Source organism: Colossoma macropomum, unplaced genomic scaffold, assembly GCF_904425465.1.
Source record: "Colossoma macropomum unplaced genomic scaffold, Colossoma_macropomum, whole genome shotgun sequence".
In the NCBI taxonomy this organism is placed as follows: domain Eukaryota; kingdom Metazoa; phylum Chordata; class Actinopteri; order Characiformes; family Serrasalmidae; genus Colossoma; species Colossoma macropomum.
The window spans coordinates 21,715,218-21,781,422 of record NW_023494798.1 but is presented as its reverse complement, the minus strand read 5'-3'; the positions used below and the strand labels follow the sequence as shown (position 1 = coordinate 21,781,422).

General features: G+C 38.0%; 5 protein-coding genes and 2 long non-coding RNA genes across 7 annotated transcripts in view; 6 read left to right on the top strand and 1 right to left on the bottom strand.

Moving 5' to 3' along the window:
• The first annotated feature begins 6,495 nt into the window (after positions 1-6,495).
• neto2b (neuropilin (NRP) and tolloid (TLL)-like 2b) lies at positions 6,496-19,763 on the top strand. Its single transcript, XM_036584935.1, has 10 exons — positions 6,496-6,768; positions 8,608-8,664; positions 11,075-11,215; positions 12,467-12,715; positions 12,809-12,856; positions 14,417-14,544; positions 14,928-15,156; positions 16,412-16,525; positions 18,181-18,311; positions 18,994-19,763. Exons 1-10 carry the CDS (start codon positions 6,759-6,761, stop codon positions 19,555-19,557), a joined length of 1,671 nt encoding a protein of 556 aa, XP_036440828.1. The 5' UTR covers positions 6,496-6,758; the 3' UTR covers positions 19,558-19,763.
• A 6,690-nt stretch (positions 19,764-26,453) lies between these two features.
• Positions 26,454-35,611, bottom strand: si:dkey-30c15.2 (uncharacterized protein LOC558938 homolog). Its single transcript, XM_036585456.1, has 12 exons — positions 35,440-35,611; positions 35,225-35,268; positions 34,344-34,407; positions 32,671-32,811; positions 32,189-32,293; positions 31,028-31,068; positions 30,605-30,733; positions 29,464-29,515; positions 29,296-29,367; positions 29,059-29,197; positions 27,401-27,471; positions 26,454-27,166 (listed from the first exon to the last, which is right to left on the bottom strand). Exons 1-12 carry the CDS (start codon positions 35,467-35,469, stop codon positions 27,011-27,013), a joined length of 1,044 nt encoding a protein of 347 aa, XP_036441349.1. The 5' UTR covers positions 35,470-35,611; the 3' UTR covers positions 26,454-27,010.
• A 4,874-nt stretch (positions 35,612-40,485) lies between these two features.
• On the top strand, positions 40,486-44,307 carry LOC118817751 (ADP-ribosylation factor 4-like). Its single transcript, XM_036584649.1, has 6 exons — positions 40,486-40,677; positions 41,434-41,514; positions 41,820-41,929; positions 42,463-42,534; positions 42,661-42,786; positions 42,918-44,307. Exons 1-6 carry the CDS (start codon positions 40,611-40,613, stop codon positions 43,002-43,004), a joined length of 543 nt encoding a protein of 180 aa, XP_036440542.1. The 5' UTR covers positions 40,486-40,610; the 3' UTR covers positions 43,005-44,307.
• Positions 44,308-45,345: 1,038 nt separating this feature from the next.
• LOC118817750 (ADP-ribosylation factor 4) lies at positions 45,346-51,003 on the top strand. The gene is made up of 6 exons (XM_036584647.1): positions 45,346-45,536; positions 47,077-47,157; positions 48,463-48,572; positions 49,192-49,263; positions 49,387-49,512; positions 49,607-51,003. Exons 1-6 carry the CDS (start codon positions 45,470-45,472, stop codon positions 49,691-49,693), a joined length of 543 nt encoding a protein of 180 aa, XP_036440540.1. The 5' UTR covers positions 45,346-45,469; the 3' UTR covers positions 49,694-51,003.
• Positions 51,004-52,436: 1,433 nt separating this feature from the next.
• On the top strand, positions 52,437-53,416 carry LOC118818230. Its single transcript, XR_005008068.1, has 3 exons — positions 52,437-52,570; positions 52,680-52,756; positions 52,988-53,416. It is a non-coding gene; the product is annotated as an uncharacterized LOC118818230 (long non-coding RNA).
• A 2,149-nt stretch (positions 53,417-55,565) lies between these two features.
• On the top strand, positions 55,566-58,558 carry LOC118818423. The gene is made up of 2 exons (XR_005008077.1): positions 55,566-55,732; positions 56,504-58,558. It is a non-coding gene; the product is annotated as an uncharacterized LOC118818423 (long non-coding RNA).
• A 4,816-nt stretch (positions 58,559-63,374) lies between these two features.
• zgc:77752 (uncharacterized protein LOC393862 homolog) overlaps positions 63,375-66,205 on the top strand; it is a 5,369-nt gene continuing 2,538 nt past the window's right edge. The window contains exons 1-5 of the mRNA XM_036585568.1: positions 63,375-63,559; positions 63,693-63,773; positions 63,993-64,111; positions 64,742-64,879; positions 65,557-66,110. Of these exons, the coding sequence (XP_036441461.1) occupies positions 63,381-63,559; positions 63,693-63,773; positions 63,993-64,111; positions 64,742-64,879; positions 65,557-66,110 (1,071 nt within the window). The 5' untranslated portion in view covers positions 63,375-63,380. The remainder of the gene's footprint in view (positions 63,560-63,692; positions 63,774-63,992; positions 64,112-64,741; positions 64,880-65,556; positions 66,111-66,205) is intronic.

Genomic DNA, 66,205 nt, shown 5'->3' with positions numbered 1-66,205 from the left:
ATGAGAGGGTGAGACCACATGGTGCTTTAAAGGGCCCCGTCCTACATTTATTTTTTTCTCTTATAAAGTCCACTTTTTTTTTGCTGCTGTGCCTTTAATATGTAAATGACCTTTGTTCTGATTGGGTGCACTTATTTAAAAAGCAGGCCAGGCTAAAGCACTCCTCACGACTTTCATGTGATTGAGCAAAACTAAACTGCTGTAGGCACACCAATTGCTATGTAAGGTGTGTAAAATCAAGCATATGCAATCTCCGTAGACAACATTGGCAGTAGAAAGGGCCGCTCTGAAAAGCACAGTGACTTTAACCATGGTACTGTTATGGGATGCCACCTTTGCCAAGTCAATGTGTAAAATTTTTGCCCTCCTAGATCTGCCCTGGTCAACTGTAAGTGCTATTGTTGTGAAATGGAACAACAACAACTCAACAACAAAGTTGTAGACTGCACAAGCTCACAGAGCTGGGGGAGTGCTGGAATGAGCCACTTTGCAAATGCAAATAGTTTGCAATTACATTTAGAGTGTATTCGGTATTTGAGCCCCTCACTAAGTGAATACCTGTCCTACTATAACAGTGAAGTTGGCAACACAGTGAATCAGTGAGACAAGTCAGATTTGGGCAGGAAAAGGTCTGTATTTTCATCAGTCTGCCGATAATGGACTTACTTGGAGAAAGAAAAAGAATTTCACACAACTTTAAGAAAATGAAAAGCTCATGCTGGCCACAGAGGAGCCATGTGTGTGTGCGCAGGAGTGAAGAGAAGTTGTGCTGCTGGTAGTGTTCAGATATTCTGAGATTACTTTTAGCCTGGAGAGTGATGTTGAGAGATTTGCTGAAGTCTCTGCCACACTCAGAACAGATTCAAACAGCTGCTCATAGAGAACAGACTCTCTGCATTCACAGGGAAAAGTAACATGTAAGTCATGAGATATTGTCAGCCAAAGTACCATTCAAAGCAAATCTTTCTTTCTTGCTTGCTTGCTTTCTTGCTTGCTTTCTTTGCTCTCTTTTTCTTTTTTTATCATTACCAGAATTCTATGTGCACTAAAAAAAATAATAATAAATACTTACAGTTAATAAGAAAAATTACAGTGTAATTTTACTCACTATTGTTATGTCTCAAATAAGTTGATACTCTCAAGGCATGCCACTCTACCCAGTAGCATCTAACATTAACCTAAATGTTTCCATCAGACTACCTGTTTAAGGTTTTTATTGAATATATCATGTTGCAGATTGTGAAAAGTCCATTTGAAAATGGTTACCGCTGAAGAAATGTATTATGAAAAAGAAGTAGAATAATGGACTGTCTGATGTCATGGATCTATAATCCGTGTATCATGGCTTTACAATTGTGTCAGTATCTGTATGATGCTGCTACACTGAAGAGTTTTAGGGGGCCTGCTAGCAGTGCCATCAGTTCCCAGTGCAATTGCCCTCCAGTGGTTACCCCACTATCTCTGTTTCTCTTTATTTTGCCCTCTCTCTGAGTTTCCCTCACTTTCTGTCTTTATCTCTCTCTCTCTCTCTCTCTCTCTCTCTCTCTCTCTCTCTCTCTCTCTCTCTCTTTCTCTCTCTCTGTCTCTTTCTCTATTTCTCTTTGTCCAACATCAACCACTATTCCCATGGAGTCATAATACTGCAGTAAATTTCCAAAAATGTAAACTTTCTCACACAATTCAGTCATTTTTTTGCATATTCTACAGCATAGGTGGCATAAGGAAGGTTCCAGCCTCAGAGCCAGGGGATGGGGGGGAGGTGTGGGGGGTTGTGTGTGCGTATGTGTTACATGCACTGAGTGGTATGTTCTGTCAGATGACAAATTAATCCGGACTTCTTCATGGATTTAACCTTGAGGGTCACAGACACAGCCTCACAACTAACTCAGAAATATGGCAGTTTTATTTAGGAAATGTATGTCAGATTTTGTTTTTGTTGCTGTTCTAACATTATCATGTTTTTTAGTACATTTGGTGACACAGCCTGTCTGTGTCCTTCCAGTAGCTTGACTTTGTGTATCCAGTATTTCTGACATTGTGTGCACATGTGTGTTGATGTATGGAGGTTATGTCAGCGTAACTGGGTGGGTGAAATAAAAACAGGATAAGATGCTTTTGATTAATCTGGAGAATGTAAGACCCCTGGTATAAGCCCCTGCTTCATTGAACCTTGAGTTTCCCAAGGATTTAATACTCAGAGAGAGAGAGAGTGAGGGAAAGAGAGAGAGAACGTGTTCACACATATGCTCACGTACTACTTCTTGGTGCACTTACAAAGTAAACAGCTTAATGTATGAAATATATATTATACATCACTTCAAAACAATTAAAATGTTACATTTTTAAATTAAATGGCTGACTGTCACTGAGTGTAATGGCTCTTCTGCTGGTGTTAGCAGCAAAACTAACATATCATTTAGTAATTAAAAACACATTCATTACAAAATGCCACTGTTCACAAAAATGAGGAGTTCTAAATGAAGTCAGTACTCAGGGTTTTTTGGACAGCAAAGAGACTAGCACATCCTCTCTCTTTCAATCTCTAACCCACTCTCTCTCTCTCTTTTCCTCTTTATTTGTAGAAAGGAAGACAGAAAGGCAGCAGATTAAGGAAAAGATTTTACTCTCTTCTTAATCCTCCTACACTTGACTAGACGAGTAAGATCAACTCAAATCACCAGATTCTATAAGACGGTCTGGTCCCGTCCCCTCACTCTCCCCACCACACACATACACACACACACTCTCTCTCTCTCTCTCTTAGTGTGAAAATGACTCTTCATGATATATGATCTCACCAATAAATAACTAAAAGAAAATGGAATAATATGACACAATTATTTACTATGTGCGAATGTATATCGATCTACATATCTATCTATTTATCTATCTACTGATATATGTATCTGTGTATTGTCTTTCTTTAGCTTTCCTTATCTCTATCGCTCCAATTATCTCTTTCACATTCTGTCTGGCAGGCTGGCTGTCTGTTTGTCTGGCTGTCTTTATCTTTTTTTATCACTCTCATTCTAGCTATTTCTTTCATGCTGTGTGTCTTTCTACACTATATGGCCAAAGTTATGTGGACACCCCTCTTAATTATTGAGCTCAGGTGTTTCAGGTACACTCATAGCTAACAGGTAATGAACCGTGCATCTGGTGTGATGAATCTGGATTTGGCAGATGCCAGGAGTACAGTATCTACTGGAATGCACAGTGCAGACATGCAAATGTCAGGAGACTGTTACCTGCCTGACTGCATTGTGCCAACTGTAAAGTTTGGTGGAGGAGGGATAATGGTCTGGGGCTGTTTTTCAGGGTTTGGGCTCAGCCCATTAGTTCCAGTGAATTAAAGCTACGGATTTTAGACAATTAAATGCTTCCAAATGTCAACAGTTGGAGGGACAGTTGAGGAAAGCCCTTTCCCGTTCCAGTATGACTGTGCCCCTGTACACAAAGCGAGCTCCATAAAGACATGGTTTGATGAGTTTGGTGTGGAGGAACTCCAGTGGTCTGACTTCAACCCCACTGAACACCTTTAGGATAAATTAGAACATCTCTTCTAACACCAGTGCCTGACCTCAGAAATGCTTGTTTGACTTCATCTATCTATCTATCTCTCTATCTATCTCTCTATCTATCTATCTATCTATCTATCTATCTATGTCACTCACTGTATGTGGGTGTAATATTAGGATATTGTGTAGATTGATGTCCATATTGTAGTACATGATGTCATAGCTGAATCCAGCTCTGAAGAAAAGTTTCTAATCCATAAAATAAGTCCATGGCATTCTATGGTCTAAGTCATGTGAGGATTAGAGGGACTGAATTCATTTTCCTCTTGTCCTTATGGTGCAGTGCCCTCCCTCTGTTCCCCTCATAGCTATAACATAAGCATCTAAACCCTGTAATGAAAATGACAGTTTTACTGGTTTTACATCAATACGGGAATTAAAACACAACTCATCTGTTTGCATGTTTCATTGCACTCAGCTGCTTTATTTGCATGTGTGCTGTGTGTGCTGTTTAAATTCACTGTGTATGCATACATGTATGCATAAGTCAGAACTGCGATGAGTCTAAAAACAATGAGTCACTCAGGCTGACTTGTATATTGGTTTACAGATTTCGGAATGCTGAAGAGAATGAAGTTGAGGGGGCTTTGTGTTGTGACAGAAGGCTTTATTCTCAGGTGATGGACTTGGCTCTTCTGTCAGAGATGAAAGCAGAGAGTTTACTTTATTTGAATTGCAAATGTGCAACATTTCACTGCTACAGTTGCAGCGTAAGTTATTTATGAATAGGCTAATTATATTAGCTTCCAGGAAGGGTGGATTTAGTGCGTCAGATAGAGAGTGCCGTTTCTGTCTTTGTACTAACAGCACACTCTTAAAAGAAAAAAAATTCCATTTATAACCAGTCAAGGATTCTTCTACTTCCTTTGGCTTCCGCGAGAGGGAAAAACCTTTTTGGTCTGGAACCTTTTTTGCAGAGGATCTCTGAAATTTAGTCTCATTTCTTTTGCTGGTTATGAACTTTTGGTTATGACTGAGTCATCTGGCCACTGCGGTACTGCCACATCAATCAGACCACAGGCTCCAGACTTTTTTGTTATTGCTGTGTTGTCATGGTTTTTGTAATGGATTTATTTATTTAGTTAGTTCATTTTAACAACAAAGTGATTATTATTATTATTATTATTATTATTATTACCACCATTATTATTATTATTATTATTATTATTATTATTAAATAAAAATCAATGTACATCTTTATTTTTAGACCACACATATGTGCAGTACTGTGCAGTCAGAGACCACCCGTTATGTATTTAATTTAAAGCCAAACCCTTTAAGTACAAGTTATTCATTTTTTTTCAGTGTCTACATATATGTAACAAAGTTACAAAAAGCCTTAAGAACTAAATATAATTTTTTTTACATTTAGTGTGTTCACTCTCTGCCTTTATCACGGCTTCCGTTCTTGACTTGCTTTTAGTTTTTCAAAGAAATCTGCAGTTCATTTTCTGCTTCTCATAATCCAAGTAATCCCAAACTCATTCAGTGATGTTGAGGTTTGGACACTGAAGTGGACAGTCCATTGTTCTGATAACACCAGTAGAGGGGAGAAGGGGCAGGTTTAGAAACAGGGCAGCAAGCGGGTGTTTACCATTTGCGCAATCGTGCATATTCATAGATCTTTAAAGTTTTGAGGTTTAGGGATGCTCCTATACAATTTTAGTAGATTCTAGGCCATGACAATTGTATATAAAAATATTTACCAATTTTTTATTAAGTTTGTAAACCTGCCCCTTCCGCCCACTACCCTGTACACTGTCTCTGTGTTTGAACAGATGACAAACAAAGCTGAAACCAAATTTTCACTGTAACTTTAATAATAAGAATGATTATGTCTTTCAGTCACTCCAGCTCTAGTTGGATTAAGCTTACATTAGCCTCTGCTGCTAACAAAGTTATGAATTAAAAGTAGCTTAAGTTAACATCTCCACACACAAAACACAAGCTTACCTGCTCAGATCTGAGTCTTTATTCTCTAACATAAGTGAGGCTTCAATAAGTCATGGTGATGTGGTTGTGTGTAAAGCTGGTTAGGCCGTCTCGCTAAGCAAACGCTAGATTCTAATGCTAAGCATCTATCAGCACGGCCTCCAGGGTCTCGCCTTACTTTCGTCCTGGCAGCGTTGCCGTGGGATGTGACGGCTAAGCCAACGGGGAGAAGAGCAAGAAGTTCTCTCTCCCTCTTGGCTCAGGTGTTCGGCCCTAATGAGAGTCGGACGGATGTGGTTCAGATCAACGCTTGGGGCTCCTCTGCAGGCCTCACGTGGACTCTTGCGGCTCTCGTCTGTGCCTTGCATCCTCTCATTAGCATATTTTAGTATATTGGACCGTGATAGGTTGAAACTCATTTGTGAGCTGCTACATAACACTCCACAAATAGTTTTTTTTAGATGTACTGGTCTCTGATTATTGTACAGTATATACGCATACAGATAAAATATTTGTACATTATTGGGTGTTAATAAGCTTAAAAGCACATGTATTTAAGAACGTCAACAAAAGATTTGTAAGCCATTATTTAGTACCTGAAGTGAACTAAACTGAATTGCCTTCTTAGTTTCAGTGTAAACTTGTATATACAACACTAAGTCCACAGTTATCAGTAAAATGCTTAAATATCGTGTATCTGCTGATCAGTCAACGTGGTGCTGTGCATTTTCTCGAGCAGGTTGTTAAACGGTTATTACTTTTCCCGCCCGTATTTCGACAGCCCTCCCTCCTGCGCCGCGATTGGCTATTAGTTCATTCCCACAAGCGGATTGCTTGTAAATTTGAGCTACTAGCCAATCGTAGCGCAGGAGCTCTCTACTACCAGCCAATATTAGACGAGGGGCGGAGCTTGTTGGAACACGGGTGGGTAAAAAAACAGAGTCTTCAGATAATTCTCAGTCTTCACTCTGCCCCTCACTCTCAGTCTCCGCTGCCGAGGAGACCGTCACTGCCGTACGAGCAGGGCTCTGGAAACTTCTCATAGTCCATATTCAGGATACTTCACTGGGAGGTTTTGGGTTTAGGCGTTTTTGAAGATGGATTTTCGTTCGAATTCTTTATTGGTAGAATTTCGACGTGCTGTGAGAAAACTACAGCAGCTTTTTGCAGCTGAAATGTAAACAGCTGTTTTCCCTAAAGGACAACAGCAAGAGGTCAAGAGGTGGCAGACTTGGACACGTGGTGGAGATGCAGGCAGGTGAGAAAGAGACACCTTGATGATTAAATAACTAGTTCACCCAGCAGATCATATAAACATCCACAGTATAATATATATAATATAAAATATGAATATCTAATATATCTCTAGTATACAGTACCCCCAAAATGTTCGGAGACTTTAACAATTAAACCATCTGTAAACTTTAAAGAAGTTCTTTAGGTTACTTTATGAAATGTTGAAGAGAATTACATTTGTTTTAGCCTAACATTTAACTGATAGTAGACGTTTTGTGTGAAGACAGCATGGAGAACAATTCCAAACAGACTGCACAGAGGCTATTGTAAACCACAGAGGTGGACACATCAAAGTCTAGGGCTGTTTTTATTAAAATAGTTTGTGTTCACTGATGGCATCATTAATACAGAAGACATTTTAGATGCAAGTCTGCAGAAGTCTGACAAAAAATGCTCAAAGTGTAAAGAATACTTTGTCAAAAATTAATAAATGCCACTTGATTTGATACCCAGCACCCTGTTGACCCAGCAGACCATATAAATGTCAACAGTATAACATATAACAATATATTATCAAATAAAATGTAATAGAAATATCTAATATATCTCTAGAAATCTACAATACAGTACCTAGTGTTGATTTTAATGATTGCAGCTGGACACAAATGAACAGTGTAAAAGTGAAGTAACATTAGTGTTAATCCTACAGTGGTGTTTTGTTGTATACTTGTTTAGATTACCAAGTGTTGAACAGTATTAAGGTAAGTAGACATGTATTATTCCCTGCTTTTGTCCAGCGGTTTACTGTATCTATGCTATGGATGTTATTATGTGGTGTATATTTCACATAAGTTTTCTTACAGGTCGCTGTTTAACCTTCACTGGCAAAACCAGATTTCTGAGGGTATTTGTATGTTTATATTTGTGTGCCCCATCTGTACTACAATCTCACTACAAGTGTGCGTGTGCGTGTGCATACGTAATGATCTTGTGATGACAGATGTAAAAACAATCTGTCTCTGCCTCTATCTCTGTCTGGCTGTCTCTCTCTCTCTCTCTCTCTCTCTGCTGCACACATTTAAGGAGCACCCTGTCACATTCTTAATCACTCTATCAACAACACTACAAAACAGCAATGACCAAGCTAAGAGCGAATTCAACACTGAAGAGTTTCCTGTGAACAAACACTGAAATCAGGCCGATCATGTACACTGATCGGTAGAAGAATGCACAAACCGTGAAGAAATAATATTAAATAGCCTTTTTTAATGCCTGTAATATTACTGAATGTCTGTTTCTGAAGTGAGTGAAAGAAAGCCTTCATAGTCACTGAAATAATGACTCAAGTATAAGTAAAAGTAACTATCAAAAAACAACTTCAGTAAAAGCACAGTACTTTCTGAGTTTCCTTTAGAACTGCAGTGGAACTACTTAGTACATCTAGAATCTGCACAGGAGGTTTTTTAGGCTGTATTCTTCTCATTTTGTGCTCCTTTAGGTCTAAATCTACGGCTCCAAAGTGAGATATGAGCGACAACAAATCCTTAGAGATGCTGTCATCATCTGAACAAAATGAAATCAAATCCAAAACAAGGAAATATTAACTTGATGTGGAAAGACATAAACCCATCAAAATGTTTAAGTACAAATGAATGAGTAAATGTAAGCAGTTCCTCCCACCTTGGCCTAATTGAGTTTTTCTGTGTGGTGCTGAATGGACAGCTCCCTCAGTCCACATGTGGAATAAAGCTCCAGTAGAAACATGAAAGTGTTAAAGAATGTGATTTGTGTTGTGTATTAACATATACATGTTCAAATAAAACTTCTGTAAATGTTTGCATTTGTTTTTCCTCTTTTGCAGTTTGGGTTCTGCTTGTCTTGGTAGAGGAAGGTTTTGCGTTGGCTCAGAATGCTAAAGGTTGGTCCATGTCTGCTGTTCACAGATCAAACACCTACATTTTTCAATTTGTGTCCATCTGGACTTACTCTAGGTGTTAATTCAGCATTGGACATGCACTGTATAGACAAAAGTATTAGGACACATACGCACTACACCTACAAGAGCTTTTATGACATCCCATTCTAAATCCATAGGCAGTAGTATGAAGTTGTTACACCTTTGCAGCTGTAACAGCTTCCACTCTTCTGGGAGGCTTTCTGCAAGATTTTGGAGTGTGTCTGTTGGAATTTTTTCATGCAGAAGAGCTTTTGTGAGGTCAGACGCTGATGCTGGACTGGCTCGCAATCTCCATTCTAGTTCATCCCAAAAGTGTTTGATGGGGTTGAGGTCAGGGCTCTGCGCAGGCCAGTCAAGTTCTTCCACACCAAACTCACTCAACCATACCTTTTTGGACCTTGCTTTGTGCACCGTGGGCACAGTCATGCTGGAACAGAAAAGGGTCTTCCACAAACTGTTCACACAAAGTTGGAAGCATACATTTGTCCAGAATGTCTTGGTATGCTGAAGCATTAAGATTTCCCTTCACTGGAACTAAGGAGCCCAGGCTGATCCCTGGAAAACAGCTCCATAGCATTATCCCTCCTCCACACAATTCCATCAGACAGATAATGTTCTCCTGGCATTCACCAAACCCAGACTCATCCATCAGACTGCCAGATGGAGAAGTGTGTTTTGTCACTCCACAGAATATGTTTCCACTGCTCTGAGTCCAGTGGCGGCATACTTTACACCACTCCATCATACACTTGGCATTGTGCCTGGTGATATAAGGCTTGCATGCAGCTGCTCGGCCATGGAAACCCTGCCATGAAGCTCCTGGTGCACAGTTTTTGTGCTGATGTTGATGCCAGAGGAGGTTTGGAACTCTGCAGTTATTGTGTCAGCAGAGCGTGACTTTTGTGCACTATACATCTCAGCACTCAGCATCCCACTCTGAAACTTTACGTGGTCTGACACTTCATGGCTGAGTTGCTGTGGTTCCTAAACACTTCCACTTTCCAATAATACCCCTCACAGTTGATCGTGGAATATCTATGATGGTTGGAATTTCACGAACTGATTTGTTGCAATGGTGGCATCCTATTACAGTATCACACTAGAATTCAGTGAGCTCTTTAGAACGACCGATTCATTCACAAATGTTTGTAAAGGCAAACTGCATGGCTGGGTGCTCAATTTTATGCACCTGTGGCAATGAGACTGAACGAAACATCTGAATTCAGTGATTAAGAGATGTGTCCCAATACTTTTGTCCATATAGTGTATTAATGTTGAGCTTATCCTTTACAGGACATTTAAGAAAAGGTTTGGGCTTCTGAAATGATTTCATGGTAATACACAGGGTATTTTTTGCATGAAACATAGTACTGTGCAAAAGTCAGAGTCACTCTTCATTTGTTTAATTTCCAGTCAAACAGCCATTTAGTTTAAGTTATTAATTTTTCAGGAGATATTCCAGAGAAGATTAGATATGAGACAGTCAACCTGCATCACTTTCCTGGTAATAACCTGTACTTAGTGGCTGTTTTGACTGTAAATTAAATAAATAAAGTGCTGTCTTTGACTTTTGCACAGTACTGTATACAGTGGCCCCAAAGTATTTGGAGACATTAACAATTTAACCATTGGTAAACTTTAAAGAAGTTATTTAGTTTACTGCATAAAATGTTTTAGAGAATTATATTTATACTCTTTTAGCCCAGCATTAAACTGATGGTAGACTCTTTGTATGGAGGAAGCCTGGAGAACAATTCCAACTAGACTGCACTAAGTATGCTATAAAATGCAGAGGTGGAAACATCAAAGTCTAGGGCTGTTTTTTAGTATAGTAGTGTTGGTGAGCTTGTGTTCACTGATGGAATCATTAACACAGAAGGCATACTGGATGCAAACATGCAGAAGTCTGCTAAAACAACTGCTCAAAAAATAAAGTGTAAAGAATACTTTGTAAAAAAGAAAATAACAGTCTTGGAATGATCTGTTTAAAATAAATGCCACCTAATTTGACATTTGGTTTGCTAGTACAGTCAACTTAATAAATTTTATGGTATGGCACAAACCTCCAAATACTTTTTAGAGTTTTATGCTTGTACATATCCTTTGTATATGTAAACATTTATAAGTGAAAGATTGTGTAGCTTTGCGCTATTAAAAAGTATAGCTTAATCTCATAAACAAAGAAATATATGAATTTGACTTGATTCTGAACTTTTCAAAGGTAATGTGTATACAGTTAATGCAAAAATGTGGATACTCTTGGTTAATAGAGTTATTAAAACCTCTGTATGTGACTGTATGTATCATCTATGTGGAAGTACACAGTTTCTATATTAACTTTGTGTGTGTGTGTGTGTGAATGCATTTGCAGCATTGTCTCAGAATGTGGCTGAAGCGAACAGGCGGTCTCACTGTGGAACATGGACACGTGAGAGTAACGGAGGAACATTCAGCTCCCCAAACTACCCCAACACGTACCCACCTAACAAGGAGTGTGTGTACGTACTTGAGGGTATGTACCTCTCTAACATAGTCTATTCTTATTATTCACTCTACCAATACAGTGTGTGTGCATACATTGAAAACAATGTATTGAACTTTACTGATTCAAATGTGTACAGAATTTCTACATGAATAAAATATATTACAACAATAGAATTATTGCCAAAAGTGGTTAAACAGGATGACCACACACACACCCATACACACACATTTTCTAAACCGCTCATCCTTCTGGGTCGTAGGGGGGGTGCTGGAGCCTATCCCAGCACTCTTTGGGCAGAAGGCAGCATACACCCTGGACAGGTCAACAAAATGACCAAACTGAGTTAAATATATTTTTTTCATGTAGAAATGATGTAAATTTAAAGCATCCCTTTTTTCAAGACCTTCTGAAAGCACACATAAAAGCATACATTCCTTTCTGTACTGCTCTCATGCAGTGCTCTTCTACATTCTCAGTCACAATGGCAACAGTGACGCCAAGCCTGTCATTTACTTTTATTAGGACATGCCCATATAAATAATATTAAAGTAGCATTTTTTAATGACTATAAAGTATGTATTTAGTCTCCTTTGTAACAAAACATTGTATCTATGAAGTGATAAAGAAAAGAAAAAAAAGATTCTTAGCTTTAGTATACAGCACAGTGTAAAAAGCTTCCGAGAAAATGTTATGTAAAGCCATTTTTCTGGATAGTAAGTGTTTAATCATTTAAAACAACCCCACTAACATTAGAATTAAACCAAATTAGTATTGAGATTAGAAAAAAACAATAATAAACAATACACTGTGATTTTATGTGTGTGTGTTAGTTTAACCCAGTGGTTGGAGACCACTGCCGTAACCATTTTCAAAGCTGTCCTTAAAGAAGTACACTTTCTACAGTTAGCATCCAATACATGCTTTAGTGAATCAATGCTGCATTAAATGAAATCAGGTGTGCTGCTGAAGGAATTTAACAAATCCATGTGATGGCTGGAGTGCAGCAAGATATAACTTTTTAAAAACAAGAAATTCTTGAAACACTTTATGTGTATTGATGTTTATTGTATTTATTCTAGTGCTTTTACTGGCACAAACACACTTACTTGGCTTTCAAGGACTTTTGCATAGTACTGTCTGTTAATTAACAATATAGTATTCCAAGTAATTTTGGACCATCTCTGTTGGTCAGTTCATCATGAAATGTTCACACAATATAAAGAGCAGCTGCCATTTTCAAGTAATGTAAAAATAAAAATGAATATCTCCTGTTTTCAGCATTGCCACGGAAGAGAATCGAGTTGGTGTTTGATGAGAACTATTATATCGAGCCGTCCTTCGAGTGTCGATTTGACAACATTGAGATCCGCGATGGACCATTTGGTTTCTCTCCCCTGATAAATCGCTTCTGCGGATCTCGGAGTCCAGGAGTGGTCACCTCCACAGGGCGTTTCATGTGGATCAAATTCACCAGTGATGAGGAGCTGGAGGGACTAGGCTTTCGAGTGGATTACACATTTCCTATAGGTAAGCACATGCAATGCTCTTTTTGTCACTTTGCAATAATCCTTTGATTATTTATTGATATTTATTTATATGTAAGTCTTCCTCTATCTGCAGATCCCGACTTCCATCTCCATGTTGGAGGACTGTTAAATCCCATTCCAGGTAAACACAATCAGTACTCAACTATCATCATCATTTTGTCATGTTTGTCATTTACAACTTGTGCAATGTTACATTTGGTTGAGAAAAGTATTTTCAACTGTAATGTACATTTTTTAACATGATACTAATTATGTGTCAGAGTTACCTGAGTATGTAGGGATATCAAATCGCTCCCATTTAATCTGAATTTGGAATAAGGAGGTTGTCTACCCTGACAAAAAGTGATGTATTGAGTTTGCTTGATTTAAGTGTGTACCACATGTACAGATTGGTAACAAATGAAAGGTAAAACCTGAATAAATAAATGGAGAAATATGTAGTGAGTGTAGATGCTTTCAGATAGGTGTACTGCATGACTAAACAGTGACTAAAATGACATTCGCATTGAGATCTATGGGAAAGACATCAGTAGACAGGGTTAGAAATTGTGGTCATAGGTGCACATCCAGTGACTGTGGTGCTTGTGCATTAGTGTGATATTTGAGTACAAACAGAAGGTCCAGTTTTTGTGTTATGCTGTGGAGGCATTTTGCTGGCATGGTTTGGGTCAATTTAGAGGGAAGAGTCACTGCAAATCAATACAAAGTTATTCTGACTGATCATCTTTATCCCATGATGAAACATTTCTATCCTGATGTGATGTCTCAAAGGATGACGCCTTCACCCACAGAACACGAGGAGTCAATGAATGGTTTGATGAGTATGAAAATGATGTAAATCATATGATATGCCTTCAAGCCACCAGATCGCCACCTACTCGAACACTTATGGGAGATTTTGGGCCGAGTGTACTCACCACCATCATCAAAACACAAATTGAGGGAATGTCTTTCAGAGGAATGGTGTTCTATCCCTCCAGTACAATTTCAGAGACTTGTAGAATCTATGCTGAAACACATTAAAGCTGTTCTGGCTGCTTGTGGTGGCACTTTGCTAAGATTCTTTATGTTGTTTTTTCCTTAGTTTCTTTAATGACATGCTCATTTTAATCAGATCTACTCATCGTGTCACTTTATCACTTTTCAGTGTGGCTAACTTGTATAAGTTAACTCTAAATTGCTGTGTTTGTGTTGTGCTGTGTTTGGCTGTGCTATGTTTGGTTTACTTTTTTTCCTAAAGGACCCTCATCCTAATTTATCACATCATTATACTTACTACAAGTTCTGAGGGAGCACTGCACACCACATCAGATATCAATATTATTTACTCTAAACTTGGTTTTGGAAGCCAAAGAGATAGCACCCTATCTACTGGAAGTACACAACACTGCTACAGCATCTCATTCAGACTCAAACTGTCAGCCAGCACTCTATTCAGGGTAGTTCAGTTTTCTTATTTGACAAAAACAGTGTGGAAAATGAACTACTGACGATGAATTAGTTCCAACCTAAATCTGACACAGCTGATTAAGTCTTTCTGAAGATGTTAATATTTCACTCAGGTGTTGAAGATTATGGTTAAAACTGAACTCTGCAGGAAAGTTAAGTTTCTGGATTTGTGATGATGGCATAATGAGATCCTGTCTTTTCTCACCTATCTGTCTCTCTGTCCTCATCTTAGATTGCCAGTTTGAGCTGACTGGACCAGATGGCTTGATCAGATCCAGTCAGGTGGAAGAGGAGAATAAAGTGAAATCTGATGAAGCTGTGGACTGCATATGGACCATCCGAGCTCCACCTAACAACAGGGTTGCTGAGGCGTTATTATCAGACTTCACTCTCCACTTCTCTGCCCCTGGATGTGAAGCTTAACATTGCTGTCATAACAAAACCTTGTAAATGTTCACCACATTGGGGCAAATAGATGTTCTTAACATTCTTAGTAGTTTGGAATTTCTGTTGTCATTAAAAGTGCATACAACATTAAGGACACCTGATGTTTTCAAATGGTGTAAAGAAATATTCAAACTAAAAAAATGTTTGATATGACAGCGATGAACTTTATGTAACCCACTTTAGATTTCTCCCACTGTCAGCACCTCACTGTTTTCTTCATCTCCCCTCCTTTTCCTTATCCTAACTCATCCCTGTCTTTCATACCTCTCACTTTTCTTTTCTCTTGCTCGCCACAGATCTACCTTCGTTTCCTGGAGTACCAGTTAGAGAATTCCAACGAGTGTAAGAAGAACTTTGTTGCGGTGTACGATGGCAGCAATGCAATTGAGGACCTGAAGGCCAAGTTCTGCAGCACTGTTGCTAATGACCTCACGCTTGAAAACGACGTGGGGGTGGTCAGAATGTGGGCTGACGAGTCAAGCAGACTGAGTAGATTCCGCATGCTCTTCACCTCCTTTGCTGACCGTGAGCACTCTGTCCATGTCTTTCTTCCATTTCCTCCATTTTCAAACAGTCCTCTTTAAACTTCCTTACTTGTTCAAACTTGAAAAGACGTATTTATAGAGAAAGCAAAAGGTGCTTTTAAAATATTGTTATATCAGCACAGATCTTACCAAAAGAACCAAAGTAAACTTAAAAACTGTAAAGCAATTGTGTTGATGTAACAAGACGTGGGTAGTAACAGAATACATGTAACAGCATTGCGTAATCGGTACAATAAAAGCTAACTATATTCTGTTATAGTTACAGAAAACATACAGTAATCACATTACAGATACATTACAAACATAGGAGGATAACTAGAAGGATTACATTAAAACCACTCCTAAATCCTTTACACACTGAGCACAATTTATTTATCTAAAAGCTGTATGCAAAAATGCTCCTGAAGTGAATATTATTGCACCAGTATTTACCAGTATGTAATCATTTTGTTTCGCTAAACAGTGCAGGTTTCCTCTTTTCCTTCTTTTAAGTTAAAGGTGTCTTTTTAAAATTTGTTTTTAACTAGGCTTTATATAATTATAGCACTTTAAAAGACAAGTAATTGCAAAGAAAATAATCAAATTACCTTAATCTAGTAATGTTTTGGATTACTATATAAATAGTTTTGGATTACTAAAGCATTAGTTACAGGTTACATTTATTTAATGAATCATGAGCCATTTTTTTTTCAGTGTACTTGAAATGAATATCCTCAGAGGATCTTCTAGGTGTATTTACTGCCACAACTACGGATGGACAGAAAGAAACATTTATAATTCCAATCCTGACATTTCCTTTCGAGAGTCAGTCCTTTCATTATACTATCATTACCTAAGTGTTTCCTTCAGCTGCTTTTTTAAATAAATTAGTTTTAATGTGGTTGTGTATATGATGCTGAAAAATTAATTACTGTAGCAAATAAAATTGTAGGACAGGTACTATCCAGGCATTATCCAGATGTATAGCGATAAGCCTAATATTGGGTTCGTTTATTTATTTAAAGAGGAATCCCATTGAATTTTCAAACATTTCTGCAGAATTTAATTATTGAGATGTTAACAGTCATTCAGAGTTGTTTGATGTGAAATGCTGCTGGGTCCACCATGTGGTTGCTGTTGGTACTGCAAGGTGACCTTTCAGTGCATCCTCTGTCTTAGTGCCCCTCCAGTCAGGAAATCTTGGTCACTGTAAAATCACTGTAACTGTGAAAATATCTGCGCTCTTGTGTTTACAGCTCCATGTATGTCCAACACCTTCTTCTGCGACACCAACATGTGTATCAACCAGACACTGGTGTGTAATGGTATTCAGAACTGTGTCTTCCCCTGGGATGAAAACAACTGTAAAGGTATGTCTATGTGTTAGCTGGCTGGTAGATGGAGCTCTAACACATTAATCACTGTGTAGAGCTGATGAGAATATAGGTGTGAATCTCTGACCTCACAACATGTCGATCATGCCTCTTTAGGAAACAATTCAGTATATCTCAAGGGTCATCAAGACGTTTGAAAATTAGAGCTGACATATTGGTATCAGTGGGTATCCATATCCATTATCGACAGAAAATGCTGGACTGGACTTTTCCTCAACATTTACCACTCCTCAAAGAGAAAACATTACTGATTACACATCAGTGTTAGAGCCAATCATGGCATATTTTAATGGATTAGTATTGCTTAAGCCCGATCCATTTTTTTTTGACGATGTCGCACCACTTCTGGTATAAAACCAACATTAAAGGAGAATTCCACCTTTTTTTTTCTAAATTTCTGCATAATTCAGTCAGAGTGTTTTGATGTGAAATTGTTCATTGTCGAGAAACTGACTCATATTTCTTTAAAGTAGTGATAGGAACCAGGGGTCACAATATCTACAATGTAACTATAGTGGTTTACTTACTATCCAAAATGATCCGTGATTGTATTTTAAATGATCAGTATTGTTTTTATTTGAGTGATTTGTTGATAATGTTGATAATTAATTCAGATTAAATGGTATTAAATCAACCAAAAATATTCTTTGGGAGCCTGCATGTACCTCTCTGCCATGAATGTATTTTAAAAATGCATTTTAGACCAAAGTTTTTCATTAAACTATCATGATCAGGGAGTGTATTCATGGCCATTTTATGTAAAAGCTTTCTGAGAGGGAGCTTGTAGCAGCATTAATGTGCTTTATGTGTCTAGTTCTTATGGCTACCACTGTGAACAATTATGACTCAAGTTTCTCTAGAAAGGAGCAATTTACATCGAACCACTCTGATTGGCTGTGTTTACATACTAACCGTTTAATTATGCAGAAATTTAGTAAAATCAGTGGAATTCCCCATTAAGCTTGGTTTATACTGGCGTGTCAATGCAGAAAGCATAAAGCAGTCCTTAGTAACAGCAATCAAAACCAAGAGGAATGAGCTGCTACCGCATGTATATTAGAGCGACATGAAAACATGTTAACAAGACAATAAAACCATTACTTCACATAAGTAGTCCAAAAAAAGATGTCAAATCAGAGTGTATACCACTACACACAAATCAGAAATCAAAACATGTAAAAAGTGATTTTATTGCAGTTCATAGTTCAGTAGTTCATAGTGATAGATAAATTATCAGTCCAGTCAGTCAGTTTTCAATGAATCAAAAAAATCAATAATAAATACTTTATAAAAACTGTGATTTAAAAAAAAATACAGTTTCTAAGCCAATCCAGTGCCTCATGGCAGAGCTCAAAGTAGGGGGCGATGGTGCGATCATCAACACTTCACATGCAGTAAAAAATAGAAGCAAAAGAAAAATAATTCTGTTAGCCAGCAATAGTATTTTGCTTGCTAGCTTGTTTTGGTTGTGTTATCGTTTGTACTCTGGAGTTTTTCTGTAAATTCCAATGCTGTTGAATACTTTACCAGATCAGTCACTTTGTCAGTTCACTCACATGACAGAATTCCCCTACTGATCATTCTCTCTCTCTCTCTCTCTCTCTCTCTCTCTCTCTCTCCCCCCCCCTCAGAAACAAAAAGTAAAAGCATTTTCCATCAGATGAGTAAGACTCACAGCACTGTGATTGCCGTGTCCACTGGTGTCGTTCTTCTTCTTCTTATCCTGTCTGTGATGGTGCAGATGAAACAGCCCAGAAAGAAGGTGACACCAAGTAGCATAATATGTCAATAATTATTCCAAACCTTATGAAAGTAACTGTTTCACAGACAGAAAAAAGACTACATTCTGTAAAACCACACCCATTTACATTACTCTAGATTCACCAGGGAATTCCATGGAAGGTCACACTCTTTTATGAGAATTTGAACTTTTTATATCAGTGTGACAGTGTGAGATGAGCTGCTCTTTGGCCTTTTGCTACTTTGTGTCCACTATAAACTGCATAACTCCACACACTGAACAGATAAAACATGGTCATTTCATGATATTTCCGGTGGGCACCCTGTCTTAGATTACTGATAAGCTGCAACTGCAGAGTTTATGGAAATTCCAAGTGTTTTATTTACAAACATGAAATTGGTCTGTCTACCACTCAAAGGTTTGGGACCACCTGTCATGCTTTTAATCTTCTTGCATACAACAGTAATGTTTACAATAGCCGCAAACCTCCTAAACTAGAAAAAGTGTTTTTAGATGTTTAATTAATTAGTCATTGAGAATCATCACCAGTAGAGATGCACAAAGGACGTTCTGGATGTTTTTTTTGTCTGTTTTGATCAATGAGCATATTTAATTTGGCCTGCCAGAAACTTACCCAACTCCCCTGTCCAACACCTAAATAAAGACCTTTCCCCTGTCCTTTCCCTGCTTGTGTGTGCTGTAGGTGTTGGCACGTAAAAACCTGTTCAGTGCTGCGGAGCTGCAGGAGGTGCTGGAGCCTCCTCATTACGAGCTCTTCTCCCTGCGCGAGCGGGAGGTGCCAGATGAGCTGGCCAAGCTGTCCGAGGAGCTGGAGAGTTTTCAGAAGCTCCGTCGCTCCTCCTCTGCATCACGCTGCATCCATGAGCATCACTGCGGTGCCCCTGGCAGCGCAGCCCCTGTCACCATGGCAGCCAGAGTGCAACACCTGTCCCAGGGCTCAGATGACCTGCCTGTGGTTCAGGGCGTCCGAGGCTTCAGCAACTTCGCCACCCGGAGGAGCAGCCACGGCCCTCACACACACTCTCTCCCCCACACTGCACACACACACATGCACACGCACAGCATGCAGAGCCTGCGGGACGCGCTGGAGGGTGGAGCGTATGGGCTGGAGGAGCGGGTGATGGAGGAGATCGGCTGCAGAGAGGTCTTCAGCCGTGGAGAGGTGTTTGGCCATGGCGGCAACATTGCCATGGCACGTAGCCATGGCAACCCCGTCCAGCAGCGCTCACTTTCCATGGACTTTTGAACAGAACCGGCAGACAGCAGATGCCTGTTTCTGGAGACTAAGAACTCAAGAGCTTCAAACTCACAGGGACCACTGAAATGGACCTCTGGAAACAGTCATTCCTTTCAAACTAAGTATTCTGTGCATTCTTGAGGAGCGTCGTCCAGTCCCTGTTTTAGTTCTACTCTCAACACCTTTGTGGACTTGATTAATTGACCTATCCATGCTCTGAGCTATCCATGCTCGCTGTCAGAACAAAACAGCAAAACCTTGTATCTCCAGAATGGTAGCTGTAAAGGAGAAAGAAAATACATTCTTAATGTTTAATGTGAGTTAATGCAGAAAATATTTGTCCCAAGTAAATTTTCCCCATTATTGGTTCATTAATTATGAAATTTTAATTTTTTGGTATTTCCAAATTATGTCAAAACATAAAATATCAAAAATGGAAAACAAAGTTTTGTGCTGACAGTGACATAGCATAGCATATATGTAAAAGATCACACTGTCAGGATAGATCAGGTATAGTTTTTTGTCATGTAATTAAGTTTTAATATTGATGACCTACAGCAACATAGTGCAGCTTAGTAGTGTAGCATTATAAAGCGGAAGCTCAGTATTAGAAATTTACAGTCCAACCTAAATTCATTGGGTTGAATGGAATTTTTGCCAATGTTCTGTAAAGCTTGTGCAACCTTGTAGTAGTTTTCACAAAACACGTTTGTGAGTGGAGCATGGATAGGTCAGTTAGCTCAAAGGGGGGGTAGCTGGAACTGGACGAAAATATGGATTTGCTGGTGAGTTTGAAAGACCACTGATTCAGCAACTTCTGCTCCACTGGAACCTCCAGAAAGCCTGTGTGGGGGCTGTTTTGCTTTTCTGTATAACTTAATTTTGTGTTTATCTTATTTTATGGTATGTGTTTAAAACTGTTACCCTGAATTCCCCATATGACCAATATTGATTGTAAATACCATGTGACTATTATTTAATCCCCTTTGTTTTTTCCTTCACCATCAAGATTTAGATTGAGAAACAAGGTGGACTGTGCTTTTTTCTTAGGACGTTTGACTTTTCTGTGCTCAGCAGTTCTTTAGAATTTTTAGGACATGGTCAATGAAATAATACTAAGGTGTGCTAAAAAAGAATTTGGCTCTTAAGTCTCTTCAAGGGTGATAAGGAAATCTTTAGCTCTAGGAGTCAGCACTCTTCCAGTGGACTCTGTTTGTAAGTATTGTTTTGACTGACAGTTACTGTTTTTAGTTATGCTAATGTACTTTAGTCTATGTTTATAGATAACAATGTGTCATACTGTGTCAAAAGACATAATCAAGTCCATTAGAGATTACTGAACAACTCCACACGGTTTGAGACGTATTACTGAGATGATCTACATATGCAGTTCGCTCCATGCTAATCAGTGGAGTATAAGCTTCCATTACTTGTTTGCTACATTAACATCGCAGCTCCAGTGCTAAAACTAAAGAAGCAAACTTGAGACACCAAATATGTCTTGGTGCAACTATATACAAAAAAAATGTGTCCTCCAAAGTTCACTTTGGAAACAGTGTTTGCATAATGAATGTGACTTGCAACACAAAACTGCACACAAAGACCATCTAATTTTATACAACAGTTCAAACAGAGAAAACTATTATAGTACAAGTATTGAAATGTCAATAATTCATATGTACTTCACACTGCAGTTCATTTGGATAATGACCCCCTGGTTTACAAGACAGCATCTGAAGGTCTATATTTTTGCTATAGTTCAGCATCTTTTGCTTGTTAACTATTAAATGTAACGAGGACATGCTTGGGTATGTTCAATACTTGAAGTTAGGTAATAGAAGAATGGGTGAAAATATGGTTTACATTTTGCTTTCTTCCTGTTTTTTTCCATAAGCATGTGTTTAAAGTTGCTGTTTACTGAGTTTAATGTTGTGTTTTAGTGTTTGAAATACATTAGTGGATGCATTAAAAAGGGCATGACAGAGAAGGGAGGTTTAGGTAGCTGACAAAAAGTTACAGCAGGGCTGTACCCAAAGCACTAAAAATGTGCATAATGTGGGGTCTCTAAGACTGAGATTGGGAACCCTTGAGTTACAGCGTGCTGATGATATTCTTTTCTTGTGTTGCTGAGTTTAATTACCCCCTACAAAACTTTATGATAAAGAAGTCGCTTCTGACTTGATGTCTCTTTGATTTTTCTAAAGACCTTTGGTCAAGCCATTTGCCATCTCAAGCTCCAGAGGAAGTGACTGGCTGTGCTCTCTCTCTCAGTGTGCTGAGTAATGTAGCAGTGAGTTATGCTCAGTGTCCTCTGAGTGTGCAGAGGTGCTCAGCAGTGTTGAATGGCCTGTAGTTTGTAGTATGGCAGATGGAGCACGCTTCATATCGTCACTGTCTTAACAAATGTCATATCTCCAGAATATGAACTTTGCAGTACAAGGAAATGTTCTTAACTTAGGTGTATGTAAATGCAATTTATTCTAAGTATTTTTTAACATTTCTTGACCAGTTTTTTGTTGATCTATTCAATGTGAAATTTTGATATGACATCAACAGTATGAGACTGATTCTGGTCTTTGCCCTACAAACTGGTGGTGAGACTGAAAAAAATAGATGAAAAAAAGGAAAATCAGTAATAAATAAATACATTTCTCAATGCACAAATAAATTGAATTTTCTTTTTACCATTGCATGCTTGTGCTTCATGAAACCGTTATTTAATTTCCAGTCAAAACAGCCATTTAGTACAAGTTATTCATGTTTCAGCATAAGATAAAAGGTAGAAAACATATATTTAACAGAACAGTTTTGGTAATTTACCAATTCTTGCATGGTTGTTTGGGGTCCCGTTTTCTTTATATTAACGTTTTGAATTCCAGCTTTGGAAACTCCTGCTTTTTTCCTTATTTTCTTTTAACTTTCCTTATGCAAGGGGATTATTGCATATCTGATCTTCTCATAAAATATCTCCCCGTATTTAATGTCTAAGAATTTAATTTAATTTGACTGGACATTAAATAACTTTGGTTTGGTGGTTTCTGACCTTCGCATAGTCCCAGATTTACCTAGCTTGGAGTGTATAATGTACTTTTAGTTTTCAGACTACAGCTAGTTTTTGTTTAACAGTAGTTGATGTTTAACATACAAAATTGACTGAAATGTGACCTGAAAGTAAAAAAAAAATCTATGAGTGTGTGTAAAACTGTGAGTATTAAAATAGGCATTAGCTTAATCTTTCACGGAGTCCCACAGAACAGAATGACTTACCATCCCCTGCTGCTATGATGCTTGATAAACAGACAGATAAATAAATACTGAAATAGACAACAGACAACAGCATTTTAACAAATGCTCAGAGAATGCAGTGCTTGCCATCAAGACAAATCAGACTTATTTAAAGTTTAGACACACAAACACACTTAAAATGTCAAAGATGTTTGTCTGTCTCACTTTAAAAACATGCACATATCTTCTAGAAGTCCAAACATTAGTAGACACCTGCTCACCTGTTTCTTCTGAAATCAAGGGTATTAATAGGGAGTTTGTCCCCCTTTGCTGCAGTAAGAGCCTCTACTTTTCTGGGAAACCTTTACACTAGAAGTTTGCTGTGAGGATTTGATTGTATTTAGCCACAAGAGTATTAGTGAAGTCAGGAGCTGATGTTGAATGATTAGTTCCAAATCACAAACGCCACTCCAGCTCATCCTAAAGGTGCTCCATCACTCCAGAGTTCACAGTTCCACTGCTCCACAGCCCCATGCTCACATTCTATTGGATTTTCCTATACAAGCTGTGTAAGCAGTTAAACCCCTGTGCAATGGATGCTAATTAGAAGGTTTCTGGATACTTTTGAACATACAGTGGACATTATATTTGTCATTATTAACCTATGTAACAGCAAAATTTAGCTTACCTTAAACGTTTAGAAGTTAGAAAATCCCTAAATCTCAATAAAGCATTCTATCTGTACAACACAAGTGTCTTCATGAGAAATAAATGCAATATTTACAAATGGTTTGCATAAATAATTAAGACCATACTATATTGTTTGTTTTCAGCCGAGTAATACTGATGCTGTATGTTGTGTTTTGGTCTTCATCCAATGGCTCTCTCTTTCTGTGGCACTGATTAGGGAAATATGACAGGCTATTTACAGCCAGATTAATCATATTGCACTAGCCCTTATCCTTTTATGATAGCTGCTATCAGATACCATTCCAGAATGAATTATTGTTCTTTTCAGGACTGGGCTCGTGAAAGTAGGTCAACTCTGAGGTACTTTGTTACAGCTCTAAGCTGTTGTAAAGAATGATTATCAGAGGAGACTGCCTCAGCAGCTGTTCACTACATTAGAGACATCTTACAAGTTTAAAAACTTTCTCATCCCATTCCATATAGCCCATGTATGGAAACTAATCTGCACAAACTGTTTTGCAGTTCATTGGCCCATATTTATCTTCTCACAGCTTTTACATCACACTGAATAGAAGTACACACACTGATGAAACCCAGAGTTCTTACTTTGATAAATACGGGCCACTGCATTTGTGAATATATATTTGCCTATTCACCCTATAGCTCTGCCCTTCAAGTGTAATTGCTGTTCTGGCCCAGACTGCTTTTTTTTGAGTGAGGCACAATGCAGCCAATTTAAATATATATTTATTTATTTACATATATGAGTCTTAAAGACACAATAACAAAAGCAGCTTGTTTAATTCTAAGGCATAAATAGAGGTGGGAAAATGGTCATGTAAAAATGAATTATGACAGTTTTGGTATAAAACCCTCACAAATGTCATAGATGGTGTTCAAGTGCAATAAATAAATAAATACAAAGATATATGAAAAATATAGGATGTTGGCCCTTTAAAGGTTTTTCCTGCAACTATATGTCCAAGTCAAGAACTATTTAGGTACCTGCACTTTTAAGAGTGTGTGTACATAAAAGCAGTCGTCTTTGCACTTCTCTAACATGTTCAGATGAAGTCACAGTTGGCTTGTTAATTAGCCAGTGAACTGAGCCAAGCCTGTTAAATAAAGACAAACACTCAACTCTGCCAACCTCTGAGACCGTAGTCTGATCTTGTTGTGATGGGTGTGTCAGTTTATTGTTCATGTAGGCAGAACACCTCCACACATGCACCCACACAAACACACTTTCTAACCCTAGTCTGAACTCCTCATGAACTAGTCTTATCTATAGGTTTAATTGTATGTTTGCCTCTTACAGGTGCTTTGTGTATTTAATGCTGACTCACTAGTACACATGACTTGACTATGACATGTCTATATAATGACACAAGCAGACCTCTCCAAATAAAAAAGTCCTGCACACATAGTGCCAAATGGCCATAATATTCACATAGGACTTATTCAAGGTCAGGTAAGTAATTATTTACTTACGTGTGGCAAACAAAGCTCTAAAACTGTGTAAACGTTGGTCATTGGGTTATGGTTACATGAAGTCTGGACAAAGTGCAGGAATAAAAAACATGATAGCCAATAAAAGGTGCATGCCAGTTTTGTAGAGTGCATTAAGGATGAATTAAAGGGGAATTCTACCTTTTTTTTCTTTCAAAATTTCTGCTTAATTTGTTGGTTGAAATGTAAACAAAGTAGAAACTTACCAACTCGGATTTCTTTTATGTAATGCTGATGATGGTATAATCAGAGTCTCGCAAAAATAAGTATTTTGTGTGAACATTGTGGAAAACCCAAGTCTAATGTAGAAATGTTAGTATTTCACAATGTACATTGTATCAGAAACCTGTTAGGAAATGGCAATTCACTGGTTTAGTTTTCTCCAGAATTATTGCCCCCCAGTAAACTGTTTGGAGGGCTTATTAGAAGAAAGGTTCTCTTCTTCTCAAACTATGTGTAACTAGAGTAGATTCTGTAATCAGATGAGACAACAAGCACCAAAAATGGGTTTAGTGTATAAAGAGTTAAGGCCCTGCAGAAAAGAACTTAATCCACAATGAGAAGTATGGTGGTGGATCTGACACGCTGTGAGGTTTATTTCTTCCAAAGGCTATGGGAATATTCTTAGAATACTTGCCATCATGCGCTCTATCAAATAGCAGAAGAATTTGAGACAGTGATCCGAAGTAAGTCCACATAAAGTTGGTTCACTGACCACAGATTTAAGCTTTTATACAATATAAATAAATAAAAATTCTGTTACATTAACCATATTGAAATCCTCCAGATTGAACCGAAGAGGACAGTGCACATGTCAGGACCAAAGACCTAGAGAGACTTTCCATAGAGAAATGTTCATGTGTTCTTGTCCAGTTTTATAACAAAAGCAGTTCAAAGTGTTTACTCCTTCAGTAAAGAGCCCTGGCAAAGTGCTGCTGCTGTTTTCCATTTCTAACAACTGATTGAAACCTACTTAGACTATTGCCATTTCTAGGACTGCCAGAAAAGCTAGTGACGTTTATTCTCAAAAAATGGTCCCACCTATTGTAAATCAAATCACAATCAGTTGATTCTATTGTCACTTCCTATGTTAGTGGTTAATCTGACATATTAGGCCTTCAGTCTAGCTCCTGAAGTCCTAACCAACAGGAAAGTTTGCTTAGCTGTGTCTTTGTGGTTAGATACCACAGAGGAAAAAATATCCTGATTGGATATTTTTCTGTTAGGTGTTTCAAGATCTTAATTTGTTCCGACCAAAACTTAGCAATGAGATAAGAGCATTACTACAAAACTTTCAGAGTTTAAATACAACAATCATGATGCGCCTATTAAATAAAAATTAACTGAAGAAAACAGGCATGTATTTTTTTATTGCACAGAAATCATCATTTGTTCTCTGGGGGTTCCCCACTGAAGAGAAGACTTTGCGCTGTTATCCTAGAAAATTGATGAAATCAATGTGGGACTGCCGATAACTGTGGCACGTTTTTGAGAAAAATATTTATTTCTTTCTTTGAACAATTTCACCTCAGTTCAAGGTCTGATTTCTCTCATACCTTTAAGCTGATAAACCCCTAGGATGCCTCTTGGTCATCTTTATCAGGGCACTATAAATGCCCTTTACAAATGTTGCGACCCTTGCATGTACCTCTTTGCAGCAGCTTTTTCTTTTAAAATAAAAATATACAGTAAAATAAATTTTATAGTCTCAAACCTTATATTCCACATCAAAGAGAGGCAGAAAAGGTATCTTCTATCTGCACATCTGGAGTGTGACATCTGGAGCGCAACAGTACAAAGCTGGTCTCCAATCAGTCAGGTGCATTGGAGTCAACTGTTTAACAGGTATGCTACTGTAAGTAGTAAAGGGTATTACAGGACATTACAAATACTTTAAAACCATAAATAAAAATGAAAAAAAGTAGTAAAAACATAAAAAACAAAAGTGCTACAGTGTACTGATCATAAACACAATTCTCAATTCTGCTTCAGCTTTATAATCCCTTATTCACACAGTGAGAATTCTCTCCATTTTTCTTCATTGTCTTGTTTCACTCAGTGATTGTTCAAAAAAGGCTTTATTTGCATAAGGCAGCAAAGGCAGTCTCTCTCCGAACACGGCTTCTCTGAAGTTGCGGCGTCTCCAGGCGTACACGATGCTGTTGAGGAACCCCTGCAGTGAGACTGATATCGCCTGTACAGCAGCCAGAAGAAAGACACAGACACACATGCACACCAAGCGTTACAGAGGGGAACTCATACAAATAATCTCAGATCTTAGCCGTACTACTGTGTTCATTAGAAAATGAGAGGCAAAAATGAATCCTAGATCAACAGTCTTATTTCAACATTTTCATACATAAAATACCAAAGGTTTTGCTTCTAAAGAGTGACATAAAACAGTAAGAAAGTGAATATTAAAACACACCTGAATGACTAAGAGAGGAAACAGTCTGTCTGACTCCGAGCAAGCAAACGATAAACATATCAGAACGAGAGCTGAGGAGAGAAAGTTGCAGAGGAAAATCAGAACCTGTAAATCAGTCACTCACTCTCTCTCACTCTCTCTCTCTCCCTCTCTCTCTCTGTGTGTACAGTACCAGTCAAAAGTTTGAACACAGGCCCTCATAGAAACATTTCCCTCATTTTTCCTATTTTCCAGAGTTGATAGTAATACTGAAGACATCAAAGTTGAAATAACACATATGGAATTATTCAGAGACCAAAAAAAAAACACTGGCCAAATCAAAACTATCTTTCATTTTGCATTCTTTTATAAGTCAGTGCCTCATTGCCCCATACTCTTGATCAGGGCTGCCAAAGCTGGCCCATGAGGACATTTGATTTGGGCCAAAAGAAAATTACCAAAAACACCACCTCCTCACCCAAAGAGAGAGCAAGCATATTTTATACTACTAATAATTTATTAAATTCTTATTTTCCTCTTAAAATTCTAAGTATTTTAATACCAAAATATATTGCTCTAAAAAGAATTAAAAAATTATAATTTTAAAAACCTGCTTTTTTGGTATAGCTTTTGAGCCCTCTGCCACCACAAACATTGCATTTTGCCCCCCACCCAAGATAAAAAGTTCATTCTCATTCTCCCAAGCAGCATCATGAGGAGCCTCCTGGGACGGTTTTTTCAACAGGACTGAAAAAGATACATGTAATCTGGGACCTTGTTGTTGCTGAAAGCCCTTTGCTGAGGGGCAAACATATATATATTTTTAAATGTTTTCATTTTAAAATAAAAAAGCTGTTTTGGAAATAATTTTGTATATAAACATCAACTTAACTATTTTGCATTTAAGCCTAAGTCTTTAGATCAAAATGTCTTTAAGATTATGAACAATGCATATTCAGTAAGTTGGATTCAAATTTTTGACTGGTAGTATATATAGCAACAGTTATCACAAATAATGTTATATTAATGATTGAAATAATGTTTTTTGTCCTTGTAACTTTGTATAAAGCAAAGCTATTTTTAGATTTCCCTTTCATATTTTCTTTTTTTTTATATATATTATTGCTTTGATGTTATACATTTAATATATTTACTACATTGTTGCTGTTGGCACAAAACCTTGTGTCTCAATTTCATGATGAACAGGCAAACAAAAATAGTCCAAAGTAACTTGGAATCAAATCCTGTTAGATGGATTTACATTAAATGTTAAGAAGGCTTGTTCCACTTCCTGAAAGTTACCATTTTGGATGTCTTGTTCTTACATCAACAATATGTTTGTGATGTTCACGGTCTATCCATCTATCTATAATCTTAAAATTAATTTAAACAGTTTTTTCTATTACAATTTAGGACATACTAGGTTGTATATCGTTGCTGTCAGAACAAAACCTTTATCTCCAAAGTGGTAACTTTACAGGAGAAGAAAAAAACTGCTTTTGTTTTTGTGGTGCTTTTAATGAAAGTCAATATAACATGACTTTTAGGCAAGCACTTCTGGGCCATTTTTATTGGTCCATTCACTATGAAATGTACACACAACGTGAAGACCAGCTGCTGTTTGTTCACTGTCGGAACACAACAAATATTATATGTGTGTGTGAGCACTGACCACTGACCTGGTGTCCAGCAGAAGATGATGACGAGAATCATGTAGCGGGCTGAGGACCAAATTCTGCCTCTACATCCTTGTGAGTCTCTAAACATGCCAGCCTGCTCATAACGCCTGTACCAGCTCTGCAACCTCCAATAAACCAACTACAACAGAACAGAGCAGCACATCATCAATAAACGTGCTTTTTGGTCTGGATTTAGCGAATGAATCTTGTTATGAGTATGTGTCTGTGAGCACTCACAGTGCAGCAGGTTAAGACCGACAACACACTCGCAAAAGTAAACCCCCTAATGAAATTGTTATGACGTGAATCCTATTTGACAGAAAGCAGAAAATATGCTTCAGAGACAACAATTCTACCTTAACAAACATTGGGTGAATGAAGTATAAGTGTATGACTCACACCTACCACAGTAGAACAGAAATTATTATCAATGTGCAGGTGCAGGAAGAGAATACAGCTGCAACACAAAACAGAAATTCAGAAAGTTAATTTAAGGAGTCTCTCATCCACAGTTACCTTAATTAATCAAACACAGTCAGATTGAAACTGAGAGAGAAAGGGCATGTTCTCAAAAAGACTTTGTGTAGCAGAGTGAGACCGAGGAGCATCTGTATCTTTGCTAATCCTTGTGTCTTGTTCGAGCACATAAAAGGGGAAATCCACCCATTTTTCAAATTTCCACATAATTCAATGGTTGAGCTGTAAATGAAGCCATTCAGAGTGTTTTAGTGTGCAACTGCATGTGCGCCTATCTAGAAAAACTTGACAGCTCAAATGTCTTTACAGCGGCGCTGAAAGAAACCAGGGGTTGCAATGCCTGCAATGCAAAATAGCAATTTTATTCACTATCAGAAACCAAACCAGCAGTGAACCTAAACTTCTTCTAAATTCTATGTGTAATGTTGATGATGGTGAAATACCGTTAAATCTGAAAAAATAAGCTTTCTTTGGGGACTACTCTGCCTTACAACAATCTGCATGTACCTCTCTGTCATGAATGAATTCCAAAAAAAAGATGTTTTAGGCCAAAGCCTTTTGCAAAACTTGCAAAAACTGTCACTTGCAAAACTGTCATAAAGCAGCACATTTATAACAATTGCATGTAACAGCTTTCAGTGAGGCTGCTTTTATAGGCATTAACCTCTGCAGACATATGGTTCTTTATCACCACCACTGAACAATTCTGACTGAGTAAATTTCTATAGATTCGAGCATTTCATATCAAACCACTCTGAATGACATCTAAATGATTCCAATAATGATCTTATTGCAGTGATATCTGTTTAGTTTTGGGTATAACAATATTTCACCTAAATCAGTATGTGACCACCCACAGCTTGAGCACATCACTCAGGCTAGTAAGTGTCATAAAACTGAAAGTGAGAAACTAATCTGAACGTGACAGATTCACTGATGTTATTTGGCCAAAGTTTGTGAGGAAAACTGCATTAAACAAGATTTTCTGTATCTCAGCCTCATTTGTCGTACCATTGTGATTCTTATTCACACAAAATAGTATATTTATTGATATAATACACACTCTTACCTATTGCAGAATCTAGTGTCAGTCCACGCATTTTCTCCATTATCGGAGGCTGTAGGTGCTGGTATATAGGACACTAGTGACAGAGTCAGGGTTCTGATGTAGACAACATATCCTATTAGGGGTATCAGCCTGAGAACATATAATAATACAAACAATTAGGCAGATACTGCTGTTGAAATATGAAACATCATTCTGGGCCCAGTTTCCCAAAAGCATCTTAATGTTAAGATCACCCTAACTGGTAGAGAGGGTGTTCAGTGTGATGCTCACTTAGCAAGAATCATCTTTGTGCTCAGATGCTTTTGGGAAACACAGTGCTATTTGGTTAAACCAGTAATCCTGTCTAATAACATAGTACTAGGATAGCACCACTAAACAGGTATATTGAGAGATATAAATATATTCTTCTATGTGTTTACTCACCACACAAAGACATAGAGAAAATTAAATGCCCGCCAACTGCCCTGAGAATGTGATCAAGGAAAAGAGGGACAAAAAGTTAATCATAAGTCTGGGGAACTGACTTCATTGGCACCCATCATAAATGTCACACTTTCTCATTTACAACCAGAGAGGTCGACTTATGGCATGACTCTGCATGTTTTATTGCTATAAACTAGACACAAATTAGCTGAGCTCAAACTGGCAACTGTTGTTCTAAGTAAATTTTTTATGAGTGTAAAAATGGACTTGAACCTGGCGTTTATCGGCTCTCCCTGTAAGCTTTCTTTAGCAATGCTCTGCTACATGAAGCTGTGTGGTGCAGTGCATCTGCAGTGTGGTGGCCTTGAGGGCCTTCTAGGCTTTCAGAGAAGGCCTGACAATTTCTGGGAACTAAAAAAATTGTGTATTTTTTAAATTCTGCAAGTAAAATTTTTAAATGCCCAACAGAAAATAATTTAATTAGAATTTCATTCTCTGTGGTATTTTGACAGATACACCTTAGCTAGCTCTCCCATTGGATTAAAGGCCTAACTTGTTAGATTAACCACCAAGTGATCAATCAGGTTTTGACTTCCAATGATAGGGACTATTTTTTTTACTGAAAGACTCACTGCTACATACAAATTTCAAGTTTATTAAAAACATTGTTTCATGACATGCACATGCATGAAAAAATACATCCAACTGAAGGTAAAACAACAAGCAAATTATATTATAAGTTAATATGTCTGTCATAAGCTTCAAATAAAACATAGAATGTCTGTGACAAGCTTCAAATGTCTGTGTTTAATCTAGAATGGGCAAATGGGTTTGTTTTTTGTTTTTTTGACTGTGTTTTGACACTTACGGCCCAAACTGAAGGCCCAGCTTAAACAGTCACGGTTCGCCACTGTTTAAATGGTAATTCAATGAGCTTTAAAAGTTTAAAATTTACATCCTCAATAAGAACTGACAGAACATTTACAGTAAATAGCCACAACTTTGTTATGATTACATAACTGACTATAATCTGATCACTGTAGTCATGTCATGTGTGTGCTGTGTTCACAAAAATATCTTGATTTGGTTGTTACTATCGTCCATGCACCTGACATGCATGTGAGTGTGGATATGGGTGTTTATACCAGTCTCTCTAATCACCTGACGTCTGTGTTCTTCCTCTCTTTGCTCCCTCCATCCTTGAGCAGTATGTGCTGACTCACAGGCATAAATGATGACAAGAAGGAAAGAGATACAGTAGAAAGTCTGAAAAGGTGAAAGTGAGAGAGAGACTGTTTTTGTGGCTACAGATCTGTAACATCTCTGGCAGCAGTTGTACTGTAATCATAGACCTTTGCACTAATTGTGGAGTTGATTATAGAGATAGTGGTAATGCATTAATTCAGAGGAAGTGTTGGTGATATAAGTAGGAAGGGAATACATAATCAGTAAACTGCAAACTGTAAACATGGCCTCTAAATATATTACTGGGATCACCAGATGACATCTGACCCTAAATATCCTTTCTCAATTTTCGCTTACTATTTTTGTTCTTACTACATTTACTGCGTGAATTCGGTTTACAACTGTTCATAAGGCCCTTATAAGCCTTTGGAATGTCAGTCATGTACAGATTTTCTCACCAGAGACAAAGGCAGTACATCAGTACACAGGACTTCACTTATGCGTAGCGTTTCATAAGACAGGAAGTTGATGATGGTGGTGCCAATTAAAACAAGTGAAGCCAGGAAGTCTGCCAGAGCTAACTGGAACAATGGTTTAGCCTGCAAGACAAGAATAAAACAAAAAGATCGTTTGTAGTATTTTGTTGGAGATATACCAGTAAAAACATGAATACCAGTATGTGTACCAGCAGTTCGGAAAACAGGGAACGACAAATAGCTCAACCCCCCAAGACAATAATTATTAACTTTAGTTTAGACTTTTTCTGAACTGTATTAGTCTTCAAAGCAAAATCCTGAGTGGCACAATTGTCTAAGCGCTGGCCCTATCATCAGGGGATTGCGAGTTTGATCCCTGCTGATGCTACAGCCATCCGTGGCCAGGAATCCCATTGGCCTCGCTCTCTCTAATATGGCCCTCCCTCTCCACCATCATTCAGTATGATGTTAGCCAGCACAGGCGTCTGTTAGCTGACATAACAGAACTGGCGGTTAGCGTTTTCCTCCAAGCACGTTCAGCTGTCCAATGATATTGTGTTAGCGGCAGTGTGAAAAGATGCACTGGCTGACTTCACATGACTCGGACAAAGCTTGTATTTGCGCTCCTAGTGCTGATGGTATTGTGCGATTAGGAAAGTCCTAACTAGTGGGTAGAATTGGATATGACTAACATGGGGGAGAAATATATATATAGTCTATGAGTCTGTATATCATGTATATGGGAGGTGATGTGAGAGATGTACTTTTTGATTTAATTTGTGGCTGTTATATTTGAATTTTCTCAACATTTTGCTATTCATTTCTTATAGGGAAAGAAATTGTGTTTGAAAGGATGCTGTATGAAAACCCGTGATCAGCCCTAAAAGCACAAGTGCACTATTCCAGTATAGGCTCTACAGTCCAGCAAACTGCGACCCATGAAAACGGCCCAAAAAAAAGACAGAATAATAATTCCAATAACAGTAACTCATATCGTTATTTTTGGGATAAATATGAAAAATGTCACTACGTAAATCTGAATTGACATGGCTCACACTTACTGGAGTATCAGTATCGTTCTGTAGGTACAGCTCATGTAGAGCACTAAAACATCATATTAAGAGATTTCTACTTTTATTGCATTGCTATTGATTTTTGCAGATTGCATCATTAATTTTCTGGATTCCATCATGTTACACATGGCCAGATCTGTTTATGAATTTTAGAAGATCATAGACTTTTCCCTTAATGTTTTAGACACTGCAACGCCGGGGCTCCTGTTTTACTGCGACTGTGGCTTCAACAGCCAATAAATGGTAATTGTAGGAGAGTCATGTTACTGCGTTATCTTAGACCAATAAGGGAAATTAGATAAGCAGCACAAGTACTTCTTAGGAGAGCTAAATGAAAAATGAGAATTATTTGACCTGCCATTCATATTCACTAGGAGCTTGGTAACATACTGTGTTTAAGGTATTCATTAACTGGCACTAACTGTGACCCAGGTCCCACTATTCACTGAGCGTCGGTGCTAACTCTGTAGCGACTGTTCTTTGTGTTCTCACTGCAGCTCTCTTAGATCCATACTTGACATTTTTATCCCCCAACATACACAGAGAACTCATGCACACACAGACATTTGATGCGTGACTCACCTGTTCATTGAGATGTCCTCTCTTAACAACAGATAACACTAAAACAGAGCAGCTCCCAATCAAACTGGAAGAGAAAGCAAAAGTAATTGAGATTAAACAGTATAGTGTACAATATAAAGACTGTATAATACAAATAAATAAAACGTCTCTAAGGAAGTGGTGGCAAACTGCAGTCCTGGAGGGCCGGAGTGCTGCACAGTTTAGTGGTTTTCCTACTCAAACACTAGTTTAACCCATCAGTTAATTACCAGGATAGGTTGGTGTGTTAAGAGCAGGAAAATCACCAAACTGTGCAGGACACCAGCCCTGCAGGACCACAGTTCACCACCCCTGGCCTAAGAGATTTAATACTGAAATGAAGGGTTTCGTTCCTAAAATGCATTACAAACCACTTTAGTGATTTTTTTTTTATATACATGGTTGGGAGTGGGCTTTACACATACAAGAAATATCAATGCAATATTATGACTAACACCACCTTTGACAGAGAAATAAAAATGTGTTTTCCATTGTATATCAGGAAGGAAGCTTTTAGGCCTGTATTTATTTTGTTTCAGGTTATGTAATTCTCTGTGCGTGACTGCACTGCCGTCAAGTTTTCCCCTCGTTCTGCGAGTTCTTCTAGTCAGGAACCTTATCCTTTAGACATGTAGCACTTTAGCACGTTACATAATCCTTTATTTTATTCACTTATTTAGCAAAACCCATATTACATACCATGAAGGTAAGGCTAGTGCGCCTGTATAGCTGATTTCTTTTCACAAAGTTTTGTAAGGACGTAAGACTTAAACTCTTTCTACTCTCAAATGAAAGCTAAAAGACAAACTGTTTACTGTTTAACACAAATTAGTCTCAGCGCTGGCAGACTGAAGGGTTCTTACCTTAAACTAAGCACAGAAATGTAGATGGAAGAGAGAGCGGCGAGCTGGACAAGGTAAAAAAACACAAGTAGACAAACAAGCAGGTAAACAAAATGAACTTAATTAAAGTCTGAAATGCACTCTAAGGTCAGACACAAGGCAGTCCTGATCATTTCTCCGCATGTCTCTGCGCTCTGTGTGTGTAAACTAGTTTTAGTCACACATGATAAATTCACCTTGTCGTCCGATAAGCCACTTGAGTTCATGTCGCCGTATCAACAGAAAATCCAGTGGACATAAATCTGGAAAGCGAGATAATCTGTCATTTACATGTCCGTTCAGTGCTGCATAGCGCTCCTCCTTGACCGCATCTCGCACTGGACAGTGAACAAACTGCTGCGTGTTAACTAGTCTGTAGTGTTGTTTTTTTCCCACCTGTATTCTGACAACCCCCGCCTCCTGTGTCAGGATTGGCTGATAGTGGCCTGAGGTTCCTGCGCTTGGATTGGTTAGTAGATCATATTTACAAACAGCCCGCCAATCAGTTTACCATTACGAGTTTATATGCAAATGTGATCGTTTGCGTAAAAGCTGATTGGGCAGAAGGGCTCTGTGTTTCAGTTTATTAGCGCCTCACGCTCTGTATACACATATACACACACAGTTACAACCAATGAAGACAAATTAGGTGATTTACAACTGAACAAATGACAGCATGTATAGCTTTATGATAAAAATTATAATGACTGCATGTTTTCCTATTTTGAACAAATCATAGATAACAGAAAGGCTTGACTTCTCAGACGATGAAGCTAAACATTTTCCTGTCAGAGTGGCAGAGGTATAGAGGCACAGAGAGACTTTGGAAATGCCTACTCCCTACACACTTAAAAAGATGGTTCTTTAAAGTTTCTTTAGTAAATAAAATGAACCATGAATACTCAAAGAACCCTTTGCAAGGTTAAATGGTTCTTTGCATCTTGAAAGTGTTCTTCAGATTGATGCAGAATGTGCTGTAGATGGTTCTACATAAAACCTTTTTGAAAAGGGTTCTATATAGCACCAAAAAGGGGTCTTCTATTGCAACAAGCTTGATATGTAACAACAGAAGAACCCTTTTTGGTACTATATAAAATCCTTTTCAAAAAGGTTCTATATAGAACTATATGCAACCCATTCTCCATCAATCTGAATAACCATTTCACCATGCAAAGAACCCTTTAAACATGCAAATGGTTCTTTGACTGCTCATGGTTCTATACAGAACTGTTGTCTTTACTAAAGAACCTTGAAGAACCATCTTTTTAATAGTGATGGCTAAGGGTGTACCTCAAAGATCAATTCTGGGGCCCCTGCTTTTTACTGTATGTATTAACAGTCTTTGTCAAAATGTGCAAGTTTTCATTATTATGCTGATAATACTGTGATCTACTGTTCAAGATGCTTTTAATATTTTACAATGCAGACTTTATAGTCTTAAAATTACAAATTCAAGGAAAATGTCCTCAAACCTTCTGTCTATCCCGACTAAATGTGAATACAGTATATACAAATACCTTGGTTTGGTATTAGATAGTTCTTTGACATTTAAGCCTCATATTATACATTTGGTAAGGAAATTGAAGCTAGGATTTTATTTTAGGAATACGTCTTGTTTATCCTTTGAAACTAAAAAGAAACATTGTTTCTGCTACTTTTTTTCTTTTACCAGCAATTGATTATAAAGATGTCATTTATGTGCACGCACCTTTACACTGCTTACACACATTAGACACTGTTTATCATTGTGCTTTAAGATTTATTAGTAATTGTTGGTTGATTACTCACCACTGTGTCCTTTATGAAAGAACAGCTTTGTCCTCATTGACTACACATAAGCTGATTTATTGGTATATTTTAATTTATAAATCTTGGTTCTTTTTATCTATGTAATTTTATATCAAACAACTGGTGCTCTCAAATTGTGTATTCCCACTATATTTGCTGAGTTAGGAAAATGAGCTTTTAGTTATGCCGCAACATCTGGAATTTGTTATAGACAGACTTAAAACTTTAGGAACTTGTATTATTCAATACTTTTAAAAACATTCTTCAAACAGTGGAAGTGAGTAAAACAACGATCCCAGGAAGGTTAATGAGATTTTCTTGGTGTACAGGAAGACGTGGCTAATATTATTTATCATAAAATTTATCTAAGACAACATGTGATATTAGCCAAGACACAATTGTGTTGGGAGGCCAAAGGAGTCTACAGTGCAGATACAGAGTTGATAGTGATATATGTTAACTTTACAGTTTACTTATTTTTTATTCTTTTTCTTCATTAATACTAAACTAGTATTGTTCAGTTCCCTTTTATTTGGCCACAACTCAAACACAACTCAAAAACTACTAAAAGTGGTGTGTGCTACCCTCTACTGGACAATGGTAGCATCACAGGGTTGGAGTATTGAGAACAGTCTAAGAACACTGAAATGATCTAAATAGTATATAGACTAAGTTAAATACTACAACATAATAGTAGAATAAAATTACTTTGACATGATAATATAATACTTAATAGTTGATTAAAGCTCAATTAATAGAACAGCAACTACCTTCATCACAGTATTAGAAATTACTATACTATTATTACTATATACAGGTGCCTCCTCCACCAAACTTTACAGTTGGCACTATGTATTTGAGCTAATATGGGTTTCTTGCATCTGCCAAACCCAGATTCATCCATCAGACAGATGATGAAGTGTGATTCATCAAGCCACTTCCTTCTAAGCTGTTGTTGCTACTGTACATTTCCACATCCATGGTCCAAGGACCCCCACATGGCCGCCACAGATTTGAGTGGTGGATTATTCTCAGCACTGCAGTGACACTATGTGTTAGTGTGTGTTGCACTGGTCTGAGTGGATCAGACACAGCAATACTGTGGAGTTTTTAAACACATCTGTGTCACTGCTGTACTGAGAATAGTCCACAAATCAAAAATATCCAGCCAACAGAGTCCTGTGGGCAGCATCCTGTGACCACTGATGAAGGACTAGAGGATGACCAACATAAATTGTGCAGCAACAGGTGAGCTACTGTCTCTGACTTTACATCTACAAGATATCTAATAGAATAGATAGTAAGAGCCTGCTTTCACCTTGCATTAACATGTGTTTCATGTCTGGATTGTATCTGGATAAACTTTGGCTGGATTCCATTTCACTAAAGTGCATTGCCAGTTTGACCAGATGAGATCTGATTGTACTTTTCCCACATAAAAAGCTCAGTGGCACATATGTCATTACCATTTTATTTTTGTTTACACTTTTCTCTTTCACAATACAAGTCAATAAATCTTGGATGCTTTCATTGGCCCAGAGTGGATGAAAGGTCTAACTTCAGCCTCACGTATCCTCCATCTTTAGTTTCCTTGTTTAAAATCTCACCTAGTCAGCACTCACCACATGTGTTTCCACTCACATAATTACAAATAATGAAAAGCAATTCTGTTTACACTTGTTTTAAACATAGTCAAGCACCCGTTTCTGACCACCTCCAAATGTGGCTTAAGTGATCCGATTGCAATCCAAACACAATGCGTCCTGGATGTGTTTACACTGGTCATGCAGTCAAGTGAAATCTGAACGTGATCCGATCACCAAAAATGCATATCAAAGGTGCAGTGCGTAACATTTAGCATGATCTATAAGTAGAAATTGAATATAGTACACAAAACCATGTTTTCATTAGTTTAATTACCTGTAAGTACAAATCATTCTGTTTTCATTAGCTAAGAATGAGCTCTTCATATCCACAGGGAGCAGGACCTCTTCCAACATCGCCATGTTGCGCTGCCATGTTTCTACAGTAGCCCAGAACAGATAAACCAAACACTGGCAGCATTTCTGCTGCAGGTTGGAACTAAACTCTGCTGGAAAGTATATCTCCAAATGAGGGTTGGTGACCACTGCTCTAGAGAGTGCCTTTCATGTTTTTATGTTGAAGCAGCAGGTTGAATTTGGTGGAGCTGTATCACCGGTTGGAAAAAGCTGAAACAAGAAGAATCAGTGGTTGCTGCTGGTGCCGGCTTATCATTTGTGTTGTGAGAAGTTTGAGAACCCAAATTTTGACAAATGGAGAATCATACTAATCATTTAGTACAAGAACAAGCAAGGGAGGGTGAATCCTCGCCATCAAAGAAGGGAAAACATGACGGCCACTGTAGGTTCTACTACACACTCGGAAAGGGAGGGGTTTTCAGTTGGTTGCAATCTGCAACCTCACCGCTAGATGCCACTAAATATTACACACTGCACCTTTAATGGTGTAAACTGGCCCTATAGTAGACCTCAGGCCCAATCCCATTTCACCCCTTGCCCCTATTACTTAGCCCTACACCCCTGTTTTGCGCGTTTACGTCTGGGTAGGGTGTCCTATTATTGTTGAGATAGAGCGGCAGGGTGAAGTGTTAGGGCTACAGGACGCCTCAGGCGTCAGAACTGCTGCACCATTTATGGTGGAATGGGAAAATTTGGAAAAGAAGACTGTTTCATGTCACTGTAGAATTAGAGGTGGCCAATAATAAGTAATTGTCGCACCCCCCTCTTTGAAGGTACATGATACCCTAAATTTAACTAAAGACCAGCAGCAAGGTGGCTGAACTTTACCCTCCTCTGCTATCACTGCAGACTGGCAGGGTTGCCTACAGAGCACCACTAGTATCCTGTAAATAAAGTAATGTTCTTTTGATTTGAGGGTTGTCCATTTCATAGGGGAGGATTTCAACCACTACCCCTTGTAACTCAGTTCCAAGGGGCAAGGTGACATTCAAAAACAAGAGGTAGGGGTAAAAATAAGACATGGGACTGGGCCTTAGTGTTTAAAAACTTCAGCAGCACTTCTGTGTCTGATCCACTTGTATTAGCCCAACACACAGTAACACCTCAACACCACGTCAGTGTCACTGTAGTGCTGAGAATGATCCACGACCCAATTAATACCTGCTCTGTGGTGGTCCTGTAGGGGTCCTGGCCATTGAAGAAAGGGGTAAAAGTGGGCTAACAAAGTAACTTATGCAGAGAAACAGATGGACTACAGTCTGTAACTGTAGAATCACAAAGTGCACCTACATGGTAGGTGGAGCTGATAAGTGCCGAAACAATGACGTACTTAATGAAGTGGCCGGTCGGTGTACAATCAAATAAAAAGCCATCCAAGTTATTATTCCTCCTCAGTGTCGCAATCTGAGCCGGAAATGACGGAATGTCTTCCACGGTGGCTCTGGTACGTGGCAGCACGCACGCGCAGAGTTACCGGCTTTACAGCTGAGGAAAAGCTGCCTGACTGCTGGAAGAGAAGCACAGGAGCCGATTTACAGAACAGTTAAAACCACGACTTCATAAAGATTTTCTGAATCAAAATGGGCTTGACCATTTCCTCACTTTTTGGGAGGCTTTTCGGAAAGAAGCAAATGAGAATACTTATGGGTAAGTGTGAAAAAGTGAATGAATCCAGTCGAGTTAGCCAGCTAGCATTGCCTCGTTATCCATTCAGTTTACTATGAAGCGGTTCAGTGGCTAGATAGCCCACATTAATCCGGCAGAATGATCAAATTTGGGATGTAGGTTATGTATAAATAGTTTGATTTCTTTGACAATTACTTGACCTATTACTGTAACGTACTGTAAATGAGTATCATTTTACCTCGCCTTAGTTAGCTAGCTAACCTAGCTAGCTAAGGAGGCTAGCTAAAATGCTACCGTTAGCTCGTTGGGTAATGCTAGCCACCCTTCCCAAACTTGCTTCCTCTCTGTGAACAGCAGCAGTAAGTTACGCTTCTGGCTTCAGTTTGCGGACTTGTTACATTAATCTTTACTTTATATCTGATCCGTGGTCGTTTTTTTCATCTTGTTTTCATCGTTTTTCGAAGAACACGCCGGTCTAATTGCCCATAAACCACTAACGAATGTTGTAAGTCTGTTCTTTTAATAAAAACGCATGAAGAAAGGTTTTTAAATTAATTTTTGTGGAGCAACATATCGCAGAACGCCTCCTTGCTTTAGACTAATCAGGCTGCCTGTTCAAAGGTTTTTCTAAGTGGCTGTAATGAATGGGTTGTTAAAACATACCGTAAAGATATATACTGAAAAGTGTGTTCCCAGAAACATCAGATGTAGTCACATGCAAGTAATGAGAAGTAAATGTAAAAAATTACAAAACAGCGGTCTTCTTTTTTTTTTCAGTGGGTTTGGATGCAGCAGGTAAAACCACAATACTGTACAAGTTGAAGCTGGGAGAAATAGTGACAACAATTCCTACCATAGGTAAGACTTGTCCTGGAGCTCAGTGATCTGTTATTTTCCAAAATAGGTTGACCTTTGCTTTTTGTCACTGCAAAAGAGTTCTGTGTTTATAGAAATGGAACTCATATAATTAATCTTTCACTTTTGATGCCAGACTGCTAAGAATAGGTCTCTGTGGTAAAGTACATGCAGTTGTGTGGTTCTTGTAACTGAGGCCAAACTCTCTTGTAGCTAATTAATAGTTTACGTTATTCTTACATAACATCATTCTAGCCCAGAGGGAAGTTCTGTGAATGTGTCTTGATGACTTTACTTTTGTTGGGAAGGTTTTAATGTGGAGACTGTCGAATATAAGAACATCTGCTTCACTGTCTGGGATGTTGGTGGCCAGGATAAGATTCGTCCACTTTGGAGACATTACTTCCAGAACACTCAGGTATGGAATTGTTTTCTGCATTATGGATTTTAAACTTGAAATATCCACTCCCACTTACATAAAACATAAGTATTTATCTTAGTTTAGGGATAAATTTAAAGCTGTAAAATTAAATTTTGCAACTGCCAAAAAAGTGTTAAAATGTAAACTTTGAGTCTACAATTTAATTTACAATTATGATTATTCTTTCAACTTTCACTTAAACACTTTCCTGAAAAGATTTTATGTAGCTCACTTAAAATAAAAGGCAAAATGTAGGGCCAAAATGTACTTAAGCTGTTTTAAACAATTCACTACTATTCTTTCATATAACAGTCTTCCAAGTGTCAAAACTCCTGCCTTTTAATTTGACGGACTGTTACAGAGAAGCAGAAAGAATTCATGTTTTTGATAAACCTAGATATTTCTGTAATGTTTGTTGTTACCAAGGACTGGAAATTGGCTATTAATCAAAATATTGCAGAGTTAGACCAGATGTTTGCCAGTTTTGTATGACAAGAAAATCTATCACAGTTAATGTGTCCTTTCCGCAGGGTCTGATCTTTGTGGTGGACAGCAACGACAGAGAGAGAGTAGCTGAGTCAGCTGAGGAGCTCTCCAAAATGGTAAGAGTTTCATTGTTTTTATTTAATCTCTATAAGCAACCTCAAAAATGAGTGGTCCCCTCTTAGCACCCTCTTCCCCTGGTATGTGGTGGCTAATGTGTTGCCTCACTTCCTGTGTCTGTGTAGTTGCAAGAAGATGAACTGAGGGACGCTGTGCTGCTGGTGTTCGCAAACAAACAGGATCTGCCTAACGCCATGGCAGTCAGCGAACTTACAGACAAATTGGGCCTGCAGAGTCTACGTAGCAGAACGGTATACAGACACACACACGCGCACACACACATACATACACACTATGTATGTACACTATGACTCATTCATACACTTACTTAAATACAGGTTTTGAGGTTTGGCTCACTGTTCCTTTGTCTTGTCTTTTGCAGTGGTATGTTCAGGCTACCTGTGCTACACAAGGCACTGGGCTCTACGAAGGACTAGACTGGTTATCCAATGAGCTGTCCAAACGCTAGTGCCTGTGGCCTGAAGAAAAAAAGCGGTGTCTGAATTTGAGAAAGAAAGATAACATTAATCTATAGACTCTGTTCTAAAGAGTGTGTGCGTGTAAGAGTGAGCGAGCGAGTGAATGAGTGATGTGAAGGGTGATGAGGAGCCAACAATTATCATGTCTTATCTTTACTTTTCTATTCTTTATTCCGGATCTATTCCACTTATTTCTTCAGAACCTCATTTTTTTTATATGGATTGTGCTTTAAATTGCATGTTCACTTGATAACTGTGACAGCATTATGGAAACAGTGGGGCTAACTGAAAAAAATCAGAATATAGGACACTCCCTTAGTTTTTGTGAAGTGTAACTGATCTCTGTTGATTAAATTAAGCCACTCTGCACCTACGCTCCCCCCCAAGATTCCACAGTTTGGTGCTTCCTGTGCTAACATACTGCACATGCTTTCTGTACAGCTTTGTCCCCAACAGACATTCAAATCATTAATGTACATTAAAACAGCCCACCCTTTCAATTTAACATATCTGCGTATGTGTCTGTACTGTTATTCTCTCTGCGAAGGTACATGCTTCTGTAAATGTTTCAGGCTAACACATAGGACGTGACTTGAAGATTCTTAATGTCCAAAAAGTCTCTTTCACACAAATAGTGTTGGAACAAAATTTGGTCTCTGTTTCAGATAGTTCACTATGATGCCTTCTCATTCAGTCTTAACCTTGTAATTCTGAAGGCCTTGATTAGTTGATTAGTTGTATTTCAAACTTTTACTGTCATAAAAAGTGCATTCAAGATGTGAAGGAAGCTACTTTCTGTTTCATAGAAATTAACCCTTTCATGTAAGTCAAGGCCATATTCAGAGGCACAATCATGCAAGGTTGCACACTGGGAATATTTTTAATGGAAAACAGGCACCTTGTGTTTGACCATGAGCGAGATGGGAGCACCTTCTCTATGTAGTTAATGCAGCATGCTCCTGCCTTCCACACTGTTGCCTGTATAGGTGTTTGGCTATGAATCTAGCACAGTGCAATAAGGTTCCTCTCACCTGTGGTTTACTCTTTTTCTTAAATGATGTGCGTTAAGGAGATGTGAAGGTGACACATACACAGTGACAAGCAGTACAGAAGGACAGAATATGGTAATGCAATAATATAACAGTATGTGTAGCGTGATATCGTCTTGTTTTCTCATAGTATTTGGTTTTAATGCTAGCTTAATACTGGAAAATGCCCTGTTTTTGAGTTTTGTATGTGCTGTATGAAGATTCACTTGCCCTGCTTTTCTTAAATAAACATTTCCTGAGGCTACTGATTTTTTTTTTTCCCATTGTTTACAATTTCTGTTGGAGAACAAGGTGCTAATGGACTGACTCTCCCTCCCTCTCTCTTTGTGTACACTCTTAGATTAGATTAAAGATGGTCCTTCATGGGTCCTTTAGTAAAGACAATGGTTGTGTATAGAGCTATGAACACTCAAAGAACCATTTGCATGGTGAAAGTGTTCTTCAGACTGGTGGAGAATGTGTTGTATATGGTTCTTTTTGAAAATGGTTCGATATAGCACATTCTCCATCAGTCTGAAGAACCTTTATACCATGCAAAGAACCATTTAAGCATAAAAAAAGAATATATATATATATATATATATATATATATGTATATATATATATATATATATATATATACATACACTTTTTTGTATGTTTTATATACTATTGGTTTCTACAATGAAGACTGAAATTGAAGGCACAGTGTCTATTTAGAACTAGTTGTTCCAATACCACTTGAACCTATAAAGTTGGGCTTTGGGAACTCTTTATTAATCAGCACTGTTCAACAGCCATATATTCTACAAAGCAGTGCTGCTGTTGCACTTATTGGCTATGTGGCTGAGAGACGGTGGCGAACGAATGATCTCTTGAACAGATTTATTAGCTCACCTGAATCGAACTTGTCCGTGTGATCAGGCAGTGACGGTCATTGATTAAAGCCTGAAGGCTTAATAAGTAAGGAAATAACACAATTCGATTACATAATCTTTCACAATATAACACCATACAATTACAGTCGAAGATAAAATGATATTACATAATAAAAACAACCTCCTTGATTCTGCATACATTTTCTGACTGATGACTGTAGCTGGCTTTGTCCTGATACTGGTTTGTGATTTGTGCACCGCTAGAGTGATTTCCTGAGTAAGTAGAGACATCAGAGAATTCGTCATGGTGAATAAATGAACCGTTGTAGCGGACAATTTTAAAGAATCGATTCAGTGAACTGAGTCGAACTGCACCATCGCAAGCCTCTCCCAGGAAATTACGTCATATCTTCCACGGAGGCCATGACGTGGCAGTACGCAGGCGCAACCAGAACCAGCTGCCTAACACAACAGCATCTCACAGCGCACTGGAACTTCTCACTAGAAAGACAGTAACTTAATCTTAGATTTGACTTTTAATCCGTCATCATGGGGCTTACCATCTCCTCGCTCTTCGGGAGACTCTTTGGGAAGAAACAGATGAGGATACTTATGGGTAAGTGTGGCGGTTAGCCGTTTGGCTAACGGCAGACTGTGACCCAGGTTTAGCTGACTAGCTTTAGCCTAGCGTGGATAGCTGGTACAAGCTATCTAGGTTAGGTTAACTTTCGCAATTTTAGAAGAAGCGTGCCTGTAATTCCCCAGATTAGATAGATTAAATGGAAAACAATTTTTTTCAGACACCTAAACTCCAGGGTTTTAATGTTAGTCAGATAGTGAACTACCTAACCTAGCGTAGCTAGCTAACCTGCCTGTTTTGTAACTGAATTGTATTAACCTTTGACCACATCACCAAAGCCTTTATCTACAGATAAACCCATGTCGTCACTTAAAATATTAAAATTGTAGGTAAATTTACAGTCTAGCTATTAACACTGATCTGCTCAGTAATGAAAAGGGGATATATTTAGTGGATTTTTCAGTTGTAACCATATGGCTGTTTCCTCTGAAAGACGTCGAAAATGTAGTGCTGAATTATTCTTTCTTTCTTTCTGGCACCACTTTTTTAACTGCTTCAGTCTCCGTACTGGCACCCCGTTTTCTTTGAAAAATCCGTGAAAGATGAATGAACGCCTTCTGAACACAGTTTGCCGAAATTACGGTGAAGGCTGATGATATGTCTCATATCCACTCAGCCACTGTTGATGAGCCACTTACAGCCAGTCTAAGTTGGAGCTGAAGTTAGCTAGCTAACTAACTAACTGCTAGGGATGTGTAGACCGATATTGAAATATTCATCCTAATGTTTCCTCTTAACACTCATAGTTTCTTGAAGAGCACACTTTTAATTATAATTAATAGTAATATGGTAGACACACAGTCTTAGATTAGACAGTTTAGTTAAGACTAATATAAAGACTGAAATATTTCAATTGATTTTTAAATAGCCAAGATTTCCCTTTTTTATGCAAAGATTTTTCAAAAGTATCAGTGTTGATACTAGTGTCATGACACCAACTTTCATATTACTCTGTATTGGACTGGGGTAAAAATGGTAGCACTAATCTCAACTCATTACATTCTGAGCATGAGCACTTAGAACAGCAAAGCAAACATAATACATTAGATAGGAGGTTCTAGTAGAGGCAGCGTTTCCTAAAATCATACTTAAATCAGCATTGTTATTACAATTAAATAATAGGTAAAAGTAGCAAAACTACCAGCTTAGAAATTCCATTGTTTGCCACTATTCTTCTGTTTTGGGGGTCCTTTTGGTCTAAAGTGAGAGCTGTTAACTACATTAAGGAACTTTAGGCCATGAAACAGAATAGAATGAAACTAAATGTAAAAAGAATTAGAACAGAAGGGGAAAAATGTTTTTTTTTTTTCCCCCAAATACAGTAGAAGTAGAAGTAATATCATTTGGAAGTACCCAGAGTCACATCCACCAAGGTTTAATTAAGTACATGTAGCTGAATAAATGTAACTAGTTACTGCCCCACTCTGACATAGTAATGCAGTCAGGAAAATCATCTAGGTGTATATGCTGTCTGTTGAAACCCTTTTTTTGTTTGTTTGCTTGTTTTTCCTTTAAGTGGGTCTGGATGCTGCCGGCAAAACGACAATATTGTACAAACTTAAGCTTGGAGAAATCGTGACTACCATTCCAACCATTGGTGAGTTTAACATTTCAACACTGGCCAAAGAAAACCATGTCTCTCTATTTTTGTCCATTTTTATTTTTCTGCATCATTTCAACACACCAGCTGTCCTTTATGTTGTGTGAACATGTTTTGATGAATGGACCAATAGAAATGCTCTGAAATCACTTGGAATAAAATCTCTTAACATTTACCTTTCAATGTAAGTTAGTGTTTTCGCCCTCTCCTGTAAAGTTACCATTTTGGAGATACTTGTTTTTCTTTGGACAGCAACGGTTTACTACCGACGATTTACATTAGCTTTGACAAATCTCCAGCCAGTATGATTTGCATTGGTCATGCATTTGAAATCATCATGCTGACAAACATGATCATATGATGTTGTTATCTGACTTATGTATTTGTGTATTTCTATATAATATGTATATATTTCTTGGGAGAATCTCCTTGTCCTATCCTTAATTCTGTTACATGGAGTCAGTGTCATTCTAGAATATATAGGATAAGGTAGCAATGGATTAGCCTATCTATTCATTTGAATAGAATCTTTCTCACAGTACATGGAGTAAAACAATGGAGACTGACATCTTGGCACCAGATCTTGGTGTTGATATGGAAATTTGAGCCAGCTAGTTTTTAGTTATCACATGGCTGAATGCAGTGTGATGTAAGCTCTCGGTTGCCATGACATAATACACTGTATGAAGGAGTGTTTTGCTCTGTGATTGGTCTAATTCACTAGAAAGCTTCTTCTTGAGCATACAAGTCTGAGACAGATAGTAATACTTACATTATATTCCAAACATGATGTAAAAATGCTCTCAACACTTTTGTAAATAATGAGACCAAACAGTAAATATTGCCCCCAGTGTTAAACATTGGTATATGTAACATCATCTAAATGGAATCAGCATTCACAAGTCATTTTCATGAAGTGGAATACGGTCACAAATACCCATGTATAATAGATAATCAGACTTGCTTTGTTCAAATCCCTGGTAAAGTCAAACCACCTCTAGATGTCACTGTGAAACTCATCACAGCTAAAATTCACTCTATCAGCACAATTACTTTCCCTTTTCTCTGCCAACTGTAGAAATCCCAACACCACAGTGCTCTCGTTTCACTTCAGTTATTTCATCTTGTATGTGGGTGTAAGATGTGATTATAAATCTGCATGTCTAGTCTGCCATTTTTCTTTTACTGAATTTAAGCAGTATAAGTTCTTTTTCCTTCTAGAATGTGCCAGAATATGCAGACCACATGTTCCCAGTCCTTATAAAAGTTTGATGTAAAGTTCCTATGTTTTTCACTGGGCAGGATTTAACGTGGAAACTGTTGAATATAAGAACATCTGCTTCACTGTTTGGGATGTCGGTGGCCAGGATAAGATTCGTCCACTTTGGAGACATTACTTCCAGAACACTCAGGTGTGATATTACATGCAGTATTGCTTTCAGTTCATTAGTTCTGTTCAGAGGAAAAAAAATAAATGTCATTCCAGCATCATATCAGGTTTTTATGCCATTTCCAGTTTTCACTACTATTTTTTCCCTCACAAAGGCCTTTGGTTTTTATGTGCTAAACACACATAAATGCTTGTATAATCTTGTTTAGCAAGTAATGTTGTATGGACATGTAGTTGTGAAAGATTTCAGTGCAGCTGTAGAAAATTTTGTGGCTGAGCCCTGGAAAACAGAGGATAAGTGAAACAAGAGTTTCAAAATAATCCAGTTTTATGTTTAGATTTTTAAGAGTATTGTACTTATCAAAAATGATTCTGATGGCAAAGAGACTGTTGGCCAGTTGTTGGTCTATTCATCGTATAATTTTCATGCAATGTAAATGACAGCATTTTCAGCGTGTTCAAATAATGTAGTAAAAAAAGTGACAATGTATTAGGCTAAATCAGGGCTGTTAGCCTTCTTGGTTCTTAGGCCTGGTTTTGGTTCCTTGAGGAAGCGCTGAGATGTTATGGAAGTGTTCAGTTTCTTATTAATTAGGCTCTTTCCTGCAGCATCTGACTTCTCTCCTTTTATGTCTTTTCAGGGTCTGATCTTTGTGGTCGACAGCAATGACAGAGAGAGAGTATCTGAATCTGCTGAGGAGCTCTCCAAAATGGTAAGTCAGTCTTATACTTGAATTGTGAAAGCAGTGCTGTGCCTTTGCTCTGATGTACTGATTTGATGTGCTGGTGAACATGCTTGTCTGGCCTCATTGGTGTTATTTCCTGTGTCTGTGCAGTTGCAGGAAGATGAGCTAAGGGATGCTGTGCTGCTGGTGTTCGCAAACAAACAGGACCTGCCTAACGCCATGGCAGTCAGCGAACTTACAGACAAATTGGGCCTGCAGAGTCTACGTAGCAGAACGGTATACAGACATACACCTACTGACTTAATCATACACTTACTCACATCCAGATCTTGAGGTTTGGCTCACTGTTCCTTTGTCTTGTCTTTTGCAGTGGTATGTTCAAGCTACCTGTGCTACACAAGGCACTGGGCTCTATGAAGGACTAGACTGGTTATCCAATGAACTGTCCAAACGCTAGTGCCTGTGAAAGGAAGAGGCAGGGTAAATGTGTAAACGAGTGATAGGTCTATGGACTCTGTTTCGAAGAACCAGTGTGTATGATGGGACTGAAAGCTGGGAAGGAGCCAGTTTTCCTAAATTCAGCACCCTTCATCATGTTTTAGCTTCCTCTTCTACTCTGTATTCTTTTCTCACTTTTCTTTATTTTTATTTCAATAATGTATTTCACAATGTATTTCCTTATTGCTGAGATGAGAGGGTATTATGTAGGGCCGTATTTCCTGTGGCTCTTCCAGTCTTTCACAATATCTACAGCAAAAAGAGGAACCTGACCATACCCAATCAGGGTTTGGTTTTTGGATTTGCACAGAGTAAGCTGATTGCATTTGCTGATACATAGCTTGAAGTAGTATGACATTCATTTATGTGCACCATAACAGCAAATATACCCATGACTCATCTTCCGTTTTCAGTCACCGTGAACCAACACAGGTCGATAAATAACTAACCCCATAATTTAAGAACAAGTCCAGTATTCTTGGTAGTTCTTCAGGTCCACTCCCCCCCTTGTTTTTAAACCATTAGTACTGTTCCTCTTATGGGAATAGCAGCGTAGTTAAAAGTTGGAAAAAGTGCTCATTGAAAAATGGGCGACGGGAAACAATAAGTGTTTTAGAACACATTTCCTAAACAGGTCCACTGTACGTCTACAATTTTGAGCGAAATAGTTTTATATTGTCCGTTGTAGCCAAGGAGTCTCTGTAGACCCAGTAGACTACTATTAGAGCTTTTAAGCTCTAATGAAATCTTTTACACACACTAGCCTCAACATTCCTAAATCAGCCAGTGGATGCTGATTCACTCAAGACAGAAACTTATTTAAGCGTAAACTTCTTAGCTTCTTCCAGCCAAAGTTTAAGGCTGATTGTTAAAAGATCTGTTTTCAGCATACAGATTTAACCCAAGTTTCAGAAATAAAGAGGATAAGATGTCTTTGGGCCATGATGGTGATGAGGGAAATCACAAACTGACTCAGTTTCTTTATTTTTGTTTTAAATTTGGTAGCAGTTTTTGTGTCAGTCATGCTAATGTCAGAAATGTTTTTTTGCTGGTATTGTATGCTAATCCCTGGAGTGCTGCTGGAGTTTGCCATTGACATTTGAGACTTTTTGTGACTACAACCCTCCTTTGATTGCAGTTACAGTGTGCTGAACTTGCCTTTCTAGGGATGTTAAACAGATTTACATTCAGTTGGACCCAATTATCAAGGTGATGTTTGTGTACTTTATGTATAATACTGTTTTAGAATAAAAACCATGTAAAACTGGGTCACTGAGTCCATCCTGAAAATAAGAATTTCAACAACACAAACACATGCTCCGAATCTCCCTTTCTACCACATCCCAGTGAGTGTTTTATTGGATTCAGATCCAGTGACTTGAAAGCCTACTGAAGAATGTGGAACTCATTGTAATGTTCATGAAACCAGTTTAAGACTACTTTTGCTATGGGACATGGTGCATTATCATACTAGAAGTAGCTGTTAGAAAAAGGTAAATTGTGGCCATGAAGGGATGCACGTGGTCAGCAACAATACTCAAATAGGTTGTGGCATTCAAGCAATGATTTGAGTGGTATTAACGGGCCCAAGTGTGCGAAGAAAACATTCTGTTGACACAAGGCAGGTTGAGCCTATGGATTCATGCTGTTGATGCCAAATTCTGACCCTACCATCTGTGTACCTCAGCAGAAATCAAGATTCATTCAAGATTTTTCCAGTCTTCAACTGTCTAGTTTTGGTGAGCCTGTACCCACTGCAGCCTGTTGTAGCCCATCCACTGCACGGTTTGATGTGTTGTGCATTCAGAGATGCTTTTCTGCTCACTACAGTGGTCATCTGAGTTACTGTAGCCTTTCTGTCAGCTTGAACCAGGCTGGTCATTCTCTGTTGACCTCTCTCCTCAACCAAGTGTTTCCATCCACAGAACTGCTGCTCACTGAATGTTTTTCTATTATTGCATCATCCTAAATGAACTCTAGAAACAGTTGTGCATGAAAATCCCAGGAGGAGGAAAAGCAGTTATAGAAATACTCAGACCAGCATCAAAATCACTGAGATCACATTTTTTCCCCTTCTAATGGTTGTTGTGAACATTATCTGAAGCTGCTAGCCTGTATCTGCATTTTTGTATGGTCTGCATGACTGCATTATATTTGTGGAGTGCACTGTGTGTGTGTGTGTATATATATATATATATATATATATATATATATATATATATATATATATATATCCTTGCATTTTTAGTTTTAATTTATAGCTGTGTTATTCAGTACGTGTATTAAATTTATTTTTTTTTTTTACTTTTTTAAGTAATTTTTTAACTCATAGGTCTGGTTTTCTAACCATGGTTAAAGCCTTGGACTAAACTGCAGTACCAGTGTGGAATCACCATCAAAAATTCCTTTTAGTCTGGGATAAGGCTTTATCTGAGTCTGGGAAACTGGATCTTGGAATATTATTGAGGTATTAATCTTAAAACATATTTCGCCATCTGTGTGTGTGCACTTGCACACCTGTGCCAGCAATGGGCGCACCTTAAAGTAGGTGAATTCAGGCTTAGTGCTCCAATAATGGACCAAAGATTGAAGATACGCTTGTTAGTAAGCTAAGCGAAACTTAGGGAGGAGTGGAAAACGAAACTTAGACAGTTGGCCTTGGCATTGTGCCATCTACCTCCCCCTGTGATGTAGGCTGTGGGCGGGAGGATGGAGAGGTTAAATAGAGAGTGGAGAGAGGGGATCGGTCTCTTCTATCCTACAGACTCGTCTGCTGAAGTAGCTGGAGAGAGTTGGCGGAGTGCGGTTCAGCCTGCAGGTTCCTGACGCCTGTGTGGTGAGTGCCCCTGTTATTTTACTTCTTTTTGCTTTGGTTATGTGTAATATGTATAGGACTTTCTCAATAATAAATCACAATAACGATAACTCATCATTATCATCATCAGGCCACCTGAACTCTGGTCAACCTGGGTACTTCTTAAGGATTTCTGGGGCATGTAGCCCACTGCTTGCTTTTTATCTTGTAAGTGACCTTAACCATATGTATTTGACACATATTACTCGACTAAACTCAGGTCAACTGTTTCTTAGTATCACATTAATATGAAATGATGAGCGCATAATTTATATACTGATACAAAATAAAACATAAAATGAAATAAATCCAATTAAATCAGAAACCCTCTGTGTATTGATGTGTAGTCTAACAAGGCTATGATGATGTATAGCTTAAATGGATGTCTCGTCTCTACAGATTTGTGGAGGAGATGAGGAGGAGAACCCAACTGCCAAGGGTTTCGGGCACTCGGGTCCTCTGCCTGTTCTAGTGAGCACTGCGTTGTGGCCTCCTGTCATGAGGACGGGATGGACACCACATGGAGTCACTGGTCATGGTTCAGGGGCCTGCAGTGGACAGCGCCAGGTCTACTCTGACCTGCCAACGAAGCACACGACTCTAGAAGCAACCAACCACAAAACAAAAGCCGACAAGTTCACCCTTTCCCTTTTCCCTTTTGGTCGGCTTCTGGTTGTCTGTTGCTTGGTTGGCAGGTAATGGGGATGGCCTGCTGTAAAACAAACAACAACCCTTTTTTTTCTTTTCTGTTTTGTTGTTCAAGGCTGAGTGCATTTTTCCGATAAAAAACTAAAATAAAATAAAAATTGCAAAAACATGTCAAACATATTCCGTGGTGTTGTGTGTTATTTTTAAAATTAATCCTAGTTTGTTTTGGGTCAGAGACAATGCATATTTTCATATTTTCATGCTTAACTGTTAATCGTGTCACCATGACTAAACACTTATTATATCCATACAAAAATCTCTCTGGGATTGGACATAATTAGAGCTATAAAAATTGTAATAAATTATATTGATAATTGTTTTTGGAAGTGTTAACTGATAAGTGTTATCATCTCATTTTCCTAATAAGTGCTGTCAGTGTTGAAACAGTTAAACAGACAGAGAAAAAAATGCAGATGGAAGGAGGAAGTGTTCTGTGCACATTTCAAGCACAAAGTGGTAGTTTGATGACAGCAGTGGGTAAAGTTGCAGTATTTCAACCAAGAAATCTCAAAGTCATTCCAGATTTCTCATGGTGAATACAATTTTAATGATCACAGAATATTTATTTTGTTTTAAGAAGATAAACCAACAAAAAAGGGAGAATAAATGAACGAAAAGAAGAGAAAAATGCTAGGCAGAAATGAAATGGCTTGTGACCAACATCCTGTTTCTTTTACTCAGAAACCACAACAGAACGCAGAACTGAAAGTAAAAAACAAGGTCATTGAGAAAGGAGACTCTGACCTATCCTCTCTGTCCTATCTTATGCTTAAAAAAAGCAGTTGCTAGAGAACCACACTGACTTGAGGGAATATAGGTGGTTTCCAGAGTTGAAGTCTAAAGGGAGGAGGCAGTGTGTCTCTATGAGTTTCATATAAACCTCATATAAAAACCTGCTCATTAAAAACCTGCTCTGGACCGTAGCCTCAATTCTCTGGTGGAGCCCAACACAAATGGAAATAGAAGCATTAACCAGAACATTACAAACCATAAATGCATTTTGAGAGAGTCCTCTACAATTGCTGACTCACAGCATAGCCACACTAGTAGGTTTAGTATTTCCACCTAAAATATATATATATAAAAAGAGATGTTTTGACCAAAAACACACACTTTTGACCCATGACATGCATTTAAAGCCACCTGTAACATCTAATAGCATATGGATGGTCACACAATGTACTCCAATTGTAAATCTTCATATTATTCAAGAAATTATCTTTGGGCAGGGCGGATCTTCAGGTCTGTCTTGGACCTCCTATGTCTCACTACGTCATGACCTCCAGCTATGCTGCAGGGCTTAGAGGGCCTGTAGTGGACAATAGGAAGTGCACTGTTTTTTAGCAGCTGATTGGTTAGCATTACTGCTACCGCTTGTTTATTTTATAATGTTCAACGAATGCCAAAATCTGTCTGAGAAACAGATATTATTCCCATGAATTCTGAAGTGTACGAAAGCATTTTAACAGCTTAGATCTCTATGCTGGCCGACAAGACCCAATGCACAATCCCATGAAAATCGCACTGCAAATAGAGAAAACACATGCAACTTCAGAAACACTGCAAAGCCAGCCACAACACTACAGCACTGTATGTGTGGTTTCAGTCAGGTACTTCATATACTCACAATTTGTGTCTGCTAGCATACATGCATTTGAGAGATCCTGCTAGTGGGGGTTTCCTCCCTTTCAATGAAGTTATTTGAGCTTCTCCTTGTGAACAGCTTCGTCGTCATTTTAGGCATGCACGTTTTAACCAGTTGACATACAGAGTGATAATTCTCACAATTTACACTCTACAAAAGTCATCTCTTGTTATTATTATACTGCTCCACTTAGATTTGGCCAGTTTGCTAAACGTGAGATTTTTCTCATCTTTAAAAACACATATAACACAAAAGTAACAGAAATTAACAATATGATGTTATGATATACTATTCTGTTGGATTAAGTTGCAGATTACGGTTTTAACAGTTAATCAATTATCTATGCTGGAATACGTCTTTAAATTAACACAGACATTCTGCACAATATCATTGTTTGATTTTAAATTGATTTTAAATGTTTACCAGAGTGCCAAGCCAAAACAACACAAACTGTGACATTGTCTAGTTAACACTGCCCTGCATTTTACAACAGGTAAATAAGATAAAATTGTGCAAAAACAAAAAGAACTTTCCCTTTCCCTTTCCTTTGTGTGGAAACACCCTCTCGAAACTAGAGCTGGTTTTGTTGCTATGATGACAGAGAACCACCCTGTTTTGCTTGGTTATTTGGAATGTAGGTGGTTTCCAGTGTTACAGTCTAAAAGGAGGAGACGCTCTCTGTGTGTTTCATTTCAAACTTTCTCTTTTGAACCTGCTCTGGGCCTTAGCCTCATTTCTCTGCTGGAACACAAGACAAATGGTATCTGAGTCGTAGACAAACAACCATAACGGTGAGTTTTACATTTCATCACAAATATGTTTCATGTACTGAAATTGCTGATTCATTCTAGCCTGTCTGTACAAATAAGGCACCTTTGTTATTGTGCAGACATGCATAATGACTTTATTTTTATAAAAAAAAATACTCTTTATACTCTAATTATTATGAAATATTCTTATGATTTTTACAATGCTCTTGAACAAATCAAAATATGTATAGATGAAATGGGTGAAAACTATGAATATATATTTGTCCATATTTGCATAAGTACACCTATTTAACAAAATAAGTGTAGATTTACTCACTGTAGCTAACAATAAAACACTAAAGTGAAGAATTTTACTGCATACTTAAACATTTTGGATTGCATGTTTACACAATATGGATAGGATATAAAACAACATCTTAAAATCTGTTCATAAGCATGTTTTTTGATTTATCCTGAAATAATAGCACTTTCTGTTAAATAAGCATAAGTGGTGGGACAAAAATAAAGAAAGTAAACAGAGAAAAAATCTGTCCTTTATGTTTTGATGTGTTTCCCCTTCAGAATTCCCTGTGCTCTGCTGTCTGTAAATCTTAGTCAGATCAGGCTGACCATTACTTAATCTCATTAAATATTTATAGGAATTATTATAAAGGGCGACTGGGTTTCATTTCCTACTGATTATGTTTTAACATTTGTTTTTGGCCCTGTTCCTTTTCAAGTTCTTTACATTTGCCAATATTTTTCCATAAACATCAAGTTTTCAGCAAGCGCTGATCTAATATTTGTTTGTAGGCAATGACGGGGAAGGATGAGGATGGTGAAGATGGTGATGATGAAGACAGTGACGATGACGATGATGAAGAAGATGGCTGATGGTCTGCTGCCAAGGGCAGACCACGGGAACGGAACCAATAGGCAAACAATACACATTTGCTGTTTAGCAACGTGTTGATTGTTGATGGTTGAGAGGGAACTCATGGGTCCCGTGATCCTGACAGAACGCCACTGTCAGATTTGCATGCGGTGCTAGGCCTGGTTTGCCTGAGCCTGCTTAAGCACAATGTGCGCTGTTGAATGTACTACAGAGAACTGGAAAAGCTAAGAGCCAGTGAGATGGGCTTGTATATTCTCCACAGATGAATGATCTCATTTGAAAACTGTCTGTATTCCATTGGAAACCAAAAATATATTGTAAAAACTGTACAAATTTGTAACTATATTGCTAGGCCTGCATGTCAGTGAATCAACAAAACTAATGAACCTATGCATTTGTAAAGACTTACACATGTCAATAATTTAAAATGTTTTGAAATCTCCTTTGTAATTCTTTAAAATCTATTTAGGGAAATCATCAGGGAAAATAGACAAGCCTAATTTGTTACTAATGTAACAACAATGGGGCCATTCTGTTCAGAAGGCCACCAACTGGCCAACAAAGAACGGATACCTAATAGTATCTACGTATAGAAACTATGTATTTGTTAAGAATAATACACACAGAAAATAATAAAGAATAAACAGTGCAGTGACAGACTGTTCTAAGGGCAGTATATGTACCACAGAGAACTGTGAAGGCTGAAAGTAGCCAATAAGATGGGCTTGTATATTCTCCACAGATAAATGATCTGACTCAGAATTTATTCATTGCAAAACTGTAATCTGCCCAACTTAAAATGATATAGTAACTGATTACATGGCTTTTCGTGAGTTAACTCAGCTTGAGGACCCCAAAGTTCACATAACTCAAACTTCTTAGTTGAGTTAAAAATTCCCAGTTACTGTTTGTAGGTTTGCAACTCAGTTAGATAAACAAAACTGAATTTGCCTTTTTTCACTCAACCTTCCCACTAGCTGGCACTCCTTCTATCACACAGTCCTATCTGGCATATTTTCCTCTTGGGCTTCTGGATATGGACAGCTATGGTATTGCTGGGATTCAAACTCACAATCTCTTGATGTTGGGATGAATTATTAGACAGCTGCACCACAGGAGACAATACCATGCTTTAAAGTTAAAACAGATATTTTCTCCAGTGTTAAACATTTGTAGACACAAAATTTGAGTTGCTTCATGTGTTTCTGAGTGGTGCAGTGGACTAAGCCGTCACCCCAACAGGAGGTTGTGAATTTGAGCCCCAGCAATGCAGTGGCCATCTGTAAGTACGTATCCAAGAGGAAAAATGTCTAGCAGGATTGTGTGATGGAAAGAGTCCTGGCTAGTGGGGGAGTTCAATATAAAAAAACAAGTTCATTTTATTCACCTAACTGAGATGCAGAACTAAAAAATGAAGGGAACTTTTGACTCAATTAAGAAGTTTGAGTTGGGTGAACTCTTGTGTCACTCAAGTTGAGTCAACTCAAGAAAAGCCATGTAAACTATATCATTTTGAGTTGAGCCGACCTCTCATTTTTAACAGTGTAGCTCACTCAGATTTCATACAATTATTATTTAAATATCTACCATGTTACAGTTTTTCTATAATGCTATAAAACCTCTCTGATTCCCTTAATAATGAAAATCTACTTAGAGAAAAATATTAGGGAAAATAGACAAGCCTAATTTGTAAAAAATGTAAAAATGGGCCCAAGCTGTTCATTTGACCAGTAAAGAGCCAAGTCTGGTAGAGAGCATCTCCTCTTTACACGATTATTGTGTATTTTACATTGTCTAATATCAGTATGGAGTTATGAACTACTACTGAACTATATGTTATTTTCTCTTGTTATTTAAGGACTGTCAATGTTTAAGGACTTTGGTAACATGTTCTTTTATAATAATTTTGATTCCAGTTCCACAGACAATACTGTAGACTTGTTTAATGATGTTTTTTTTAAAAAACATCATTACAAAAAAAAAACCTGTAAAAACTATTGGTCATTCCGTATTGGACTTGGTTATGTGACCAAAGGGCCATCAGAGGTTGGCTGGTCTGGTTGTACACTTTAAAACACAGGTGGATGTTTAGATGTTTCCATGAGATTTTTTTGACAGTATGCAAAAGACTGAACACCCCCGGTCAAATTACATGCTTTGATTATTTTCTACATGAAAATAAAATAAGAAAATAGTACACCCTCTACATGGAATTGACCTTTTGGCATTTTTAAATTTGGTATTTTTTCAAATGTTTTTAAATTTGGGCAATTTTTCTTGCACAGTTTCTATTTATGTGCTGAGTTTGACAATTTGGGGAAAAAACAAAACATAAAATACAAAATGTGCCGTTACTTTTGTATTTTGTGTTTTTCCCAGTTTGTTAAATTCAGCAAATACATAGTAATTATGCATTAAAATGTGCAGAAGTATGTAATTTGACCAGGGGCACCCAAACTTTTGCATAGGACTGTACCTCTGTTTTACAGTGTATGCTCAGAGAGAAGCTTCCTTCTAAACTGACTGACATCTGATGGGGTCACAAGGAAATTCCCTTTTCTCTTTTGTTTTCTTTTTATGTTTCGACTGTGCTGATGAAGTTTAGTGTATAGGTGTCTTTCTAATCTTTATCTTATCTGTTTTAAATCATGATAAAAACTTTATATAAACATTTGTGCCTCTTGCTGTGTCATACTACATTTCCAGTGTTTTGACAATTTTTGACAAGAATTCACTTGTCAAAGTTAGCAATAAATTAGAAGTAATATATATATATGCATGTTTTTTACACGGGCATAGGTGAGGTCCACTTATAATGGTATCTGTGTAGATTTAGAGGTTAAACCATCTTCCTACCTCTCTTTATGCCTTACAATTAAACATGCTGTAAAACAAAATTTTGGGTGTCCCTGGCCACATTACAATGATAATTAGTGCACACCCCAAAAGACATTTCTGCACATTTTAATGCACATTTTTATTGTTATGAATTTATGAATGCACAATTATTATTTTATTATTATATCATTTGTTTGTTAAAGAAAGCATTTTGTTAAGAAAAAAAAATTGGCTATGCAAAAGTTATGACACATTTTATATTTTAGATTTCATTTTTTATTTTGTTGTTTATGCTTTATGATTTTTTTCCAGTATGATAAACCAGAAATTGTGCACTAAAATTTGTGGAAAATGCCATATTAAAGTGTGTTCTCTGTAGAGGATGTATTAACTTATTTTCACTTGGCAACAACAAAACATGTAATTTGACTGAGGGTGTTCAAACGTTTGCAAACAACTGTATGTAATATGTAAATGACTTCTGTTCTGATTGGCTGCCTTGTATTGTGCCTCATTCAAAGCCATTGGAACTGAAACCCTTTTTATAACTTCAGCTTAAATTCAGCTGTATGGACATACTACATCAATTTTTTAGATTTGGCTTCCCATAGTATGGACCCTTTAAGACACTGTAATTACACATTAAAACTATTGGTTGTAACACCAGTGTTAAATAAACACCTGCAGAGCACATATGGATGACGCAAAACACATTATGGACCACTTTCAAAAAAATGTTTTTTCATGATATGAAGTTTTGAGAGTTATGCTATATTATGGTTATTACTATGTTTATTGGATAAATAGAAAAGTATTTTTCGACAGAAGTCATCAGCCTTTATTTACATAAACTCATTATACCCTAAAAGTGTTACAAATAGATAGTGTTTTGAAATGACACCTTTCACATACTGTGACTTAATTTAATGCTTACTGTGAACAGTTAACATACAATTTCAAAACATTTCTGAGATTCATACCAAGCGCATTTAGAAACAAAATAGATTTATTCTTTCTTTGTGCACTTTTCCTTCAGCATGAACGCAGTGTTTCTCACTTCTTCCTCCCCATGAACAGAACCCACTGGCATAACTCAGTTAAACCAGTTTAGCAACACACATCATTGAGATTTACTATTACATGTTTTGTTTCTTTGCTTGTTTTGAGTCTGTGTCCTTTACTGACGTTAACTATGGAGGGTCTGGTATTACAACGCTGTCATAAAGAGTAGATCCATGACTCAGTATCTTGTTTTTTTTCTTGATGTAATATCTATTAAAAATGAAAATAACCTTTTAAGCCACAGATCATTTTCTGTAATTTCCTTACTAGTATTTGGGTCTCCATTAGCAAAGGAGATTAAGGCATTATGCTGTATTCATCCATAATGAATGAAAGAGCTGAAATTGAACAGATTTTTATGGCAAATATTGTGCAGAACGTAGTTGTCTAAGGGTGAGCCACATGCACTTTGAATAAAAAAATATTCTAGGATTCTTCCATGACAGTCAGTGCCTTGTAGTAGAGACAGAAACCTGCTAATAAGTGTTTATATATATTGTTTCAAAGTTCAACATTAACATAGTGCATGATTAATGTATCGCAAATAGAAAAGATGAGTCAAATGTGGATACATGAGGTGAAACTCAACTTCTAACCTGGGGCAATGGACAGAGTAGAATCCTAAGTGGTGCAAAATGTATAGGTACAGAGCCCCGCTGGTGACATCCTGTATAAATAAAAATAATCCGCGGCCATGACTTAGTAAGGCGTGGGAACAAGATAATTAAGTTGTGGCCACGCATTAGAATCTCGGTCCCAAGTGTTAATAAGGCCACGCATTATTTTCATTTATATGGGATGTCACCAGTGGGCCTCCGTATATAGGTGCCCCTCTTAGCTGTTACCAGGTGGTACAATTAAGCAAGTAGCTCTAGGGAGTACACCCCTAACACAGGAGATATAACCTCTTGTAAACTGAGTTCAGTGTGGTGCAGAGGGGTACTTCACAAAGTAGGAATTCTCACTTAGGATGATAACTTAGGCCACAAAAACAAAAAACAAAAACAAAAATACCTGCCCAATAGGAGAAGAGCTAAGGAATATTCTTATTAGACAATCCTCAACTTTTAGTTGTAAGTTTTGCTTTTGTTCAACATTAATAACTTGTTGTTTTCTCCATATTTCCTTTGTAAATTTCATTGTTTTCTCCATCCCATCACAAAAAACAGACAGAGAAAACATTTTCATGATTGTTTTTTGCAATAATCACAGAAAAATCACGTAATTTACTGTTGAAAGACTGATGTCAGAAGGTCTAAGCTTGATAGCAGACAGTATGACCACCAAACTTGATCCTGGAGATCTACATTCCTACAGACTTCAACTCCAACTCTAATTGATCCCAGTAGACCAACCTAATTATTGCCTTCAAAAGTCCTTGATAAGCTGAATGAGGTGTGTTAGATTTGAGTTGCAGATGAAATCTGCAGGAGGGTAGATCTTCAGGAGGAGAGTTGGTGGGTAAGAGCAATATATAATTTGACCTGTGGAGGAAAGAAAAAAATGTGATTTTGTGACATGAAAAAAATGTAATTAGCATGTCCACTTGGCACCAATCTCATTAAAAGATTTTCAGGTATTACTTACTTGTTTTCTGTCCCATTTAAATCTTTGTGTATGTTGATTACTGGCACTAGCATAGCTTTAGCAAGACATCAAAATAGTGAAAGTCAACATCCAGGAAGAGCATAGTATATTCAAAGCAAGAGAGCTTGTGCACTGGACAATAAACTATCATGGTTTGTCCATCATGCAAAACACCAGATAGTACCTGCTGGTGAGGATCTGTAGTAGATCACCATTAATCTGCAAATTTACAAATTAATGTACTTCAAATGCTTCATATGAATAAATTCTACTGTCTTTGTGTTACAGTCAAAAGCCTTTGTAGGTGAGGAGACTACACTGCTTTGTGGTGGAGCATTAAACATGTAGCCATTTGGTACAAAGTGTGCGCCTGCCCAGCCATCATGATAAACAGTTATGACCTCAGAGCTACATTGGGTAATAAAGCTACCTGCATGGTATGGCAGCTTATTTGGGTACAAAAAGATGTTCTTAATCTGAGGTACAAGATTACTCAGGCTAATTCCTGAGTCATCAGTCGACAAATGAATACTCATCATCTTCTGTCATGTTTATTAGTCAACATATTTATTAGGTTATTACACCATGTCTAAAGGCTTCAAAATGGCGGATGAACACATATGGGAGTTCTCAGGTCGTGTTATATAATTAGGCTTTCTATGATTTGTGAATGTCTTTGCCCTAATGTGTTTATGAGTTAATAAGGATTAGAGAGCTTTGAAGCTAGGTCAGCCAAACATGCGCCTGCAGCATGGCAGTGTGGGATTACCTTTACTTATTCCTCATGCATGCATGTAAACTGCACACATTTAGCGACACACATGGGACGAAAGACAGGTAAGTTAGATATGTGTTTTATTGAAATTTATTGTATGATTTAATAAGATAATGATATAGAAAGGTCCAAAGCTTAATATGAAGGTCAAATAATTTTGCTGATATTTTAATGAATCTCCAAATGCTGGTAAATGTAGTTCACATACAGTCCACATTTGGTAGCTGCAAAAGTTGCATGCATTAGTTTTTGGGAAAGGCTGGATCTTTATGTGCTAGTGCTAATTCAAGTCTGTGAGTGTCATCCTACCTCTAACATGAAACCATTTTTCTCTCCTCTTCAGCTAATTCAGCCTCCAGAAATGCTTTAAAGTAGTTATCACTGCTCATTCCTCATCAAACAGCTGATAAATTTTAAGTTTGCACTGCACAGTCTTACCTAACCTGTGCCCTGTAGTTTAGCTTGCTATCATTAGCTTGCTAATTGTCATCTACCTCCATTCTCCTGGCCTTTATCCACTTCTGTTCTGTACTATGACTCCACTGGTTCCAGTGCCAAAGCCCTCTTACTCCCAGGCCAGGGAGAACCTGGTAAAGGCTATTCCCCCTAAAATCATCTGCCTGCTGGCGTGTGGGGGGAGGGACTGCCGCTATGAGGGTCCTGCATGCTGGAGACCCAGCCAACAGGCCATTAAGGGCCTTTTCTCCAGCTGGTGAGGCTGCTATTTTGCTGTTTTTCAGACTAAAGTCAAATGCTATAAAGAGTACTTTAAAAAAGGCAATAATATTGTAGGTTTAGTTATTAGAATGGCTATGCTGTAAATTACCATATTTACTTTTTTCAAGGGTGACTGATGACATTGTTGCCATGGCACGACCATCTACCGATCTCATTAAAAGATACAACATATTAGAACAGTTTAAAAAGTGAGTTTTTCATCATATTTACTGCTGATTTAAGTTTTTGGCTGGGAACGTAATGCACACAGTAAAAACATGCATATTCTGCTCTCATGATAAGTTTACTTTTGGGGCTGGGAGGTAAATGCTCTGTGAATATTTAAAGCTTATTAAAATAAGTAATGACTTTTTGTATATGTGTTTATCTGTGTGTGTGTGTGTGTGTGTGTGTGTGTGCACTCATAGGTTAAATATTAAGTCCATCATTAATATGCAGCTCCCCGGGGAACATGATCACTGTGGCCCTGACCTGGAGCCGGACAGTGGTTTCACCTATTCACCACAGATCTTCATGGAGAATCAGAGTGAGTCACACACACAAACAGAGAGATTTGTTTCATACAATGTCATGCATACAGAACTGTACATACAGTCATATGCGAAAGTGTAAAAAAAGGCATCTCTGGCGTTTTGTTGATTTTGTAAGTGAAAATAGCACATTCTCTACGTAGAACACACATCTGCACATTCTAATGCACAATTACTGTTTATCTGCTGAATTTAATATACTGGTGAAAAAAAAAAACTAGAATGTGGCCTATGCAAAAGTTCAAGCAATATTTTGTATTTGCAATATTTTTTAGAAATTGTGCATTAAAATTAGCAGAAAAATGCCATATTTAAGTATGTTCCCTGTGGAGGATCTGTTTTGCATATGACTGTATGTCCCATATGTATTATACTTTATATAGGTAAGAATTATCTAAGCCTAAACCTAACTCTAAATTTTCCCTCAGTAAACAAAAACAAATGATTTATCCTTGTCAGTTTTTAATGAAATATTCAGCTTTTGAAATAAGCACTAACAAAGTTAGGGTAGCCCTGTTTTTCTTTGGTTTTCCTACAAATGTAGCACGTTTTTGTCTGGAAAATGTATGATAACAAACACATTCTCTTTTTTATAGTGACCTATGCTATTGCTCTTCTCTGTTCAGTTTACTTCTATAACTTTGGCATGACTGATTTTGGCGTTTCATCTATGATTGGGATGCTGGACGCAGTGAAAGTCCTGGCCTTCTCTGTGGAGGAAGGCAAAGTGGCTGTGCACTGCCATGCTGGACTGGGCAGAACAGGCAAGTTTCAAGTTCACATGGAGAACCTATTCAGCTGTAGCATGTCTTTTTAGGCTCACAGACCTAAGAAACAAACAATTAAGTAAGTAAGCAATAGGGTTTATAAGTGTATTGTGTTGTTATTGCAATACAAAAATGTGACAATGTGCATTGTGGAGAATAGACATTCTATAAATTATAGCAGGGGTTCTTAACCTTTTTTCACAGTGTGATCCTTTTTTGGGGTTAAAAATATTTCTCGACCCCCAATTTTGCCAATCCACCCCTGCTCACCACCAGTATACACATTAAAAATAACAGAAGATTAATCAAATAATAAGTCTGCTCACTTAATGGGCCTGTTAGCACTTTGCCACAAACCACAAATCTTTAGCCTGGCACTGGAATAATGCTTCAAGTTCAGCAGTCAGTCAAGACCCTCCCTCAGCTCACCCAAAAGAAATTCATAATCAACAGTAGACTGTCTTCCATTATCTGTAAGTGCAGCCATTCAGCAGAGCTTGTGTCCACTTGTCAACATAATTTTCTCTTGTTTGATAAGTCATATTTTTGTAGCACCACTCTCGTGACCCCCCTTGAACTACCAGGTTAAGAAATCACCAGCATGTTTAATAGTAAGCTGTGTAACAATATGGATATGGAAATAATGATTTCTACTCTCCTATGTAACCCTGCAGGAGTGTTGATTGCATGCTACTTGATCTACACATTGAGAATCAGTGCCAGCGAGGCCATTCACTATGTACGAATCAAAAGGCCCCGGTCAATTCAGACCCGTGCACAGATCAATTTGGTGTTTGACTTTGCCAGACTACTGGGCTCCCAGTTAGCACAGTATCCATGCCTGAGCATGCGGCATGGTGCAGCCTTCAGCCTGAGGCAGTATCTCCAGCGCCAGGCCCTGCTGCTCCACGGGGAAGAGGCCCGCTCCCTCGCACACACCCCCAAGATCCTGCATATTCTGTGCAGCTTGCTGACAGCCATTGCACAGGGAACTCCCAGTCCTCCAGAAGTGCAAGTTCACCTAGAGAGGAAGGCGGCAATTTTAGCGCTCCAGGGGGATGTAAGGGACACGCTGGTGCTGCATAGGTATCTGCCTGTCCTGACGGAGGGAGAAGGCTCTGTCTCTTCATGGGATGAGCCTTTTGGATTCTTAGAGCGGAAGAGGGCAGTCCTTCTGAACAAGCGCAGTTACAGCGAGTCAGACCTCAGCAAAGTTACACTGAATAAGGTGAGAAATCGAATCCTTTAAATCAGGGCGTCCGCATTAGACCAGGTCCTGGTCTAGAGTCCAGAGTCCAGCACTGTTGAGTGATTTCCCTGCTC

Excerpts from the sequence above, each read along its gene's own strand:
- neto2b (XM_036584935.1), top strand. Across the intron at positions 16,526-18,180 it reads GGATGAAAACAACTGTAAAG|AAACAAAAAGTAAAAGCATT; the intron begins GTATGTCTATGT and ends CCCCCCCCTCAG. Across the intron at positions 18,312-18,993 it reads TGAAACAGCCCAGAAAGAAG|GTGTTGGCACGTAAAAACCT; the intron begins GTGACACCAAGT and ends TGTGTGCTGTAG.
- si:dkey-30c15.2 (XM_036585456.1), bottom strand. The coding sequence starts at position 35,469 with ATGAACTCAAGTGGCTTATCGGACGACAAG. Across the intron at positions 35,269-35,439 it reads GTGGCTTATCGGACGACAAG|CTCGCCGCTCTCTCTTCCAT; the intron begins GTGAATTTATCA and ends TACCTTGTCCAG. Across the intron at positions 27,472-29,058 it reads CATCTTCTGCTGGACACCAG|CTCTCGTTCTGATATGTTTA; the intron begins GTCAGTGGTCAG and ends TTCTCTCCTCAG.
- LOC118817751 (XM_036584649.1), top strand. The coding sequence starts at position 40,611 with ATGGGCTTGACCATTTCCTCACTTTTTGGGAGGCTTTTCGGAAAGAAG. Across the intron at positions 40,678-41,433 it reads GCAAATGAGAATACTTATGG|TGGGTTTGGATGCAGCAGGT; the intron begins GTAAGTGTGAAA and ends TTTTTTTTTCAG. Across the intron at positions 42,787-42,917 it reads AGAGTCTACGTAGCAGAACG|TGGTATGTTCAGGCTACCTG; the intron begins GTATACAGACAC and ends TGTCTTTTGCAG.
- LOC118817750 (XM_036584647.1), top strand. The coding sequence starts at position 45,470 with ATGGGGCTTACCATCTCCTCGCTCTTCGGGAGACTCTTTGGGAAGAAA. Across the intron at positions 47,158-48,462 it reads GACTACCATTCCAACCATTG|GATTTAACGTGGAAACTGTT; the intron begins GTGAGTTTAACA and ends TTCACTGGGCAG. Across the intron at positions 49,513-49,606 it reads AGAGTCTACGTAGCAGAACG|TGGTATGTTCAAGCTACCTG; the intron begins GTATACAGACAT and ends TGTCTTTTGCAG.